The sequence below is a fragment of the Dermochelys coriacea genome, chromosome 24 (assembly GCF_009764565.3).
Source record: "Dermochelys coriacea isolate rDerCor1 chromosome 24, rDerCor1.pri.v4, whole genome shotgun sequence".
Classification (NCBI taxonomy): domain Eukaryota; kingdom Metazoa; phylum Chordata; order Testudines; family Dermochelyidae; genus Dermochelys; species Dermochelys coriacea.
The window spans coordinates 10378892-10450053 of NC_050091.1; the positions used below are offsets into that span (position 1 = coordinate 10378892).

The window sequence follows — 71162 nt, forward strand, 5'->3', positions numbered from 1 at the left end:
CAGCGGTAGAGACAGGCCATATGCAGCTACTTTCTCCCAATGCCCGGCATCGCAGTCAGATGCCTTCTTCCCACCATGTCCCACCACCCCAGCTGGTGGCCTGGGTGAAAATTTCAGGTGCTTTCTGTTAGTTTGTTTCATGCAGTCCAGGAGGCTGGCCGGCCCTTGCAGTGAAGGCCCCATGGTCCCAAAGCCATGTCTGTGTGGAACACACCATGCTCCTGAGGTACAGATGAGGTGGTGGAGGAGATGCTTCTGTGGCAGAATGAAAGAAGGCTGGGTTGGGTACTTAGCTGTGTCATAGGCCCTATACTGTTAACACCTGGGGGAGAGTCTCCTTTAGTTCCAGTAGCAGGAGCCCATGGAGGGACAAGAGAATGGACAGTCTAGCCAGTGGTTCCCTGTGCAGCCGTAGCATCCCAGGGTGCCTGATTTGTCCTACACGCTTGCTGAGCTGCGCAGCTAGCTTCAGTACAGGCCATTAGGTGGCAGCTCCTGCCTGGAGGCTGGGTCCTGTGTCACTGGGGATGGCTCTGCTCCTGCAGCCTGCCCCTCTGCCCAGCTGGCTTAAGGCTCATGGGGACAGGGCGTGCCCGGCCCTGGGGCTCTGCAATGGTGCCAATTGCACTGCATTGACTGGGTGGCCCTTAGTACTGGGGGGAGAGCCAGGGGAAATCCCCTGAGAAATGCCCCCAAGTCCAGGCTCCTCCAGGGGTAGAGGGTATGACCTGGGAAAACTGCTCTGCATGGCCCAGCCATGGTGCCACGTCCTGCTTAAAGTCGTGTTTGTTCAACGTTCGGCCTGTTTGCCTAGCCTAGCCCCGGCCAGAGCATGTCTGAGCCAAAGCCTTCCTGGGGCTGGAGCCAGCGCCCTGCATTGCACGTGTCTCCCTGGGCACATGCTGCACCTCCCCCTCCTTACCCCCCCCACATGTATTTCACCATGCACATGCTCACCTTTACATGCACCCCCCCCCCCGCCTGGAGCACATATGCACATACACACACACACACGCCTGTACTCCCCACTATGAACCACCCCATCCCTGTACATGTACATTTATCTCCTACCACACACACTGCACCCATATATGTGCATGCACACACCTCCCCCCAGCCACATGTTTCTGCACACACGCACGCCTGGACACCCCTGTACATGGACACTCATGCGCACACACCTCTCACCACACACACACTGCACCCATACAGGCATATGCACAGACCTCTCCCCCAGCCACATGCTTCTGTGCACCCCGCCCCCAATGCACACGTGCCACAGGATGGCTGTAAGAGCCGCCCTGCACCTGCTCTCCCAGCCCATACCAGACTCATTCTGCACAGGGGGAGAATGGTGCTCCACTTAGCACCAGTGTGTTGGGCACCGGGTCATGCCCCCCAGCCACCGGCCCACAAGCTCGACGAGTGGAACCGCTAAGGGTGCCTCTGCACTGCCCAAAGGGGGCGCTACCCTGAGTGAATGTCCAGCCCTGGGCTGGCAGGGTGCTGGAGGGTGGGGGTGAGGCAGCCCAAGCCAGGCAGGCTGCAATGGGCAGGCAGCAGTGCAGCCATAATTAGGCTCATGGCTTCATGCTCTGTCCTGGCTCAGCTGCAGACCCCCAGCACAGCACAGTCCGCCCATGGTGCCCAAGGCCAGAGATGCTGGAACTAGGGGTGCAGGGGGTGCTGCAACACCCCCTGCCTTGAAGTGGTTTCCATCATATCCAGGGTTTACGGTTTGGTTCAGTGGTTCTCAGCCCCCCACTGTATGGATTGTTCCAGCCCCCCTGTGCGAGGCTCTAGTCTGGAAGGGGTGGGATTCTGGGGAGATGGGCTTGGCTCCCCCAGTAACTAGCTCCTGCCCCTCCAGTGCTTTGGCCATGGCTGCTACCCCTCAGGTCCTGGGGGATTTCACATGAGCCTTTGTCTGAGGAGCTGCTCCATAAACACCCCTTCCCTGTAGCTTACAGCTACACAGCCTCCCCTAGGCCCGCCCTTCTGGCAGCCAAGGGAGGGGAAGAGGGCACTGGGTACACCTGCCTCTGAACCCTAGCAATACTGTCCTACAAGGATGACATGAAGCAGGCACCCCCGCAAACTACTTCCCATGACCCCAGCTGCACCCCGTCTGGTCCGTACATTGCTGACATTATTTATCCCCACTTTGTAAAGTATGTGCAGCAAAATCCTGCTCCTCAATAATGGGCTTTGCCACACCTTCGCTCCCCGACCAAATTATTCCAGCCTGGCCCCTGCAGGGCTGCCAGCGTGGGAGCAGAGACTAGAACCCAGAAGCAAACCCCATTCAGTGCCCTGAGCCATCTGATCCTGCCCGTGTCGGCTTTCCTTCCCCACTCACCTCTGGCAGCCCTTTAACCCAGGCCAAGTGACTCCGTTGCCAGGGGTGCTCTTACCCCGAGAGAGCTGTAAGGCCCAGCATCACTCCAGCTCCCTCCCTGCCCCACAGCCCAGCCAGGTGGGTTTCAGTCTCTACGCTTTCCCCCAGCATCTGTCCAGCCCTGGCCAGCGTTCTCCAGCGTGTCCCTTTGTGATAGCAAGGGGCCCCTAGCCAAGCACAGGATACCTGCTGAGCTGCCACGAGCGTTGCAGACACAGGTGGCTCTGGCCCCGGCCTTAGCCCTGCTGGCTTTTTTGGGGCTTCTGTATCACACGGCCAACTCCCAGCTGTGTTGCCTCCTGCCCTCCCCTCTGCCTCAGCAGTTCCCGTTACCCATATTTCCCTCTCCGCTTGAACCTGGGTGGTGCAGATTGCTTGATGGAGGATCTAGGCAACAGGAACCATGGCTCTGGGTGCCCCACTGAGAAAACAGGCTAGGAGCTCGGGCACTAACAGTTAAGGGGCAAAACAGAAGAGCCAGCAAGCGGCCCTGGAACAAAGCCAAGCTGGTGTTGAGCTGTGTGCCACACAGCGATGGGTGCACCGGGGTTGCAGAGATATCCCAGACAGGCTCAGGAACCCTTAGACACCCATTGCTTTGGGCACCTAACTCCCTTGGGCTCCTTTGTAATCCCCAGGCCTGCCCTTTCCTCATAGGTGCAGCCCTGGCCCCATGTGATGTGGATTTTAAGTCAGTGTAGGAGGGAATCATGCCGTTTCTGGTCTCCCTTGACTCTGTGGCTGCTAGTAGCCCCCCAGATGGAGAGGTGAGGACATCCTGGACCAGGAAGAGTGGGCTGGATGTGCCTGCCTGGCCCAGCAGCCGCTGGAGAGGTTTGGCCCTGGGCTGTAACTAGGGCTCCTAGGCATGACAGTATATACAAATAATCAATTCAGCACTGAATTAGATGAACAGTGGAAACATCAGAGACAAATAGCCTGAGCCCCAGCTCTTCCCCTCTGCACCTCACGGCCCACCGGGGCAGCCTGGCCTGCAGGGCCACGTGCCACAGGAGTCCAGCTACAACCCCCAGCTCCAGTGAGCGGTAAAATCAGCAGGGAAACTAATGGGGCGTAAACCCACCAAACGCTCAAGGACGGCATTGTGCCGCAGAACTGGGCTCGGAGCAGCAGAACCAACAGGAGGACGTGCTTTTCCAGCCATATTCAAACACAGCTCGCTTGTGGGTGAGCTCCTAGTTCGATAACAGATGCGATAGCAACCGGGGAGGCCCCTGTGTTTCCAGGCATTCAAATGGCAGCATGTTACAGCCAACAGCCCCATGGCCAGGGCCCTCCCTGGGAGAGCCACATTGAAGTCCCCGCTTGGAATCAGGCACATCCCAGCTGGGTGCTTCACCATGGGGCTATTCGAGGGGTCTCTTGTTTTCAGAAATGCCCTGGAACCATCCCAACCTGCGTCTGCTATATACAGACACGTTCCCACAAAAAGCTTCTCCCTCAGTGACTTGGCATTAAACAACCCCCACCAAAGAACACTTTTGGACAATTCGCATCCAGCTCAGCCTCTGAGCTGCCGTGTGACCACGGCCATTTCACTTCACCCCTCTTGGCACCTCAGTGTCCTCTCCCACCTCTGGTCTTGTCCCTTTAGACCGTGAGCAATTTGAGACAGGGGCTGGTTTCTTACTAAGTTTGTGCAAGGCCTGACAGTGGCTGGGGCCTCTAGCTGCCATTCTACCCCAAATAACTCATACTAGGTTGGGGCTGTTTGCCAACCCAGTCTGGGAGCTCTCAGTACACCAGCAGTCCCCATCCGCATGTCTTGATATGGAGCACTAACCCCCCCGTTGCAGCCCCACAGGGGACACCTCCCCCATTGCGATTGAAACCTGGCAGAATAGATGGCAATTTCTGCTCAACCACCAGCACTGGCAGGGGCTTTGCAATGTGAGCAGCAGGGCACAGGGCCCTGCAGGAACCAGGAGCCTCCACACAAGGATCAATTCACACATGCAGCCACTGGTTGGGGGAGCCCAGCTGGGGACCTTGTGCTGACTGGGGCAGGTTCTCAGCAGCTTGGGAAGACCAGTGCTCTGCCGGGCTCCCCAAACCCAAGGCACCTGAATCCAGCAGCCACCTAAAAGGCTAGCCATGGTGTGCCGAGCAGGCAGGGGACTCACAAATACAACAATTTGCTTAAAAACATTTTTTAATAAAAAAAAATAAAATCAGTCGTGTTTGTCTTGCTCCATCTGACCCCTTAAGGCAGAGGGGCTGGGCAGGGGCCTTTCCATTCTTGTGTCCAAGCTCTGCCACACATGGGGGGACATGAAAAAACAAGTCACTGGTCCCCACCACTAACACACAAAGGACACGCAGCCCCCAACCAGCCTCAGGGCAGTGTTTTATCCGGTGGAGTAACAGAGGGCAGTAGCATTTCAGGTGAGAAGAGGCCCTGCCCTGCCCCCAGTGACACGGGAATCCAAGAGGTGGATGACCCGAGGATGCCAATGGGTGCCAGGGCAGAATGGCATGTGGAAGGCCAGGCCAGAGAAGAGACGTCTGGGTGCAGGTTCTCCCAGGGTGGTCCGTCAGCTCAGTCCAAACAACCCAACACAGCTGCCTGCTCTGCAATGGGGTGAGGCTGCAGGAGCAGAGCGAGGGGGTGTTTGCAGTGAGGGCCCCCACAGGGGTTGGGGGGTAGGCACAGCAGTGGTTTGCTCCGAGCCTCACCCATGCCCGCTCATGTCCTGCCCTCCGCCTGGTGGCTGAGCAGATGGAGCTGCAGCCTGGGGAGATCGCCGAAGGTGGCGTGGCACTGGTGGCATGAGGGATGGTGCCCGCGGAGCCGCATGTGCTGTTTCAGTGACCTCTGGTACACAAAGCGCTTGGCACAGACCACACAGATGTAGGGTCCCAGGGGGGGCCGGCCTCGCCTCCGCTTCTTGGGTGGGCGGCCTCGCCTCCGCCCCTGGGGGACAGGCTCCAGCTCCTCCTCCTCTTCGTCCCCACTCTCCCCTGCCCAGTCCTCCCCAGAGCTTCCCCCTGGGTCGCTGCCCTCCCCTGCTCCCTGCTCCGTGTATGTCACTTGGGACTGGGACTGCCGGAAGTTGTAGGGTTTGTGCCACGCTCCCTGCTCGGCCCCGAGCTCCTCGGAGGGGCCTGGCAGCTGTGGAGGGGCTGAAGGGGGTGGTGGGGGCGGCAGCGGAATCAGGGGCTGTGGGGAAGCTGGCAGTGGTGGGCCTAAGGGAGGTGGGGGTTGCAGGGGGGCTGATGGTGGGGGGGGGTGCAGGGGCTGGGATGGGGCTGGCACTGGCAGGGGGTGTGGCCCATTCCCCTTCTCTGCTGCCGTCCTGCTGCTGGTGAGCTCACCGTGCTGCTCTCCTGCTGGCCACTGAGCTTTGGCTGCAAAGCAAAGAGGAGACAGGTCAGGAACGTGGCGGGTGGACGACCATTCATGGTCCAAATAACAGCCCCCCTGAATGGGCAGTGAGGGCCCAGCCCCCAAGGAGGAAGCACGCTCTGGCAGGGGAGAGGAGTTAGACGGAGGATTCAGCCCCCGAACCTGATGGAAAGGGGGTCCGCAATGGAGGTGAGGGCCAAATTCTGATGTCCCATCAATCTGTGCACCCCCATGACTCCAGCAGGGAGTTCCGGGGCTGACCCCCGAACCTTTCCCCCTTAAAAGGCCCCCTCACTGCCCTCCCCCCAACTCTAAGCAAGGAGAGCCATGGTAGAGCCTCCCTTGCTCAGAAAGGCGCATGCATTTGGGGCAATCCTCCATATTTCCAGTGCTTTCCCTGGGCCCAGGGTCCCAAGTGACATGAATCCAGCCCCCCCCAGGCAGGGAGGCAATCGACTCGTTTTGTGGTTGGCACATCCCCCCTTTCCATGCTCAGCACAGGGCATGGCCCAGCCCTAGCCGGGAAGGCAGGGTGGCCAGCTTGTCCCTGGCAGCCGTCTTGCTGGCACAAGCCACACCGAGCTTTTGTAACAAATGGGACCACATGGGAATTGCTCTGGGCCCAACCTTCCTGCAGTAGCTGACAGCGGAGGCTGGGAAGCAGGAGCCGACCTGCCCGGCAGCGAAGCGTTGTGCCCTGCGGTCGGTATACGGTACCTGGGGCTGGGCGCAGCACTCGCATCCTTCTGGGTACCGGTCCTTGCAGAGTATGCGCGTCAGTACTCCCGGCTCTCGTGCCCGTGTCCCTGGGGGGCACGACCATCTGGGGTGGGATCTGAAGGATGATCTTGGTGCCCGGGGGCAAGGTTGCCGGGTTCAGTAGGATCAGGCCGTTACTTATCACTCCTGTGAGTGGGTCTGAGGGAGGGATGGTCAAGGGGACTGAGACAGGGGCCAGTGAGGCCAGGGCCATCGATGTGGTTGAGCTGTGGGGCCTTACTGCTACTTGGGCTGGGGGCCTGGCTGGGATGGAGCTTGGGGGCCTGGCAGCTAGTGAGGCTGGGGCAGAGCCTGGGGGCCCAGTCGCTAGTGGGGCTGGGGGCCCGGCTTGGGTAGAGCCTGGGGGCCCAGTCGCTAGTGGGGCCAGGGCTGCAGGCCTGGTTAGGGCGGAGCCTGGGGGCCCGGCTGCTAGTGGGGCTGAGGGCCTGGCCGGGGCAGAGTCTGGGGGGTCAGCTGGGGCAGGGCTTGGGGGCCTGGCTGCTAGTGGGGCTGGGGGCCTGGCCAGGGTGGATCCTGCCGTCGAGACAGAGTCAGGGACTCTGACCAGGAGGGATGATGTCTCTGGACTCCTGGTGCTGTTTTGCCCCGGCTGGGAGGCACGGGACTGGGACTGGGATCGGCAGAAGTGCCCTCCCGTGTACTGCACCCCACAGTGAGCGCAGGTCTGCGGCCCCTTGTGCAAGCTCTTATGGAAGAGCAGCTTGAACTCGAGGGTGAAGACAGCGCCGCACTCGTCGCACACAAAGGCCTTGTGGCGACGCTGGTGCAGGCGCAGCAGCATGGGGCCGGCGAAGCTCTTGTCGCAGTCCTCGCAGCGCAGCAAGGGCTTGGGGGCCAGGGTCTGGGGCTGCCCCACGTGGCTGCGGATGTGCGCCAGCAGCTCGGCCTGCGACACAAAGCTGCGCTTGCAGTCCATGCAGGGGAAGGGCCGGATGCCCTCGTGGCGCCGCAGGTGCTCTTGCAGATCGGGGGCCGAGGCGAAGACCTTGGGGCACTTGGAGCAGCTGAAGGGGCGTTCCCGGCCCCCGCTGTGTACGCGCTGGTGCTTGGTCAGGTTGGAGGAGTCGGTGAAGGACTTGCCACAGGCATGGCATGAGTACAGCGCCTCCCGCGTGTGGATCCGCAGGTGCTTCCGCATGTTGCTGCTGTTGGCGAACTTCTGGCCGCAGGTGGGGCATGGGTAGACACGCGGAGCCGTCCCTCCCTGGGGACCCCCCTTCCTCTGCCGCTGCGGAGGGGGCTCAGCATCTTCCTCCGCGGAGCCACCAGGAGAGTCTCCCTCCTCCTCTGCTGAACGCTCCTCCGCAGGGCCCCTGGGTCTCAGGGAATAGCCCCCACGGCTGTCCGGGGCTCCCTCCGAGGGCTGGGCAGGGGAGGAGGGCGAGGAAGGTGGCACTGCTGGGCTGCCGGCCTGGCCCTTTACATCTGCAGAGAGAGGCACGTGATGAAATGCCCACCCTGGTGAGGCTGCATCTAGCGGAGCAGCTTACCTGGCATCTCAGCCTCCCCCACCTCTTATGCTCTCGGCCCAGTTCAGCCATTCACCCAATTGCTCTTCAGCCCCACAGCACTAACCCACGGCTGCCCTCCGGACCCTGCTCTCAGCGCCTCGGAGGGGAGCTCAGAACACAGCCAAGCCCAGAGCTGGTCACTGGCGGATGAGTTAAACACAGGCCTCGACCCTGACAAATGCCGACATAGGCATCCCGCCCCCAGAGTACTTGCGGGGATGGAACGAGGGCACTGTCCCCATGCCCTTGCGTTAACACCACCCCGCTCCTGCCAGCTGGCCCAGCACAGTGCTCAGGCACCCAATGGGGATGGAGGACAACGCCTGAAGCCCCAGAGCCAGACACTGCTGCTCCCCCAGACAGCCCAGAGCGTGGCTTTGCTCGAGATTGCACATGGGTCACAGAGGAACCACTACTGAGGTCCCGTCCGAGTCTCCATCCTGCTCCAGCTGGGAGGTTCTCAGATGGTGACGCCTGGAGCAGAGCCCCCCGTCCATGGAAAATACAGGTGATCTCAGGACAAGGGTCTACACATGAGATGGAGTCTCAGCCACAGACCTAAACAATCAGACTGACCACATGGTGCTTGAATCCCACCAGAGACAGCCAGACAGGAAGGGACCCACAAACTCTCCCCTGACTTTGGGAACCTACCCGTTCTCCCAGTGCGGCTGAATCCCCGCAGAGCGCATTTCTTCACTGGCCCCCTCTCCCTCGTTCTCCCACACACTTCCTTGCTCTGTTCACACTTACCACCCCCTTGTATGCCTTCTCCTGTTGGGGGTAGATGGTGGGCAGGAAGCGCTCGCCTGGTCCCTGAGCTGGGTACAGCCTGCCAGACCCCTGCCCTCCCCACTTCCTCAGCATACAGCATACATACTCTCCTAGTGCTGCCTCATGACACATCCAGCTGTGGGCTCAGCATCAGGAAGTGCAGCCCCCAGGTGGATCCACCCCCAGCTCCCAAGTCCCTCCCCTCAGAGGTCCCTTCCCCTTCCCCACAGCTGTGGGTCTCACGCTCCTCTCCAAGGGGAGCTGGATTGGAGAGAACCAGCACTGCACATGCACAGCCTCACTCAGCAGGGGCAGCCCTGGGCTGGCCAGGTGGGGGGAGTCCTTGCCACCAACCCACACTGGTCACAGGGATGGCAGGAGCCTAACCCCAGCTCTGCAGTAAGACCCTTCCTGGCTCTGCCCAGAGAACAGCCTGGGATGCCCCGGCACTGGGCACACAGCTCAGCCACAGTCCAGGCTCCACGCATGAGCACTCGTCTACATGGGAAAGAGATACCAGTATAAGCCAGGTGTAGAGTGTCATGTAAAGTGACAGCTGCACCGGCGCACCATACGGATCCCCCTCCTGGTGAATGCTGCACCGGCGCACCATATGCCCCCTCCCCACCCCCGATGAATGCTGAACCAGCATGCCATATGCCCCCCCCTATTAATACTCATGCTGGGATAAGGGAGAGCGTTCAGTTTATGTTGCTTTGGAAGGAGTTTAGCTAAAGCCCTCCAAAGTCACTTTTATCCTGGAGCCAGAGGGGCCACAAGGGGGTTTGCACCAGTCTAACTGCACTCATTTAACAGCGGGGAAACTTTCCCACACGGACATGTCCTGAGGGAGCCCTGGGCTCCTTCAAGTGTGTGCTCCAGGGAGCTCCGGCCACCTGGCAGACTAGATAAATCCTGCTCAATCCCATGGCAGTCTGGGGCCTCCCTGTCAGGGCTGGGAAGGGAACAAACAGAGACCCAGGTAAGTAACAGACTCTAGCTCCCTGACACTCTACAGCCTTGTGAGCAGATTCCTTCAGTACAGGCCTCACTTTGAGCCTGGGAGGAGTCCTGATGACCTCTGGGACTGACCATGTGCTTCGTTGCCTTGCTGAACTGGGGTCTTTCTGGCTGGCTGTCTAGGCTTTTCCCCTAGTGCTTCCCATACGGTCACAGCCTGGAAGCAGGAATATCTGTACCAGCTATGAAAACACAATTAGACACCTGAGCTTGCGGCATCAGCATTCGCTAATTCTGAGTGAGCAGCTGCATGTGAACTCACTGCATGGGCACCATAGCATCTGTTAGCGGAAAAGAGATCTCCCCTTTGAGATCTGCCCTCGGCTACGGGGAAAAGACAGTTACCTTTTCCGTAACTGGTGTTCTTCGAGATGTGTTGCTCATGTCTATTCCACAATAGGTGTGCGTGTTCGCCATGTGCACTGGTGCCAGAAGTTTTTCCCCAGCAGTACCCGTAGGGGGGAGTGCCCCCCCAGCGACCCCTGGAGCGGCACCTGCCTGGTGCTGTATAAGGGGGAGCTGCGCTTCCCCCACCCTCAGTTCCTTCTTGCCAGACAACTCTGACAGAGGGGAAGGAGGGTGGGATGTGGAATAGACATGAGCAACACATCTTGAAGAACACCAGTTACGGAAAAGGTAACTGTCTTTTCTTCTTCAAGAGATTGCTCATTTGTATTCCACAATAGGCGATTCCAAGCTATATCTGTTGGAGGTGGGTAGGAGTTCACAAGTTCTCGGGACAGAGTACCTCCCTGCCGAACCCGGCATCATCCCTGGCCTGGGAGACGATCGCATAGTGCGAGGTGAACGTGTGAACCGAAGACCACGTGGTGGCCCTACAAATATCCTGGATGGGGACGTGAGCCATGAAGGCAGCTGATGAGGCCTGCACCCAAGTCAAGTGTGCCCTCACAACGGGTGGCAGGGGAATCCCCGCCAGCTCATAACAGGAATGGATGCACAAAGTGATCCACTTAAAAAGTTGCTGAGTGGAAATTGGCTGACTCTTCGCCTGCTCAGCCAAGGTGATGAACAGTTGTGAAGACTTTCTGAATAGCTTGGTCTGCTTGAGGTAGAAAGCCAGAGCTCATAGATACTAAGGTCAGAAGGGACCATTATGATCATCTAGTCCGACCTCCTGCACAGCGCAGGCCACAGAATCTCACCCACCCACTCCTGCGAAAAACCTCTCACCTATGTCTGAGCTATTGAAGTCCTCAAATCGTGATTTAAAGACTTAAAGGATTAGATAATCCTCCAGCAAGTGACCTGTGCCCCATGCTAGAGGAAGGCGAAAAACCTCCAGGGCCTCTTCCAAACTGCCTTGGAGGAAAATTCCTTCCCGACCCCAAATATGGCAATCAGCTAAACCCTGAGCATATGGGCAAGATTCACCAGCCAGATACTACAGAAAATTTTTTCCTGGGCAACTCAGATCCCACCCCATTTAACATCCCATCACAGGCCATTAGGCCTATTTACTATGAATATTTAAAGATCAATTAATTACCAAAATCATGTTATCCCATCATACCATCTCCTCCATAAACTTATCGAGTTTAATCTTAAAGCCAGATAGATCTTTTGCCCCCACTGCTTCCCTTGGAAGGCTATTCCAAAACTTCACTCCTCTGATGGTTAGAAACCTTTGTCTAATTTCAAGTCTAAACTTCCCAATGACTAGTTTATATCCATTTGTTCTTGTGTCCACATTGGTACTGAGCTTAAATAATTCTTTTCCCTCTCTGGTATTTATCCCTCTGATATATTTATAGAGAGCAATCATATCTCCCCATAACCTTCTTTTAGTTAGGTTAAACAAGCCAAGCTCCTTGAGTCTCCTTTCATAAAATAAAAGTTTTCCATTCCTTGGATCATCCTAGTAGCCCTTCTCTGTACCTGTTCCAGTTTGAATTCATCCTTCTTAAACATGGGAGACCAGAACTGCACACAGTATTCTAGGTAAGGTCTCACTAGTGCCTTGTATAATGGTACTAAAACCTCCTTATCTCTACTGGAAATACCTCTCCTGATGCATCCCAAGACCGCATTAGCTTTTTTCACGGCCATATCACATTGGCAGCTCATAGTCATCCTATGATCAACCAATACTCCAAGGTCCTTCTCCTCCTCCGTTATTTCTAATTGATGCATCCCTAATTTATAACTAAAATTCTTGTTATTAATCCCTAAATGCATAACCTTCTCACTATTAAATTTCATTCTATTACTATTACTCCAGTTTACAAGGTCATCCAGATCCTCCTGTATGATATCCCAGTCCTTCTCTAAATTGGCAATATCTCCCAGCTTTGTAATCATCCGCAAACTTTATTAGCACATTCCCACTTTTTGTGCCAAAGTCAGTAATAAAAAGATTAAATAAAATTGGTCCCAAAACTGATCCTTGAGGAACTCCACTGGTAACCTCCTTCCAGCCTCACAGTTCACCTTTCAGTAGGACCTGTTGTAATCTCCCCTTTAACCAATTCCTTATGCACCTTTCAATTTTCATATTGATCCTCATCTTTTCCAATTTAACTAATAATCCCCCATGTGGCACGATATCAAATGCCTTACTGAAATCTAGGTAAATTAGATCCACTGCGTTTCCATTGTCAAAAAAATCTGTTACTTTCTCAAAGGAGAAGATCAGGTTGGTTTGGCACCATCTACCTTTTGTAAAACCATGTTGTATTTTGTCCCATTTACCATTTACTTCAATGTCCTTAACTACTTTCTCCTTCAAATTTTTTTCCAAGACCTTGCATACTACAGATGTCAAACTAACAGGCCTGTAGTTACCCGGATCACTTTTTTTCCCCTTTCTTAAAAATAGGAACTATGTTAGCAATTCTCCAATCATACGGTACAACCCCCGAGTTTACAGATTAATTAAAAATTCTTGCTAATGGGCTTGCAATTTTGGGTACCAATTCCTTTAATATTCTTGGATGAAGATTATCTGGGCCCTCCGAATTAGTCCGATTAAGCTGTTTGAGTTTTGCTTCTATCTCAGATATGGTAATATCTACCTCTATATCCTCATTCCCATTTGTCGTGCTACCATTATCCCTAAGATCCTCTTTAGCCTTATTAAAGACTGAGGCAAAGTATTTGTTTAGATATTGGGCCATGCCTAGATTATCTTTAACCTCCACTCCATCCTCAGTGTTAAGCGGCCCCACTTCTTCCTTCTTAGTTTTCTTCTTATTTATATGGCTATAGAACCTTTAACTATTGGTTTTAATTCCCTTTGCAAGATCCAACTTTACTTGACTTTTAGCCTGTCTCACTTTATCCCTACATGTTCTGACTTCAATAAGGTAGCTTTCCTTGAGGATCCCTCCCATATTCCACTCCTTGTATGCTTTCTGCTCTTTCTTAATCACCTCTCTGAGATGCTTGCTCATCCAGCTTGGTCTACAACTCCTGCCTATGAATTTTTTCCCCTTTCTTGGGATGCAGGCTTCCGATAGCTTCTGCAGCTTTGATTTAAAGTAATCCCAGGCCTCCTCTGCCTTTAGATCCATAAGTTCTTCAGTCCAATCCACTTCCCTAACTAATATCCTTAATTTTTGAAAGTCAGCCCTTTTGAAATCAAAAGCCCTAGTTGCAGATTTATTTTTGTTAATCCTTCCACTCAGTTTGAACTGAATTAGCTCATGATCACTTGAACCAAGATTATCCCCTACAACTATTTCTTCTATGAGGTCCTCACTACTCACCAAAACCAAATCTAAAATGGCATCCCCTCTAGTCGGTTCAGCAACTACTTGATGAAGGAATCCATCAGCTATCGTGTCTAGGAAAATCTGAGCCCTATTATTATTACTAGCACTGGTCCTCCAGTCTATATCGGGAAAGTTAAAGTCTCCCATGATCATACAGTTTCCATTAGTATTTACTTTATTTAAAACATTAAAAAGGGCTGTATCCATATCCAAATTAGATCCCGGCGGTCTATAGCACACCCCAAGCACTATCCCAGGGGAGGCTCTACTAGTTTTCTTCCCCAATGTAATTTTTGCCTAGATGGACTCTGTCTTATCCATTCCATCGCTTATTTCTTTACATTCTACCTCATCATTGATATACAATGCTACTCCACCACCTTTACCTTTATTTCGGTCTTTCCTAACCAGCACATACCCTTCAATACCTGTAGTCCAGTCATGACTACTATTCCACCATGTTTCTGTTATCCCTATAATATCTGGTTTCACTTCCTGCATCAGTAGCTCTAGTTCCTCCATTTTGTTACCTAGATTCCTCGCATTGGTGTACAAACATCTTAATTTTTGCTGTTTGGCCTCGCTCACATTCTGTACTCTATTAGGCATGGTCATTCTACAGCTAGTATAACCTATTAGACTGGTATCCACACTGCCCTTTCTCCTTATATACATTCTCCTACCTACGACTGTATCCTTTCTTACTTCGATTTCTTCCCCCTCAATGCTAAAATCCGGCGTGGAGATTACCTGGAGATGTCCCCCCAATTCCTAGTTTAAAGCTCCCTTAATCAGTTGTGCCAGCCTCCATCCTAGAAGTCTGTTGCCTTCCCTACTCAGATGAAGTCCATCCTGAGAGAACTGTCCTCTGTCCATGAATGCCTCCCAGTGGCCATACATCCCAAAGCCCTCCTTATAGCATCACTGCCTGAGCCATCTGTTGATAGTCATAATCTTGTCACACCTTTGTTGCCCTTCTCTAGGAACAGGCAGAATCTCACTAAAGATTACCTGAGCCTCGATTTCCATAAGTGTCTTCCCCAGCCTAGCATAGTCTCCCTTAATACTTTCCAGCGAGAATCTAGCCGTATCATTTGTTCCCACATGAAGGATAATTAGGGGATTCTTTCCCGCTCCCTTTAGGATCCTTTTCAACCTCAGGTCTACATCCCGTATCTTAGCATCTGGAAGACAGCACACCCTTCTATTCTCTGGATCAGCTCTGGTTAGAGGCCTGTCTATTCTTCTCAGTAAAGAATCCCTGATCACATAGACCTGCCTTTTCCTGGTGACAGTGCTATTCTCCAGTCTCTGCCCTGTTCCCTCTGGCTGCAAGTTCTTTCCATTCCTATTCTCCTTTGTAATCCTCTTCAACCCATCCTGTATCCTCCTGGGGCTCATATTTGGTGTAGTCTCCATTGATTTCCTCCAGGGCAGATTGGAGAGGCCCTGGAGGTTTTTCGCCTTCCTCTGTAGCATGGGGCATGGTTGACTTGAGGGAGGCTTCTCTGCTCCTTGAAGTCTTTGAACCATGATTTAAGGATTTCAATAGCTCAGACATGGGTGAGGTTTTTCATAGGAGTGGGTGGGTGAGATTCTGTGGCCTGCGCTGTGCAGGAGGTCGGACTAGATGATCAGAATGGTCCCTTCTGACCTTAGTATCTATGAATCTATGACTCTTCCCCTTTTCCTGTAACACTAGCCGCTCTTTTCTTCCTTGCTCTTCCACCTTCAGTGACTACCTGCTGAGCCCCTTCTTCATTTTCCAACTCTGCAAACCTGTTCCTAAGCTCCATTTCTCCTTCAGTAGCCCATCTTTTCCTCTGCCTGGTTCTTTTAGTACATGCTTCCACAGACCACTTTCCTCACCCAGGCTCCCCTCAGAATTCCTCAGTCCTGCTTCCATCTGGAAGTCTGAGCTTTTCCCTTCAGATACCTCATGTCTTTGCTCCATAATCTTCTCAAACCCCTTCCTAAACTCAACCAGACTTTCCACCTGCATCTCCAAGCCTCGGATCTTTTCCTCCATCAGCTCTATCAGACGGCATTTCATGCAGACAAAACTCTTCCAGGTCCCCCCTCCAGGATCATGTACATACCGCAGCTTCCACATCCAGTCATCCTCATTGTGTCTTCCACTACACAAGTCACTCCCACTGCTGCCTCCATAGCTGTCACAGCCTTCCCACCTAAATCCTGTTAATCTGGGAAACAAATACCACCACCCACAGCAAAAACAAACGCCTCAATACAAACTCCCCCTCAAACTCCCCTGTTTACAGCTCTGTTTGCTAGCTCTTGTGCCACTTCAACTGTCTCACGTCCAGCGTGTGGAGATGGTCGTTCCTCACTAGTCGCGTGAGGCTTGGGGCAGAGGACTGGTAGAAAAACGTCCTGACCCATGTGGTAGGCAGAGACCAGCTTCGGGAGGAACGCAGGGTGTGGTTGCAACTGGACCTTGTCCTTATGAAAAACCATATACGGTGATTCGGGCCCTGAGCTCCGAGACCCACCTGGCCGACATGATAGCTACCAGGAAGGCCTCCTTCCATGAGAGGCGAGATCAGGAACACGTGGCCAGTGGTTCAAACGGAGATAGCACCCCTCGCTAGGCCCCCCCGGAGCAGAGCCAGGGGCATCGTCGATTCTGCCGGGTCACAAATAGGTCCACCTGGGGAGTACCCCACCTTTGGAAGAGCAGATGAGCCACTTCCGTGTGTAGAGACCACTCGTGCGGAGAGGAAAAATCTCTGCTCAAGTGATCCGCTCTCACATTCCTTGCCTGTTGATATAGAACATCGAGGCCATGTTGTCCGTGAGGATCCTGACTACTTTGCCCTCCAGGTGCGAGCGGAAAGCCATACTTGCCAGTCACACCGCCCTGAGTTCCTTGACGTTTATATGAAGGGGTAGGTCTTGTAGAGACTACAGGCCTTGGGTCTGAAAGTTCCCCACATGGGCCCCCCAACCCAGGTCCGACGCGTCGAACACCAGCTCCAAAGATGGGGCCCTGTGCCTGAATAGGACCTCTTGGAGCATGTTGGTTGGGACTGACTACCACCGCAGGGAGGTGATCACCAAGTTTGGCACGGTGAGGACTTTGTCCATTCTGTCTGTGGCCTGGGAGAACCGGGAGGCCAGCCAGAGCTGGAGGGGCCTAATCCTAAATCCGACGTGACGGATCACATATGTGCATGCAGACATGTGACCCAGCAGTTGCAGGCAAGCCACCGGGAACCTTGTGACTGAATCGATGAGCCCTTTCAGGGTTTCGAACCTGTCTGGTGGGAGAGAGGCCCTGGCTGACGTTGTGTCCAGTAGCGCCCCGATAAACTCTATGCGTTGGACCGGGACTAACGTGGACTTGGCGCTGTTTATCAACAGGCCCAGGGCAGTACATGTGGACAGGAGGAGCGCCACATGATCCCTCACCTGCGACTGGGAGGTGCCTTTGACTAGCCAGTCGTCCAGATATGGGAATATTTGGACCCCTAGTGTCTGAGGTTGGCTGCTACCACTGCCATACGCTTTGTAAAGACCCTGGGGGCAGTGGACAGACCAAACGGTAGGACCGTGAATTGGTAGTGACTCTGTCCCACCATGAAACGGAGGAAACGTCTGTGCCCCTCAAATATGTGGATGTGGAAATACGCATCCTGTAGATCGAGGGCAGCGTACCAGTCCCCAGGATCCAGGGAGGGGACAATGGAGGCCAAGGAAACCATGCAGAACTTGAGTTTCACCATGTAGTGGTTCAGGCCTTGCAGGTCTATGATGGGCCTGAGCCTCTTTGGCCTTCGGGATAAGGAAATACCGGGAGTAATACCCCTTGCCCAGGAACTCCTTGGGCACTGCCTCTATAGCTCCTAGGTCCAGGAACCGTCCCACCTCCTGCAGAGCCTCGTGAGAAGGGTTCTCCAGGAGGGATGGGAGCTGAGAGCGGTTTGGTGGGGAGGAGGTAAACTGAAGGGTGTAACCTCAGGAAATGGTGTTGAGGACCCATCGGTCCGAGGTGAGCCGCGACCATTCTGGGAGGAAAGCACACAACCCATTGGAGAAAAGGAGCTTTATTGGGGGTAGGTCCCTGCTGAGAACTGGTGGGGTACCCCTGAGCGTCCCGTCAAAAGCGACTTTTGCCCGCCTGCCTGCCCTTAGAAGACCCAGGCTGGGGGGCAGGCCAGGATTGCTGTTGCGGGCACTTTCTATAGTCCCGCTGCTTTTTGTGGGCGGCCTCGTACTTTGGGAGGGCGGCCTGAGCGGGAGCCTGCTGCGGATTGAACTTGGGTTTTGACAGAGGAGGGACATAGAGGCCCAAGGTCTGGAGGATTGTGCGGGAGTCTTTCAGGTCATGCAGCCTTGTGTCTGTTTCCTCAGCAAACAGAGCCTTTCCGTCGAAAGGGAGATCCTGCATGGACAACTGCGCTTCACTGGAGAGCCCAGAGAGCAGAAGCCATGATGCCCGTCTCATGGACGCTGCCGAGGCCATGGACCGTGCGGCCGTGTCCGCTGCATCCGAAGCGGCCTGCAGGGATGCCCTTGTGTCGGCCACCGCCCCTTCCTCCACGAGCGCCTTAAACTCCTTCTTATCGCCCTCCCAGAGGGAGTACTCAAACTTGGGGAGGGATTCCCAGAGGTTAAACTCATAGCGACCCAGGAGAGCCTGATGGTTTGCTACTCGTAGCTGAAAACTTGACGACGAATAAACTTTTCTCCCAAAAGTATCCAGCTTCCGAGAGTCTTTTTTTGGGGGGTCAGGGCTGGTTGCCCCTGCCACTCCCTGTGGTTGACTGACTCTACCACCAAGGAGTGGGGTGCTGGGTGGGTATACAGATACTCGTGTCCCTTCGTGGGTACAAAGTACTTGTGCGCCACCTTTTTAGAGATGGGGGCCAACGAGGCTGGTATTTGCCACAGGGCATTTGAAATTCTTGCCACCCCTTCATGGAGCGGCAAGGCCACCCTGCCCAGTGCTGAAGGGGACAGCACATTGAACAGGGAGTCTTAGGGCTCTTCCATCTCCTCAGCCTGGAGGTGGAGGCTCGCTGCCACCCTTTTTAGGAGGTCTTGGTAGGCCTGGTAGTCCTCCTGTGGGACGGAGGGGGGCGGGGCCACAATCAGCTACTCTGAGCAGGGCGAAGCCAATGCAGTGCTTTGGGTGTCATCCGGCACCAGAGGATCCATCACCTGGTCGGACTCCGGGCACGGTACCGAGGACACAGATCCCACCGACCTTTTTTCTGGCGGTCTAAAAATGAACGCCGACAGTGCTTCCGAGGCCCCGGCCACTGAGTGAGCCCTCACCAGGGGCTGCGCCGGAGGCCACAGTGCCCATTGGTACCACTGGGCCAGCCATTGTGCTTGCTGAGGCACCGGTAGGGCCAGCTGGCTAGCTTGGCGTGTAGATGGGCGGCTGCGAGGGGAGGTCGGGCTGGCGAATGATCCGCTGCTGCCTCTGGACCAGGAGAATCTGTGGTGCTGGGACCTACTTTGGCCATGGGACCGTGTTCTTGACCCGGAGGAGCAGCACCGATGGTAGTAGCTGCTCCGTGAACGGCCTTGATGGGTGGACCTGCGTTAGCGAGATGCTGGCGATCGACGCCCGGGGCTACAGTGCCTTGGCGGGGACTTGGAATGGGAGTCTGAGCGGGAACGGTACTGACAATCATGCCACGACCGACTGTGGTATCTCCTGCAAGACGAGGACCGTTGGCAACGTCTGCCACGGTCCCGTCTATATTCGCTTCGTGAAAACGAGCAGTGCTGGGAGTCCCAGTCAGACAGCACCAATCTGGACAGTCTGGCCGGCGTCGAGGGCAATCCACGGGGACTGAGCCCTGAATGGTCGCTGGGCGGTGAGGATGTCGGGAATGTTCCCTCGACCGAGACCGGTGCTGGGCCGGTGGCAACTGCAGTGATCCCAGCGACGGCTTGCCCCTGGAGCGTGGGGCCGACATCAGTGGAACTCCATGCACCGGCATGGACATGACGTCCCTGGCTGCCTGGAGGGCTTCAGGCGTAGATGGCATCCGGACATCCGGAGAGGACTGCTCTGAAGGGGCCAGGCTACTCCGCTTAGCATGAGTTGGAGGCCTAGAGACCGATGGGGACTACCCGACATGGGCCTACCCTCTGTCCCAGACTTCCCTCGGTGCCGTTGTGAACAGGGAGTCTTTCCGGTCCTCTTGGCGTGCCCCATGGACAGGGAGAGGTGCCAACTGCACGATGGTACCGGACGCTGTGGTGCCAGGTACCGGTTCGGAGCGGTGTGCTGGGGTCAGGGCCAGCGCTGACTCCATCAGGATGGCCCGGAGCCTAATGTCCCTTTCTTTTTTGGTCTGGGGCTTGAAAGACTTGCAGATCTTGCACCTTTCTCCCAAGCAGCGCTGACAATCTGCGTGTGGGTCACTCCTTGGCATAGAGAGCCTACAAGAGCTGCACGACTTAAAGCCTGGGGCATGCCCTGGCCTGGGCTCAATGACTAACTAAACTAACTGAATTAGCTAACTAATTACAGGTACTACTGAACAAACGAAGAGTTCTGGGGACGAGCTGCAGTGAATCATAGAATATCAGGATTGGAAGGGACCTCAGGAGGTCATCTAGTCCAATCCCCTGCTCAAAGCAGGACCAACCCCAACTAAATCATCCCAGCCAGGACTTTGTCAAGCCTGACCTTAAAAACCTCTAAGGAAGGAGATTCCACCACCTTTCTAGGTAACCCATTCCAGTGTTTCACCACCCTCCTAGTGAAAAAGTTTTTCCTAATATCCAACCTAAACCTCTCCCACTGCAACTTGAGACCATTACTCCTTGTTCTGTCATCTGCTACCACTGAGAACAGTCTAGATCCATCCTCTTTGGAACCCCATTTCAGGTAGTTGAAAGCAGCTATCAAATCCCCCCCTCATTCTTCTCTTCCGCAGACTAAACAATCCCAGTTCCCTCAGCCTCTCCTCATAAGTCATGTGCTCCAGTCCCCTAATCATTTTTGTTGCCCTCCGCTGGAAATTTTCCAATTTTTCCACATCCTTCTTGTAGTGTGGGGCCTAAAACTGGACACAGTACTCCAGATGAGGCCTCACCAATGTCGAATAGAGGGGGGACGATCACATCCCTCGATCTGCTGGCAATGCCCCTACTTATACATCCCAAAATGCCATTGGCCTTCTTGGCAACAAGACCACACTGTTGACTCATATCCAGCTTCTCATCCACTGTAATCCCTAGGTCCTTTTCTGCAGAACTGCTGCCTAGCCATTTGGTGCCTAGTCTGTAGTGGTGCATGGGATTCTTCCATCCTAAGTGCAGGACTCTGCACTTGTCCTTGTTGAAGCTCATCAGATTTCTTTTGGCCCAATCCTCTAATTTGTCTAGGGCCCTCTGTATCCTATCCCTACCCTCAAGCATATCTACCTCTCCTCCCAGTTTAGTGTCATCTGCAGACTTGCTGAGGGTGCAATCCACACCATCCTCCCGATCATTAATGAAGATATTGAACAAACCCGGCTCTAGGACCGACCCTTGGGGCACTCCACTTGATACCGGCTGCCAACTAGACATGGAGCCATTGATCACTACCCGTTGAGCCTGACAATCTAGCCAGCTTTCTATCCACCTTATTGTCCATTCATGCTACTTTAACTTACTGGCAAGAATACTATGAGAGACCATGTCAAAAGCTTTGCTAAAGTCAAGGAAGAACACGTCCACTGCTTTCCCCTCATCTACAGAGCCAGTTATCTCGTCATAGAAGGCAATTAGATTAGTCAGGCATGACTTGCCCTTGATGAATCCATGCTGATTGTTCCTGATCACTTTTTTCTCCTCTAAGTGCTTCAGAATTGATTCCTTGAGGACCTGCTCCATGATTTTTCCAGGGACTGAGGTGATGCTGACTGGCCTGTAGTTCCCAGGATCCTCCTTCTTCCCTGGAGCTCAGCAGTTCCAACGCACCTTCACTGGCGGCAAGAAGGAACTGAGGGTGGGGGGAGCGCAGCCCCCCTTATTCCATGCCGGGCAGGTGCCGTGTGTGGGGGAGGGGGAGGACAGGCTCCCCCCTAAGGGTACTGCTAGGGGAAAAACTTCCGGCACCAGTGCATGTGGTGAGCACGCACACCTATTGTGGAATACACATGAGCAATCACTCGAAGAAGAACTGGAGGTCACAGTCACTGGGGTAATGCAGGAGAGGAGAATGGCACTATGGACAGGTTTGTCCAGTGCCTGTGTAAAGGGGCTGGGGCCACAATACCAAGCTCATCATCATCTGGGCCGAGGCCTATGGATACAACACACGATTACTACTCTCCAGTAACTAGGCCAGACCCTCCCTGTCCCTGTCCCCTGGGCCATCAATCACAGCAGTGCAAAGCAGGAGAAACATGACCAGCTCCAAATGGCAGCATTATATGCTCACGGACATAATGGACCCAGAGGGCCCCTGGGTTTGTTAAACACATCTCACACATTCATGATGGGACCTCTGCTGAGCCGACTAGCCCATGCATGGCACAGGGACCCCAGGAGCACAGGGCTGTGACAGCTGCTCACAGACTAAAAAAGCCAAACTTGAAAGCAGAGTAGCCCAGCAGTTCTCAGATGCCGGGCTACCTGCTGAGCGGGATTGCAGCAGCCAGACACTTTGCTCCCTTGTGAGCTGCATCTGGCTGGAATCTCGTAACAATGGATGCCATTGACAAAGCTATTTCCTTCAACACGGGCCTCATGCAGGCCGAGCAACATGCAAGGTAGCACACAGCCCAGCATGGCAAATCACCCAGAAGAGAAACGCCACTGAATGGTCTGTGTAAATGCAGTGAGGAGGATGAACCACACAGGAAGCCAACAGATGATGGTACAGTGTGTGCCAGCGAAGTTTGCCATTTGAATGCACTCGAGTGCAGAGGCTGTCAACACTCTCATCAATTCATCCCCAGCATGCAAGAAGTTGATGGGTATCATTTTCTAGTACCATGATCAATTGCACCATTTTCAGGTCCCTATGCAAGTTCCAGCTGAGTGGGGACGTGCATTCGTCCAGGCTCACTCTAGATCGACTGATCGGGTGGAGGTTTCCTGCCTGGTTCCTAGCTTCCAGGCAGAATTTGCAGGAGTGCTCAGCACTTGTCTAACCTGGCTCCTGCTGAAAGCTGGGGGCTCTGGGAAATCCTAGGCTGGGAGAACAATGCACGCTGGGCAGTCACCACAGCTGCGCATCCAACTGCATGCCAAGAACCAGGCAGAGGCATAAACGGAAGTTTACAGGCACGACCGTGGCAACTGCCTGCCTGATTCTGGATCTGCATGTGTAGCTCAGACGCACGGTTCTGGCGTATGTTGCTGGAAATCAAGCCCTCTTGCTACATTCTGCTCAGCAGCTCTACTTCAGAGGAACTGATGCTGGGGCCAGCACAGTCTCGCTGCTATAGGGGGTTTTTCCTTTAACACTTAATGGCTATTTTTTAAAAATAAGCCTATGACAACGACTTCCCAAAACCCAGCCCAGCTCCACAGCTGCCTCCATGGCCAATGCTGTTTCCTGTTCAAAGAATTCTAATTCAAGGGGCTCGGAGGCTTCCCCAGCACAGTCAGCAGGGCTCCAAAATAACAGGATCATCCGACCCTGAGAACTGGCAGCGCCAACTAGCTCCAAAGGTTCCAAAAATCATGACAGCGAGAAACAATAAAGCCACGAGGACCCTGGAGAGACGCTTAATTCTCCACCGGCCCCGGGGAGAGCACCCGCACACCACAGCACAGCCTACTGCTGTTGCTCTAACAACCTAAAACGCCCTGGGCTTTATGGGTCTGGATGCTACAGGGATTTGGGACCTTTGGATTCCTGGTCCCCAGTTCCCACTGGCTCAGTGGCCTGGTGTCCAGCCATGCACAAGAGAAAGCACCCCTACAACTAGCTTCTTGGCTGACAGGCTCCCAGAGCAGCCAAATGACCCTCTCTGTCTTAGTGCCAGAAGCTGCGGGAGCTGCAGAGGAGATAGCTCTTGTACCCTCAACAGCCAGTTTATTGGGTGGGCCACAGGAAGTCAGTGTTAGATGGACAGGGAGTTTTGCACTTGGGGAGGGACATGCAGGGGTGTGAGGGCGAAGGCTGGAGCAGGATCTCAGCAGAGGGGAGTGGAAGCTGCAGCACAGAGGGGTCTGTGGAGGCCATGGTGGGGTGGGGAGAGGGAAAGGAGTGTTTGGGGCCCAGGCTGAGGTTCTGCGGAGGCCGGGATGAGGCACAGAGGATAGGATGTAATGACCAGAGACAGTTTATGCTGAACACCAGGCTGTTCTTTCCCATGGTGAGGTCTATAGGACTGGGAATCTTCTCCCAGCTATGGGGAGGGAGCCCCATCGCCTGGGTCGTGGCTCAGTCACTGGCTCCAGAGCAGCACCGCTCAGATGGATTACCAGGCCTTTTCCGTCGGCAGCCACGGTTAGTGTCATTCGTGCTGAGCTCTGGAAAGCTCCAAGTGCCCCGGTGCACCAACCCCGGAGACAATCTGGCACGTACACCCAAGCGTCACCTGCGAGACGGAAAGCATCCACCCTCCAGAGACGTCTGCATGTTAAACCCCACAGGGCCCCTGCTGCTGCCCGCGTCATCCCGATGGACGGCGGGGCGGAGCTGCCTCTGCAGCTGGGGCTCCCATGTCCCCTCCCACTGGGCTGCGAGCTCTGCACTTGCCCAGCAGCGAATAAATGCTGCATCTGGCACGTGACACAAGGCTGGGCGTAGCCCTTGGCAGTCGCTCAGAATCTAGCGAGCTGAGTGGTTAGCGAAATGTCAGAGTCTCCTGCGAGCAGGGCTGGGCAAGGGTTCCCTGAGACACAGGGCAGAGCTCCTCTGTGTGAATCCCAAAGGCTGCTGTGCCCAACTCCCCTAAGCTCAGGATCCCAGGCTCAAGGGGCTGCACCAACTGCAGAGCACGGAGAGTGCCAGGCAGAGCCCCACAGCCCCCAGATCACTCGGCTTCCCACCTGCACCTCCCCTGCTGAGCCCCCTCCCAGATCCCTCCTCTCGCCCAGGCCCTTCCAGATCTGTGCACAACAGGCCACTGCTCTCCCCACCCCCCCAGTAGGAAGGTGTTGCCTCAGGCCCCAACAGGGATCCCCATATGCATGTGCCAGCTTGCAGAGTCCCAGCAGGGAGCTGGGTATGCCCTGTACCTCCCTGAGTCTTCGCCCAGCCATCTCCCTCTACGAGGGACCCCCAGGTGCCCAGCTGCACTCAGGACCCTTCTCACAGAGCTGGGCAGCACCGGGATGGCAGCAGATCAGACCAGGTCATCCCTCCTCCTCCTGCCTTGCTTGTGCTGGCATGGCAGGAGACCAATGGCCCCTTCTGAGCTGTGCCAGGTGGGCTGGGCAGGACTCAGGTCACCCCAGTGACACCCTCTCCCCCATTACCTGCTTCCAGAGCCTTGCTCTCCACCCTGTCTGCGTCGTAGGCAGGGTCCTCCCGGATGAACTCATCGTCCAGGTCCATGGGGTCACCCCAGCACCATTTACCTGTGAAGAAAGCACATTGGGTGGGAATCTGGGGGTGTCTCATCAAGGCAGGAGCTCAGAGCGACACCTGGCCCTGCCAAAGCCACCGGGCAGGGAGATGCAGGGGAGAGGGCAAGCTACGCCCAGGTGGGTCTCTGGGATTAGGGGCACATCTCTGGAGCTTTCAGTGCCTGGCTCCTCTCCCCAACCCTGGCCTGGGACCCACCTTCACTCTGCTGGGCTCTGTACGAGCACGCAAGGATGGCAAGTGACATGTTGGCATCAGAGCTACTACACAGTCCTGAGCCAGACCAAAGTTGGGGGAGCACTGGGCTGGGAGAGGGACTGGGGCTGGGCAAGGGGAGAGCTAGGAGCCTTGGGGGTGTCTGAACAAAGCAGACATTCCCTGTTGTGCTAGGAGATCCAGGGCTGGGGGAACTGGCTCCTGGAGAGGGACTGGGCCAGGCAGCATCTAAACCCAGACTGGACAGAGCCCTGGGGATGGTCTGTAGGGAGCCATCCTGCTGCGGCCGCAGGTGATCTGACAGGGATCACCCAGCTCTAAGTTCCCTGGGCTGGTGAGCCGGCCAGCCCACAGGGGTATGGGCACCATGCTTCCAGGGCACCTACTCTTCAGCAGCACGGACGAGGCCGTGTCCTCCAAATCCTCATCCTCGGGCCTGAGCTCCCACTGCTGGATCAGCTCATTGATCTCCACATCCAGCTGCTGGGCCTGCTCGTCGAGGCTGCTGGTGCCACCCTGGAGCGCCAGAGCCGCCCGGAGAGATGGCTCCTGGGCCACGCTGGAGGCCTGGTGCGGAGCTGCGGGAAGGAGGGGGTTAGAAAGAGATGGTCAGTGTGTTGCTTTGCTCAGCCCTATAAGGGTCTGCCTTTTACCTCCCCATCACCAGCTCTGGGTAGGAGGGGACACCGCTCCCCTCTGGCTGCTGGATTTTGGCACTCCCCATGTAATAAAGGGAGAGGCAGGGAGCTTCTGGGGTAAAATTTCCCCACGCATGGCCTGGGCCCCAGCTCGACCGCACAGCAAGGGTGCGAGCAGTGCGCAAGGCCTTGTTCAGCCACCTGCACTGGGCAGGGCGGATCCCAGCCGGTGCCCAATGTTGGGAGCTTCATGCTTGGCGTACACATTGGGGTCTCTCGGGAGTGGCCATTGCCCTGTACCCCTAGCGTGAGGTCACATCTGATGATGCAGAGGAAAAGTGAAGCCTGAGCTGCCACAAGACCGGGCAAAGCAGCAGACAGAGCCCTGGGAAATTCCCTTCTTTAAAGAAAGAAAACTGGTCCATTTAACAGGGCAGGCTGGGGTTTGCAGAGCCCCACTGAACTCATCACATCCCCCCTGGCCTGCCAGCACTGCATGTAGTGACACAGGGCAGTTTGGGAAGTCTCCATTCCTGAGTTTTGCAGGGAAGGGGGTTCTCACGGCCCCTCCTCTGCCCCACGGTAGCAAGAAAGCAGGCCCCCTTCTCCTCACAATTTGTTATAGTGGAGCCATTTTCCCTCTGGCATTCAACTACAACAAAACCCCTCCACATATCCTTCACACTGAAATCCCTCAGGGCTGAGAGCCCCTCCCTCTCCAGGGATACTCCAGATCAGCCACAGCCAGAGGGTCACCCAAAGAACACATGAGGCAGCAAAGACAACATGGTCTGGTGGATCAGGGACCCCAGGTCTAATCCCGGGGACAGCTCAGCCCTCTGTCCCGTCTATGGGGGGGGGAGAACCTCAGGGTCAGTGTCCCTATGGGGAACAAAGCCCCAAGCACAGCTTGTGGATTCTAAGGCCAGAGAGGTACATTATAATCACCTCGTGCAGGGGTTCTCACAATGAAGTGTTTGGTGGCCGATCCGTCAATTTTTCCTAATATTTAATTTTAGGAAAAACAAATAAATATACACATACACACGTCCAAATCATTGTCATTTATTTATGTAGGAGTTTACTTTTATTATTGAGTCTGCAAAAAAAACAAAGTAATGTACAGTTGTTTCTATTCTTTACTAGACCCAAACAGACCAGAAACACAAATAAGGTGCTTTGTATGTTTTGTTTTGGTTGATTTTGTTTTTGTAAAAACAAAAAGTTCTTGGGGCACCTTAGAGACTAACAGATTTATTTGGACATAAGCTTTCGTGGGCTAAAACCCACTTCATCAGATGCATGGAGTGGAAAATACAGGAGCAGGTATACATACATGAAAAGATGGGAGTTGCCTTACCAAGTGTGAGGTCAGTCTAACGAGACAATTCAATTAAACAGCAGGATACCAAGGGAGAAAAAATAACTTTTGAAGTGGTAATGAGAATGGACCATTTCAAACAGTTGACAAGAAGGTGTGAGTAACAGCAGGGGGAAATTAGGTGTAGGTTTTGTAATGACTCAACCACTCCCAGTCTTTACTCAGGCCTAATATGATGGTGTCCTGTTTGCAAATTAATTCCAGTTCTGCAGTTTCACACTGGAGTCTGTTTTTGAAGTTTTTTTGTTGAAGAATTGCCACTTTTAAGTCTGTTATTGAGTGACCAGGGAGATTATAGACGTGCTAGCTAGTAAATCTGCTACTGTGAAAAGTGATATTTGTTAATATCACTTTTCACAGTGGATTTACCCAGCCCTGGCAAGATGGGGGACAAATTAAGTCCTACACAGGGAGGTGGGAAGGTGTTGGGGAGGACCAGGGGCAATGGGGGGGGGGGTGAGGCCAGGACTGGAGCCTGAAGCCCTGCGGCTGGAGGTTGAAGTCCGCTGCCATATGCCAAAGCCTGCAGCCCATCACCACAGGGCCGAAGCCCAAGCTCCACCACCCCCGGGAAGGTGGGGACTTACACTGGCCGCCTGCTCCTACAGAGTTTGTGGCTCCAGAAGTGGGCAAGGACCAACTCCTACAGGTGGCCCTGGGGAGGGGCAGCTGCTTTGTCCCTCCCCCCATCACCACCCAGCAGGCTGTGGCCACAAGAAAAGCCCCTGGTGGCTGCATGTGGTCATGGTGGCTGCATTTGAGAAACACTGACCTAGTCTGATGTCCTGCGTCACAGGCTGGAGAATCTCACGAGGCAATTCCTGCAGCATGCCCAGCAGTTGTGTTTGAGCTAGAGCATGTATTTTAAAAAAGAAAAGGAGTACTTGTGGCACCTTAGAGACTAACAAATTTATTAGAGCATAAGCTTTCGTGAGCTACAGCTCACTTCATCGGATGCATTTGGTGGAAAAAACAGAGGAGAGATTTATATACACACACACACAGAGAACATGAAACAATGGGTTTATCATACACACTGTAAGGAGAGTGATCACTTAAGATAAGCCATCACCAGCAGCAGGGGGGGGAAAAGGAGGAAAACCTTTCATGGTGACAAGCAGGGTAGACTAATTCCAGCAGTTAACAAGAATATCAGAGGAACAGTGGGGGGTGGGTGGGAGGGAGAAATACCATGGGGAAATAAAAAGAAAAGGAGTACTTGTGGCACCTTAGAGACTCTCTAAGGTGCCACAAGTACTCCTTTTCTTTTTGCGAATACAGACTAACACGGCTGCTACTCTGAAACATGGGGAAATAGTTTTACTTTGTGTAATGACTCATCCATTCCCAGTCTCTATTCAAGCCTAAGTTAATTGTATCCAGTTTGCAAATTAATTCCAATTCAGCAGTCTCTCGTTGGAGTCTGTTTTAGAAGCTTTTTTGTTGAAGTATAGCCACTCTTAGGTCTGTGATCGAGTGACCAGAGAGATTGAAGTGTTCTCCAACTGGTTTTTGAATGTTATAATTCTTGACGTCTGATTTGTGTCCATTCATTCTTTTACGTAGAGACTGTCCAGTTTGGCCAATGTACATGGCAGAGGAGCATTGCTGGCACATGATGGCATATATCACATTGGTAGATGCGCAGGTGAACGAGCCTCTGATAGTGTGGCTGATGTGATTAGGCCCTATGATGGTGTCCCCTGAATAGATATGTGGACACAGTTGGCAACAGGCTTTGTTACAAGGATAGGTTCCTGGGTTAGTGGTTCTGTTGTGTGGTGTGTGGTTGCTGGTGAGTATTTGCTTCAGATTGGGGGGCTGTCTGTAAGCAAGGACTGGTCTGTCTCCCAAGATCTGAGAGAGCGATGGCTCGTCCTTCAGAATAGGTTGTAGATCCTTGATGATGCGTTGGAGAGGTTTTAGTTGGGGGCTGAAGGTGATGGCTAGTGTCGTTCTGTTGTTTTCTTTGTTGGGCCTGTCCTGTAGTAGGTGACTTCTGGGTACTCTTCTGGCTCTGTCAATCTGTTTCTTCACTTCAGCAGGTGGGTATTGTAGTTGTAGGAATGCATGATAGAGATCTTGTAGGTGTTTGTCTCTGTCTGAGGGGTTGGAGCAAATGCGGTTATATCGTAGCGCTTGGCTGTAGACAATGGATCGAGTGGTATGATCTGGATGAAAGCTAGAGGCATGTAGGTAGGAATAGCGGTCAGTAGGTTTCCGATATAGGGTGGTGTCTGTGACCATCGCTTATTAGCACCGTAGTGTCCAGGAAGTGGATCTCTTGTGTGGACTGGTCCAAGCTGAGGTTGATGGTGGGATGGAAATTGTTGAAATCATGGTGGAATTCCTCAAGCACTCCCAGCTATCTTCGAGACACCACCGATTTCCTGAGGAAACTACAGTCCATTGGTGATCTTCCTAAAAACACCATCCTAGCCACTATGGATGTAGAAGCCCTCTACACCCACATTCCACACAAAGATGGAATACAAGCCGTCAGGAACAGTATCCCCGATACTGTCACGGCTAACCTGGTGGCAGAACTTTGTGACTTTGTCCTGACCCATAACTATTTCACATTTGGTGACAATGTATACCTTCAAATCAGTGGCACTGCGATGGGTACCCGCATGGCCCCACAGTTTGCCAACATTTTTATGGCTGACTTAGAACAACGCTTCCTCAGCTCTCGTCCCCTAATGCCCCTACTCTACTTGCGCTACATTGATGACATCTTCATCATCTGGACCCATGGAAAAGAAGCTCTTGAGGAATTCCACCATGATTTCAACAATTTCCATCCCACCATCAACCTCAGCCTGGACCAGTCCACACAAGAGATCCACTTCCTGGACACTACGGTGCTAATAAGCGATGGTCACATGAACACCACCCTATTTCGGAAACCTACTGACCGCTATTCCTACCTACATGCCTCTAGCTTTCATCCAGATCATACCACTCGATCCATTGTCTACAGCCAAGCGCTATGATATAACCGCATTTGCTCCAACCCCTCAGACAGAGACAAACACCTACAAGATCTCTATCATGCATTCCTACAACTACAATACCCACCTGCTGAAGTGAAGAAACAGATTGACAGAGCCAGAAGAGTACCCAGAAGTCACCTACTACAGGACAGGCCCAACAAAGAAAACAACAGACGACACTAGCCATCACCTTCAGCCCCCAACTAAAACCTCTCCAACGCATCATCAAGGATCTACAACCTATCCTGAAGGACGACCCATCGCTCTCTCAGATCTTGGGAGACAGACCAGTCCTTGCTTACAGACAGCCCCCCAATCTGAAGCAAATACTCACCAGCAACCACACACCACACAACAGAACCACTAACCCAGGAACCTATCCTTGCAACAAAGCCCGTTGCCAACTCTGTCCACATATCTATTCAGGGGATACCATCATAGGGCCTAATCACATCAGCCACACTATCAGAGGCTCGTTCACCTGCGCATCTACCAATGTGATATATGCCATCATGTGCCAGCAATGCTCCTCTGCCATGTACATTGGCCAAACTGGACAGTCTCTACGTAAAAGAATGAATGGACACAAATCAGACGTCAAGAATTAGAACATTCAAAAACCAGTTGGAGAACACTTCAATCTCTCTGGTCACTCGATCACAGACCTGAGAGTGGCTATACTTCAACAAAAAAGCTTCAAAAACAGACTCCAACGAGAGACTGCTGAATTGGAATTAATTTGCAAACTGGATACAATTAATTTAGGCTTGAATAGAGACTGGGAATGGATGAGTCATTACACAAAGTAAAACTATTTCCCCATGGTATTTCTCCCCCCCCCCCGTTCCTCTGATATTCTTGTTAACTGCTGGAATTAGCCTACCTGCTTGTCACCATGAAAGGTTTTCCTCCTTCCCCCCCCCCCCCCGCTGTTGGTGATGGCTTATCTTAAGTGATCACTCTCCTTACAGTGTGTATCATAAACCCATTGTTTCATGTTCTCTGTGTGTGTGTATATAAATCTCTCCTCTGTTTTTTCCACCAAATGCATCCGATGAAGTGAGCTGTAGCTCACGAAAGCTTATGCTCTAATAAATTTGTTAGTCTCTAAGGTGCCACAAGTACTCCTTTTCTTTTTGCGAATACAGACTAACACGGCTGCTACTCTGAAACATGTATTTTAAGAGACCCCCAATCTCAATGTAAAGATTCCAAGTGCTGGGGAATGCATCACACTCCCACGTAAACTGTTCCAGTGGTCAACAGTCTGCACCTTATTTCTAGTCTGAATTTAGCTAGCTTCAGCTTCCGTGTCCCTTTCCAGCCGCTGCATCTTATTCTGCCTTTAAGAGCCCCTCGGGCAGAGAAGTACCCATGTACGTTCTTGAAAACCATGATTAAGTCACCTCTTAACTTTCTCTTTGATAAACTAAATAGATCAAGTTTTGTTTGTCTCTCAGGCAGGTTTTCCAATCCTTGAATTGTTCCTGTAGTGCTTTCCTCAACTCTTTCTAATTTGTTAGCATTCTTGTGGCTGCAGACACCAGAACTAAACCCAGCAACCAGTAATGGCCCCACTCACGTATAACCTATACAGAGGCGACAGCATCTCTTTGCTGCCACCCGCTAGCTCCCTTACATACCTGAAAATTGTATTTACCCTCTGAGCTAGAGCATCACCCTGCGAGCTCATGTTCAGTCGGATTCCTTCTGCCACGACCCCTCAGTCCTTTCCAGTGTCCCACACTCCAGGACACAGTTCCCCATTTTATACGTGACCCACACTCTGCAGGGCCGTGCATGTGGCAGTGTTAAAACATGAGCACCCTATTCCTTTGCCAACTGGCCCAGATTGATCTGTGTAACTGACGTGTCATTATTCACAATGAATCAGTGGACAGGTGGCAGCCACAAATTTTCCCAGCTAAGATTTTATGCTTTCTTCCAAATCGTTGTTCAAGCAATGAACAGCACTGGCCCCGTACCAATCCCCGAAGGACCCTATTAGAAGAGATCTCACTGGAGGATGATTCCCCATTAATTTTGAGAGCTATCCTTAACCAGTTTTTAATCCATTTAATATCCCATTACCACGTTAACGGCAGCTTTTGCCCCCCCCCCCATCTTCAATGAGATCAGGATTGGGTCTTTAAATCCCTAACTGCAAGACAGTTTAATCCCCTTTGATCTGACAGTGCATTACTTTTCACAGCCAAAAGGTTCTGGGTTGATAAGGTTTAAGAAAATTAACTAGCTGCCCTTTGTTACTGTGCTAAAATTGGGTACGGGGCTTGCACTGAGCAGGTAAGAGCAGCCTGCATGGCAACTCCGATCCTAAAGCTCCGGGGACGCAGAGGGCTGCATGTGCTGATACGAATGCAAGATCAGGGCCTAAGGATGACAAGACCTTCCCCTGGACCAGCAGCTTTGTTATAGCCTAGGGAAAAATTCCACTCTCAGCTCCACCAGTGTCCATGGAGCTGAACCTGTGTATGGGAGAGTGGAATGTGATGCTACTTTAGGGCCTTTATTTTCAGAAGGGCTTAGCACACGGAGCACTGAACCCTTTTGAAACTCCGGCCATAAGCATGGTGCAATGGGAGCTGCCGAGCCCTTCAGCAAACCCAGCCCCACGTGTCATTTAGAGGAGGAACCGAGCTAAGCTCTTTCCTGATGCCTGCAGCTGATCCACATGGAGGCCCAGTGACACCAATGGGACTGAGTGAAGCTGCCAGATTGCACTGGGCTGCCTTGGCATCTAAAACAGTCCATTTAAACTATGAACAAACCCCCAGTGTTCCTGCTCCATGGAAGAATGGCTCCAGATGCCTCAAACTTCCAGTATGTAGGTGGGCACTGTCCTGCCCCCTGTTGGCAACACCCATGGCTCCTCCTGCTAATCAATCAGAGTCCGTTGCCAGGGCTGTAACAAACCGCAGGGTCCAGGACTGGGGCACAGCTGTTAGGAACAGTGAGTTTTAAAAAGGGGACATTGCTTTATTTTTAAGCACCCCTCCCTTGCTGCGACACTGCTGCGGGGCACTAAGGACTTCATCCTGAACCCCTTGCTCAAGCCCTCAAGAGTGCAGGGTGCTTGTGGGGAGTTGCTGTGTGTGTGTGTGGGGCAGGGGGAGAGGATCCTTGGCTGGCAGGGAACACCAGGCCCAGCTGCGGTTGCATGACATTAGTTTTAAACATTGTGAGTGTTACATACAAGCTCTCCGTGCACCCCCCTTAACTCAGAGCTCCGTGGGATCAAGCCTTTCTGATCCAGCCTGGGTACTCCATGTCAAAGTGCGAGAAGTGAGTTCTGCCCTGCTGCAATGGTGAAGGAAGCTGCAAGGGGTCTGCTGCAACCAGCAGGGGGCAGGACACACCTGCCTGCAGGTAAGGAATTAAAAAGCCAGGATATACCCCACACCCACCCACTGAGGTTTACGCAAGCAGGGCCCTGTCTTTCAAACTAGCAGAGTCCTCTCCAGCTGCAGCAGCTCACTGCAGCCCCACACTCACTGGGCTCGGGTCCATGCATCGCTGGACACACCATGCCAGTTCCTTGCACATAGTCTGAGAGGGGACAGAGCTCACCTAGGGCTGGGGTAGGAGCATCACTATACCTCCCGTCCGACAGTGGGGTACCCTTGCTGCTGCCCTTTCCTACTCAGCCCCAAGTGTAAGGCCTTACCAAATTCCCGCTCCATTTTAGTCAATTTCATGGTCATAGGAGTTTTAAAATAGTAAATCTCATGATTTCAGCTATTTAAATCTGAAATTTCATAGTGTTGTAATTGTAGGGGTCCTGATCCAAAAAGGAGTTGTGGTGGTGGGTTGCAAGGTTATTGTAGGGGGGTTGCGGTACTGCTACCCTTACTTCTGTGCTGCTGCCGGTGGCAGTGCTGCCTTCAGAGCTGGGCAGCTGGAGAGCGGTGACTGCTGGCTGGGATCCCAGCTCTGAAGGCAGCGCCACTGCCAGCAGCAGCGCAGAAGAAAGGATGGCAAGGTGTGGTATTGCCACGCTTACTTCTGCGCTGCTGCCTGCAGAGCTGGACCTTCAGTCAGCAGCCACCATTCTCTGGCCGCCCAGCTCTGAAGAGAGCAGTGCAGAAGTAAGGATGGTGTGGTATGGTATTGCCACCCTTACTCCTGAGCTGCGGCTGCTGCCAGGGCGCTGCCTTCAGAGCTGGGTGCCTGGCCACCAGCCGCTGCGCTCTGGCTGCACGGCTCTGAAGGCCATGCAGGAGTAAGGGCAGCAATACCACGACTCCCCTAAAGTAATCTGGTGACCTCCTGCAACTCCCTTCTGGGTCAGGACCCCCAATTTGAGAAACGCTGGTCTCCCCCATGAAATCTGATCTTTTGTGTACTTCTACCCTATACTATACAGATTTCATGGGGAAAAAAACAGATTTCACAGTCCATGATGTGTTTTTCATGGCTGTAAGTTTGGTAGGGCCCTACCCATGTGCAAACCAAGGCCTGAGAGATGGGACCAGGAGACACCTCTTTATGCCAGAAAAGAGCAGAGCCTTCCAATCACCCCCGCCCCCAGAAAGAGCAGTGGGAGGAGGGGCAGCAGCTCAGTCAGTTGCTGGATGGGACTTGGCCCCACACATCAGGGCAGGCTGGATTCCAGCACTGGGGCTCAACCCCCTCTTTGCTCGTGTCCCCCCAGAGGGCAACAGGGTCAGAAGTCTGGTCCCCTCTGACAGCCCATTTCTGGACTATTCCCCCCATGGCTCCATACACACAGGGGTGGGGTCTCCCCTACCGCCTCCCCCAGACACCGCAGCCCCCCTGGATGGCCAATGTGACGGGTGGATGGGGTTGGATTTAGCAGGCACCGCTCAGCTCCCCTGCCCTACCTCCCCTGGGCTGTTGCTGCCATGTAACGGGCCTGGCCAGGGAACCGCTTGCTGCTCCATCTGCTGGGGAGCCCAGCACAGCAACACCCCTGACTGAGCCTGGGGGCAGCAGAGTCCCATTGCATGTGTGAGACAAGACACACTGGGGCAGGGCAAGGCCCCAGGGTCGGGGGGGGGGAAGGGGTGCCCTGGCCCCCAGTATGGTGGAGAAGGAGCAAGGGCTTCAACACTCGCCAGCGTCTTTCATCTCAGGCCTTTGTTCAGATGAGGACGTGGCAGGTGTTAACTCACGTGTCACCTACAATGTTCCCTCTAATTTTTGACAGGCCGTGTGCGCAAAAAATTTCTTCTTTGCAATTTTTGTGCGCGTGGTGTTTCACCATGTGCGCGGGGTTTAGGATCTGTGTGCACACACAGCTTCGAGGGAACAGCGGTCACCTAGCACCTTCCATGTCTTGATCTGGACGAGGCCACTGATTCAGCCTCAGCCCCAGGGAGGCAGGGAAAGACCACCCCCCCCTCCCCGACCTTTGGACAAACTTGATAAACTAAGGCACAGAGGGGGCAGTGACTCACCCAAGGCCACAGAGAGCCAGCAGCAGAGCTACAAATAAAACCCAGGAGTCCTGGCTCCCACACCCCACTCTGTTCACAGCCCTGTCCCCATTTCAGGAGGGCCAGACCCTATTTTCCAAGCAACCCTTCCCCACTCTGCCCCTCTTACTTCAGGCTATTTCCACAAAGTTCAAAGGTGTGTCCTCTCCCTAAGGTCCTCCAGCTTCCCAGCTCCCTGCAGGGGAGCTCATGGGTCTTTTTAAGGCAGTGGTAGGTGGCAAGAATGCTCCTCCCCCTGCTCGGTCCCAGTGAGATGTCTCTCTAAAGCACCTTCCCTTGGAATGTACCCCAAAAAGTATCTTCTCCCCATGAAGGACATGCACCATCTCAAATACCCCCTCACCCAAACTCTAGGCTCTCCAACCTGATTCCCTGGCTGCCAGGCCAGCTCCTGCCTCCCAGGCCTTTCAAATCCTCGCACACCCCTCAGGAGGACTGTAATCCCATCCAGGGGTGCCCCTTGGCTTTCCAGCTGCCTGGGACATAGTGGAAGGAGGCAGTTTGGACAGGAGCCACCAGAGACTTATCTCAGGAAGAGAAGCATGACCACCCCTGAACCCCCCACTGGGCCACCACCTCCCTCCCCCTGGGAGCTGCATTTCCCTTATCAGCTGCCATCACTTCCTCCTAGTGACAGTGGGGGTGGAGGTGTCTGCTTAGCTTCACCTGCCTCACTGGCAGCTCTCTCCCCACTCCTTCCCCTCCCCAAACCCAGAGCCCTTGGGGAAGGGCTGCAATTCAGTATCCCTTTGGGTGGAGTGCCATTGTCCCTATGCTGGCTCGCTCCCTGAGAGCCTGCAGGGATCCCTTTGGCACCAGCTAAGCAGGGTCAAGCCAGTTCAGGATTTAGAGGGGAAACTGAAGAACATCTTGTGCTGCATGTGGTCAGGCCCTAGCTAAGTCCCATACTTAAAGCACAGTGTGGAGGGGAGACCTCTTCATGGCCTCTAATCAAGCTGAAACGCTGGACTGACTGTGCAGCACACGATGCAAGGGGATACGGTCGCAGCATGGTTATAGCAAGGCTACAGCCTAGGCCTTCACCAGCGCTCTTGCGCCAATCTGCCAGCGTGACGACTGGAGCAGGCACTGTGCTACTATCAAGACATCAGAGCTAAATCCTGGCACTTGCGCTCACTGAAGATCCCGGGGTACTTTTCACGAGAGTCTGGGTGCTGGCAGGGGTCAGTGGGGGTGGAGTGTGGTGTGAAGGCAACAGGGCTGCACTGTGCTAGGACTCCCATGGGTGCTAGAGCAATGGCGGGCGAGTGACAGAAGTACCCAGGGGAAGTCTAGCTCTAAGACCAGACTCTCCCCTGGCCCCAGAAGGAAGCTGAGCGAATGGAGCGGACAGCCTGGGGAGGAAGCAGTTCCGCACGCAGAGGAGGAGAGAAGAGGGAGACGCAGCTGGACCCCAGCTAGGCCCAGGAAACCTGCTCCAAGGCGAGCACACCTGCTAGTGCTTTGGCTGCACTTGTTCTTTGTGGGGCTGCCTGGTAAGCTGATGCCGCTCGACACGCAGCAAAACCAACACTGAAGGGTATTTAATTGCAGCACAGACATGCTCAGTGGCTGTCTATGGGGCTATTAAACTACTACAGCCCAGCTGGCAGCGCTGTACGAGACTCACGGGCCAAACACACAGTTGCTTTATTTGGATTTAAACTTTTCTCCCCTTCCCACACTCGAGCCAGGGGTTGCAGCCCAAAGCAGATGAGGACTTGGGGTCTATTCCCAGATGTGCCATGGACCTGCTGCAAGCCCTTGGGCAAGACCCCTCGCCCTCGGCCTCCATCTCTACCCTGCATCTCATCTTCAATCGTGAGCTAATCGGGGCAAGCGCTGTTTTCTTGTTTTAAGTACACACAGCATCTAGCAGAATGCGGTCTCTCTGATCTCAGGTGGGGTCTCTGAGCTCTACAAATAAATAATAAACATCCCGCCATTGGACTACTGCATGAGAACCTGAAGACAGACACAGAGCAGAGACGAAAGGGAAACTGGCCAGTTTGGTTTAAGAGAAAAATGAGAAAAATGCAACGAAGAATTTGCACAGCAGGATGGGTTAGTCCTGTAATAAACTCCCTCCTTTTGAGCGCCTTGGGGTTCATTGTTACACAAGGAAGGAAGTGTCATTTTAGGGGAACCCATCCCCATCCATGGGGGATCCCGCAGAGGAGGGGAAGTGCGTATTGATCACTTCTAACAGCAGTGATTCTCCTACCTGTGGGAGCAAGTGGGGGGCGGGCGGCTGTCCTGCTTCCCCGAGCAGACGAGACGCTAGCCTCAGTGATCAGTTTGGTGACAGGCTCTCGCTGAGCGCTCACAGGCAGTGGTACAACAGTAGGGAGTCCTGTGGGAAATTGAAACAGCAGCAGCTCCAAATCACATGCCAGCTCGTGAGGCATAACAAAGAATTTCACAGCGGCCCTGCTACCAGCACAGACTGAAAATTGATCAGAGTCACTTCGAAACAGACACAGCACACCATCCCATTGCAGATTCTGGGCCTGAGCCCCTGCTGCTCCCAGGAAAGGGATAGCGGTCACCACAAACCAGCGGGTATGACCCTCATGTCACCACGTCAGCAAAGATCAAACGTCCAGACGTGAAACTCTGCAAATTACATGGAAAAGGCCACCTCTTCTTAGTGTACCGCTGCTACCACATTCTTTTTAATTTGAGCTGTTGGCACAACCCATCTTGGAGCACCGTGCCAGCACGCTGTAAATCAGTTTGCTCCCCATGGGATTAGCAATGAATTAATGAGGGCAAGAACTGTCTCTGGGCTGTGTTTGTGCAAGTGCCTAGTGCAATGGAGTGCTGGTTCCCAGGAGTGGCTCATTTCAGGTTGTTCTGTGCCAGGCCCGTTCAACCCCGCTCTGTGGTGTGTCAGTTCAGACCCACCATGTCAAGCCTTGTGTTCAGTCAAATGGGTTGGCAGAAAAGTTTGTAAAAATAGCCATAAATAGTAAAGACATTGATTTAAAAATAAATATCCCCTCCCCCAGGGACACGTCTACACTGCAATTAAACACCCATGGCTGGCCCGTGTCAGCTGACTCAGGCTTGCAGGGCTGTGAACCTACAGTGTAGACATTTGGGCTTGGGCTGGAGTCCGAGCTCTGGGACCCCGTGGGTCGAGAGGGTCCCAGAATCCAGACTGCAGCTTGAGTCTTAATATCTACACTGCAATTTTACAGCCCCATAGCCCGAGCCCCACAAGCCCGAGTCATCTGACATGGGCCAGCTGTAGGTGTTTAATTGCAGCATAGACACACCCAGTGGCTTCTCTACTGACACTGTTAAAACTGCTACAGCACAGCTTACAGCATTGTACAAGCCTCACAGGCCAAAGGACATAAGCTTTTGTGCCAACACCTAGCAAACGTCTTGGGCCAAAGACAGATCACCCTGAAGTAGTTAAGTAAAGACACATGAGCTTGAATCTGGAATCAGAGAAACAAGAGCGTCCACTCAACTGCAAGTGGGAGAGGAGGTTAGATTTCAGGCGGCTGACAGGTACCTGATACAGCATCAAGACCTCACAAGGCCTGAGGTCAGCCCTACACAAGGGACACAGAAGGCATCTAAGCACAACCAAAGAGTGCACCGACTCTGTTTCTGTGGGCCATCCCAATTGTCCCAGTAGCACAACCTGCCCATCCAGTCACTGACAATGGCAATGCACCAGGAGCGGTCTGGGCTCCAGAAGCAGAGCTGTTTGGGAAATGCCACATTAGCAGAAAGGCACAATGGTCCAGACACAGCAGCAGCATCACCAGCCCTAAGCACTGAAAAATCATCAGCTGGGTTTAAAACCCACAAGATATTTAAAAACAAAAACAAAAAAACCCCACACACATACACATTTTGGGTTCTTTTTATTTGCGTTCTGGTTTCTAAGCTTAAAAGTTACACTGAGGTCACATTTTCAGACTTTCCCCTGCAATCATAATGGCTAGAAACTTGCATTTTATAGACAAACCAAAGCTGAGATTCTTACATATTCATGTGACTCCGGGAGCTGGGGCTTAAAGACAGACACTAAATATAGTGTGACTCATGATAAAGTCACAAGTTGGCAATGCTGCAGTCCCTACTGACAGATGTTCAATAGCAGCAAAAATAATCCTCTCAGGATGGTACAAGAGCCAAGGACCAATGGATCCAGCTATGGAACCACCTTCCTGAGCCATTAGCTGAGTCTAGACTCAGAGCAACTTTAGAGACACAGAGAACCTGGCCCTTGGACAAAGCCCGTTACTGGAGTGACATACATAACCCTCCTGCCCCCCCCCAGAATAAAAACCAACAATTCCCCCTATAAGACGAGCTTCTTACCCCAAAAGGGAGCAGAACCAAAGATTCCAAGGAGTCCAGTTGCTAATGGATATTACATGGGAGGTGCCCACATGCTACATGGTGAGTGGCAGTACAAGCCCTGACATTGCCTGATCCTGACCTGCCTACCTACTCGATCCCCTTTGGGAGAGTTAGTAGCTGGCTGGACCCCTCTGCATTTGGCTGAGGTTGTGTTTTATTTGCATTTGATTTTCAAAGAAAAGGAAGATGCAAGAGGAAGCCCTGGAGTCAGTGACCCCTGACCCCTCTCATGTGACAGAATCTTTGTAACCCTGACCTAGATCCCTTCATGAGCCACCTGACTGCTGGTGTTGGCGAGGCTTGGATTCACGGTACTTCCATCCTGTTAGAATGGCACATCCTCTTTTATACAACGCTTGTGCAATACTTCCTTAGCCAATAGTTTAGGGCTATCTTTTCAAAAGTCTATTAGTCTCCCTCCCTAAGTAAGGAGGGCTTTCTGTTTAAGGGGATAGGAAGATGGGGCTGTTGCATCCTTAGTTTTGTATTTTTTATATATCTTATACTTTCCTGAGTCAGTTCTGTTACAGAATTAAAACCCAGACAAGTTATGTGATAAACAAGTACTCAAAGTTTAAAATGTGGCTAACGCTTTTCCCTAAGATTTGAGTGCATGAGCTGCAGACTTGCACTGCCTCTATGGTCCAACATAGATCACAGACAAAGATCTGGTCAAGCAAGTCTTCACTAGACAGCCACAAACAAGGTGGTTTCTTGCTGGCCATAGTGTAAATGCTGAGATTTAGTGCAGAATTAATGAGGGCCAAGGCAATGAACCAGCCAGCCTTGTATAAAATGGCACACTTTTACTTTGCAGGCTACATCTGTGAGCACCGGAACAAACAATGGAGGCCAACAGGCGATGAATCCACCAGTTACAATCAGAAATATCCTACACCGTGCCATAGATCTTCAAGTTATTAGTATGTAAATATCCACGCAAAGCATAACAATTGTTTCCAAAATGGTTATAAAGACACTTATGGAATAAAGAGGCAAACCCCGTTGAGCAGTCTGGTAAGTTGTTGATAGAAACCCTCAATGGGAAATGTAACAGTACCAGGGAAACTGAGATAAGCCAACATGGTCTGATAAGAAAACCCTGTACTTTTTATTTGTCTCGTAAGGCCTCCTTTTAACCACAGTCAAATGTCTCTCAATGGCTAGGTCTAACAAACTAAAAGTGGAAGCTCCTAGGGCAACAAACATATAGCCTTTCCTAATAAGCCAGATTGTGTAAGACAGTCTCGGAGTTTTCCTTCCAGGCATAAGAAATGTTACTTAGTAAACTGTGCCAATTAACAGATCACAGAGAGTTACACTGCCAACCAAAAAGTACACACAGTTGTGCAATTTGCCCTATGGAAAAACATCAACACCATCAAGCTCTCCAGGACTATGAAACTACATATGAACAGACATGCAACATTTGTTAAGTCCATGCGATCAGTTGTTTTTTCTCCTAGAATATGTTTCATTGAGGGCTGAAATTGGACTCTTCCATCTTTAATCAATAGGTCTGAACGACTCATTCTCTTTCATACAACGGCAATAGTTTCTTAGCCAGTAATTTACAGCCAATTGTTTAAGAGTCCATTGGCCTCCCACCCCACATAGAGGGATTTCTGTCTGGGTCATAGCAGGATATGGAGAGGCAGTTCCTGTCAAAAGGGAAGTAGGTTGCACAGGATCCCATGTACTTGTGCATGTGTTAGAAATGTAGGCAGTAGGGCAGCTGGGCCAACACAAAATAGCCCTGAACCATTCATCTCCCCCCTTTTCTATATTACCTCCTCAAATCATGCCCTCTTCCTTAAAAGCTGTGCCTTTTAATTTTCCCCCAGACTCTCTGCAGTAGGCTTTTAGATATCCCAACACTTGTTTTCAGTAATTGCCCAGGGCTCTCATCTACTGTCTTGTATTATTTAACTGCATAAAGCATCTAGGGTTAAGGCGTTATATAAAAACAGAAAAATAATTCTTTAGGGCCCCTTAAATGCGATGCTAGACAAAAACAAAACAACATAGTTGTTGCTAGGGTATTATTTAAGGGATGTCTTTCTGCTGAAAAATAATTATTTAGTTATGGAAATGAAGTAAACTTAATTTCCCGTTCTTGGCATCTCTTTAAGCTGTTGCAGATACATTCAATTTAAAAAACATGTTTACATTATTTTTTTAAATTTGTGATAGAAACTTGAAATAAAATATTTAAAAGCTAATTTTATTTAATGTTAATCCTGTGATTAAAAATTCTTTTGCTGCAAACACTAAATTCTTTTAGAAGACAGGATGTGGTGGCTTGAGGGGATCGGTTTCTTCAGATAGGCCATGTCTCAATTATTAAGTAGAAGGAAAAAATGGCCCAAATAAAGGCTTTGCTTTTCCACAATTGACAAATGCTAGCCCTGTATAAACTGTCATTATTTTACTAGACCGCTACAAAATATCCTCAAGACATGGATTTTGGTTATTTTACCTTTACAAGTTTGTGAGAAGAAAAGGAGTACTTGTGGCACCTTAGAGACTAACAAATTTATTAGAGCATAAACTTTCATGAGCTACAGCTCACTTCATTTGAGAGTGTGCGCGCGCGCGCGAGAGCACACTACAAAGCTGCTTCACTTACATTTGTCAATGTTCTGTTTTCTCATATCTTTAAAAGCACGTGTGACAGCTACAAAGCATTTATCTGTGCCCACTTTTTCCATGTTAAACTTTTAAAAGTTTATTTGTTAAACATAATTGCATCGAGTAAAATTTTAACAGAATTTATATTTTTTAAAAAGTCAGGAAGAAATAATAAAAAGTGGTAAAAAGTGTTAGGACCTCTTTGACAAAAATTAATTCAAACTAGCCTCTCTTAAGTCAGGCTGCATGTGTGTTTTGTATAATGTAATGCTGAAAGGAATCGAAAGCTTTCCTGACAGTTTACAAGTAATAGGTTTTTAGAACAATATAGGTTTGTCTGGGATTGCCTTTGAATGCTGGGCAATTCATTTAGGCAAAACTTTAAAAAGCAAGCTAATGCTATTTTTTTTTTTGAAGACTGGGATATTTCTACAAAATATCCCCAAGACAAAACCTATGAGTGCTACAAAGCATTTTTCATGTTAAACTTACAAGTTTATTTGTTAAAACTGTACGCGGCGTGATGATGCTTAAGAGAATTTAAACTTTTTAAAAAGTTAGGAAGAAATCACATCATCCTCTTTGGTAAAAAGCATGATCACTTCTTTCACATTAATTAGTTTAAACTAGCATTTGGAACGTGCTAGGTAGAACTAGATGGGATTCTTGATCTGGCACAAGCTGTCGGGGCAGGGGAGTTTAGGGAGCCACATGAAGTTGGCATTTACAAACATGCACAGCTAATTAGCAGCACTTCCTCGCCCCCCCGATGTTATACAACATCACCCCAAAAAACACGGAGACCCAAACCCACTTGTCAAGTTGACGGCAAAGAGCTAAGAAAGGAAAGGGTGAGAAGACAGCCAGGACTGCTGTCTGACTCTGCCATAGGCTGCATTCATCTCCTTAAGAAAACATCCCCCAGCAACCCCTGCAGCAGAATCCTCCCTAGCAGGGCTCTGATCCTGGTGCTGATCAGTCCCTGGGGGGGGAAGCCCTATTTTGCATTTCCTCCGAGGCCAGCCCTTGCTTTATCTTTATGGCTAAGGGGCTCCCCTACTGGGAGGGAGATGATGACAGAGATCAGGAAAAGATAAGGGAGAAAGCTGCTGATGAAGCCCGATCTGTCAAAGCAAATGGAGAGGGGAAGGAGACCGAGCAGGGAGAAGAGACTGCCATTCTCTAAACGGGACCAGCCAAGGAAAACACAAGTTGGGCATTGCCCTTTGTTTGCTTCTTCAGGGTGGATGTTAAAGAAATGATCCCAGTATCCCCCTCCCGCACTAGAACTGTAGGGCCCATCTGGAAGGCTCTCTAGAGTTGCTAATTTTGGTTGGAGGTATTCCTGGAGGTTTCATCATGACATAATCTCTAATTAATCTGTAATTCTTGGAGACTCAGGGCAATCCTGGAGAGTTGGCAACCCTTATTGAGAGTGATGAGCATTGTATGCTTTGCACGTGTATTCTGTTTTGGTGATTGTTAATAAATAGAGGTTAAGGATATTACTCCCAATAAGGCAGATGAAATTTTCCTGCTGGCCAGTCAGGATTGTGTCATGGCTAGAAGGAGGCTGAGCTGTGTCAGGGCCAAGGCAGAGCTCTGAGGCGCACAGGAGAGACGTTAGCCTGCCCAGTCTCATCCGAGTTCTCCCTAGCTCCCATGTCAGCACGTCCCCAGACAGGAACAAACAACTGCCCCAGCAAGCATTGGCTTCTCAGCCTCCCTCCCCACACCCGTCCCACCTGAGGGTGCTCTCAGAGGAGAGGCCATGCACTGACTGAGCTGCGGGACTGATGGGGGTGGCCATGGGGAGGGGAAGTAGGCACCAGCCCAGTTTGGGGGGGGAGGGGAGGGGGAGAGATCTCTCCTGCAGCCAGACACACGTTCTGCCATGCAGCAGCACTGTCCACCCCACTGTCCCCCCCCCGCCCCCATGACAGAGGGCCTGTAGGGACAAACCTGAGTGGGCACACCAGCCAGTGGGGCGGCAAGCACTGCTCCTTCCACCACTGCCATGGAGCTACTCCTGTCCAAGGAATGTACCACCCTGGCCTCATGCTGCCACGGGTGAGAGGCACAGGGACTGGGCATGACACTGAGCCGGCCAGGCTGGGAGGTGGCGGCTGAGCATGGCCCAGACTCAGTGGACCACAGCTGCAGCAGGGATGGACGGTGCACACCACGAGAAAGTTCTCAATGCCTCTGCCAGGGCTCACTCCAGTAGCTCTGCAATGAGGCCCGTGGCCCACTCTCCATGGTCCCACATGCTGGGCAGTTGTTTTCCTTGGGATAAAGGTAGTTCCAACCCCTTGTTACCTGCTTCTGGGCTGGGAGCACCCAGATGGGCTGTAATAGCCCAATGTGCGCCATGCGCAGGTAATTATTTTTTACCGTTGGAGCAAGATGATGGAGGGGATCCGGTCACTGGCACCTCGGCAGAGGGAGCGGAAGGGGCTGGACGTGACAGACTTGCCCATCTCTTGTCAAAGGCTTTGTGTGGGGCCCTCCCCACATCGGGATTGGGGCAGCCGATTCCTTTCACCAGGGAGTTCAGCTTCTCCAGGAAGGAGCCTGGGGCAAACTGGCCTGTTGGCAGAGAGACTAGGAGAATCATGGTGCTGTAAGATGTCACATCATCACCGGCTTCTGTTTCTACATTGGCACAGAGGACCACCACACCCACTTCCCCTCCTATCACCCCACCCCACCCCTGCACCCTGACCCCTTCCTGCTCACCACCGCAGCTCCTCCCGTCTCAATCGCTCCAGAAGCCAATCTAACATAATGCTGGAGAACGTGGCATGGCCCAGATTTGAGGGGCTCACTAGGGACATGCTGCCCTGTCTGGAAGAAAGCTTAGGAGAAACTGAGGCAGAGAGCGGGGAAGTGACTTGTCCACAGTCATGCAATGAGTCTGGGCAGAATCAGTCCTAGAATTCAGATGCCCAGCTCCCTGCTCTATCCACTAGGACATGCTGCTTTTCCATGCTTTGTTCTCAAAAGATAAAGGGCATTACCTTCATTTGGCAGGCTGGCAGCCTCCATTGTCCCGTCTCGGGTGCTCTGCAGATGACTGGATGGTTGATTTCCAAGCATGGAGCTCGAAGCTGTAACAGCAAAATGTTACTCTGAGGGAGGCTGCTTCCCAGCAATGGGCAATACGCCCAGCTCCAGAATGCAGGAACCACTATGGAGCATGGCTGAGGTTTCCAATGGCCTCCACGTCCCATTGTATTCTCAGGGATGCTGCTTTGTTTTCCTTACAACACTCTTCTGTCTGCCCTTGTACCACAGCAGCCAGCCCCAAGCAGACTCTGAACAGGCAGGCCCCTAGGCCCGTGTGTTGTCTGGAACCAGCCCTGGAGGTTTCTCCTTAGGGCTCCGGGGCTCGGAGCCAGCATGGAAGCACTGCTGTGGAATGGAGCTCCTTGCTCATTAACCTCATTATGTAAACACCTGACAAGTCAGTAGCAAACTTGACCCTGCTCTAGGGTTGCCAGATTTTGGACCTAGCAGCGTCCAGTCAGTTGTACTGATGGGACACCAAAAGTCCGGTTACCGCAGGGGAAGGCGTTGGGTCATCAGCTCACAAAGTCCCAGAAAAACTCCACCCTAAGGCCCAGCAGGCAGGGTTTTCCCCTCTCAACCTCCAGCCCCAGCCGGCCTCAACTTTTCTGACTGTCTACGAACATGGTCCCTGCAGAGAGCCCTGGTGGGCAGCCGGATGAAAGCTTGTTCCACTGCCCAGGCCCTGCCCAAAGAACACACTATCACCAGCTGCCTGTTAAGTCAAGGAGAGTCCAGCTCCAGCCAGGGGCAGCAAGTTGTAGGGGCCCATGGTGCCTGTGCTCCAGCAAGTTCAGGACCCGGAGGGCCTGGCTCCACCAATGTTTGGGATCCCAGCACCCCCACCTGCATCCCAACCCACTGTTCCAGCCCATGGCCTGCACCCAGCACCCAAACTACCTCCCAGAGCCTGCATCACAAACCCCCTCCTGCACCCCAACCCCCGGCCCCAGCCCAAAGCCTGCACCCAGCACCCAAACTCCATCCCAGAGTCTGCACCCCACCTGCACTCCAACCCCTTCCCGCACGCCCCGAACTCCTTCCCAGAGCCTTAGGCAGGTGTGGGGGGGGACTTGGACCCGTTCTGGGCACCACCAAAAATTATACAAACCTGCCACCCCTGGCTCCAGCATCTCCCCAGGCAGCAGGGAGAGGCAGGTTCAGGCAATTTAGCCTAACTCTGTTGCAGAATTCTGTGCCAAGTCTGCTAAAGGAGACCATTCATGGAGTGGGTCAATCTGTATTAGTGGGTCAGAACTGCCTGGATTCAAGCTGCCTTTCAATGGCAGCACACGCTCGGCCTGGGCCCTCTTTGCATCACTAGCCCTGCTGCGAGCTATGGCAAAGCATCCGGAAGACTGCAGACCCCAGATATTCGTCTCCCCCTTGGTATGTTGCAGCCCAGCCTGAGAGGCCAAGTAATAACAGGGAAGATGGAGAAAGCTTGGGATTTGCTGGCAGTTTTGTTTGCAAGCTTTCAGGTCTTTAAAGGATTGTCTACATGTGGAGATCGACTGGCACTCCAAAGCAGAGCAATTATTCTGGAACAAAGTCATTTATTTCTATGCAGTGTCCATGCAGGGAGCCATTCTTAGAGCGCGGTAGTGGATCAGCAATAGTTACCCTGCTATAGCTAAGCCGTGACGTTGCTCTGACCTGTGTAGGTAAGGCCTAACCCTCCAAGATAACATTCAAGGTTGGGTCAGGGATCTGCAAAGGTGCCCACATGGAAACCAGGGCGTTCTCTTGGCCTGGGAACACTGCAGATCCTCTGCTCTGTTCTTTCCCCAACGCCCCATCCACTCCTCCTCCAGCCAGCGTAAATCAGCAGAGTGGTTGGGGGAGGACATAGGATGCATACACTGGGTCTGGTTCTCAGTTACTCCATTCTCCACTTGGGGCAGGGCTGGAGGAGGATCATGGGCTTTAGACGACCTTTGCGCTTCTTTATTCTGGGACTATGAGGTGGCCGGCCCTACTCCTAGCGTAAGTGAGAGCAGTCACTGCAGCGTGGTACACTCCAGCCATGCCCTGATCCACCGGTTGTAATAACTGGGCCTACATATTTATCCTGTGAGCTCAACTGTGAGAAGCGAGTGGAAGGTCATGGAATGTCCCAATAACCTAGAACAAATATTGATGAGAAAAGATAAGAACGGGAGACAAACTGGAATAGTCCACACAAAAGGCCTCCTAATATAACTCAAGGACTTTGTTAAGATCATGCCTGGTGAACAGGAGCAGTGTGAGACCGAAAATCAATTAACCCACATTGGTGTGTTGGAAATTAGGTTTAATTGGCAGACAAAACAACAAGGGGATGGGCTATTCCACCCAACACTCCCTGGATATGGCAATGAGCCTCAGCATCACAGCTGCCACCTCCACCATTGCGTAAGATCCCGAACCTTCACCCATCCTGGTCCTGAGAGATGTCCTGACTAGACCGGGCCAAAGAGCAGGACCCAGATGACATCACCATCTCTACCGGCTCCAGCTGAATCTCAAGCACCCCCTGCGATGTGAGACTTTGTTTTCCTCGCTCAAACGTGTCCTTTTCCAGCTGTACCTTATTTCTTCACTTTCCTCTCTCCCTCTCCTTTTTCCTCGCGTTTACTACGAACTGGCCAAGACTGCATATTTTGCAACAGTGCTTTAAGCCTGTGACCAGAAAGAGGCAGCTCAAAGCAATGCCCTAAACAGCTTGATGCTGGTACAAGTTTGCCAGATCTTGGAGAGGCTCATAAGACCCCGGGGCTGTGCCTGTGTATTTCCAGCAGTGAGGCTACAAGTGAGCATCAACTCCAGAGACTGAAGCTACAGTTTCTAACTTAGTTGTTCTTTTCTTCCCCCTTTTGTGTGCATTTGTCTTGTTTTTATCTTCTAGGAAACAGGACTGGACTTTAAACAGCTCTAGCCCATCCCTTTCCTCCCAAAATGACACTTATCACAAGGTGGATTTTCCTTCTAAAGTCTCTCTCCAGCTAAAGGAAACAAGAGATGCTGTTAAAATGAAAGCCTTATTTAAACATTTCAAAGCTATAGGACTCAGCAGGATGAAGTTTCTGTACCAAAACCCATATCTTGTTCAATTCTGGACAGTGACCGGGTTGCGTTAACACCTTTGACTCTTGGGGCCCCTTTTGTCCATCTAAATTAAATACTCTTCCCCCCCACCCGCCCCACACACAGGATACTGAGAGCAGGGCAGGTTCAGGTTCAGAAACCTTCTGCCAGATCCACATCAGCTACAGAGCAGCTGCACAAGGGGATTCTCAGCAGGCCACTTCCACTCACTTTTACGGTGCTAGAATAGCAGAAAAGGACCTTTGGCATAACAGAGAATCAGGTCCCCCAAATCTTGGGTGCTTAGTCAGGACTCTCCAGGTTTGCTTTCACCGGCCATGCCCTATAGACCAAGGCACAAGAAACTCAGGGGCTTTTTTCTACCAGGGATGCAGGTTTGTCTTTTTAAAAACTTTAAAATAATGTTTTTAGAAGTTAATTTTAAAAATGTTTAACTATCTTGGGCCTTATCTAAGGGAGAAAGTTTAACTAGGTTAGTTTAGAGTGTGATTATAAACCAGTACAAAAGGCAATGTGAATGGTTTAAACCAGGCTTATTTTGCTTTGGCTTAAATCAATTTGGAATCAAACGGGGTGTTTCTAGTGGGGTCCAACAGGGATCTGTTCTTGGCCCTATGCTATTTAACATTTTTATCTACGACCAGGAAGAGAATATAAAATCATACCCAGTAAAGTTTGCAGAGGCACAAAGACGGGGGCGAGCAGTAAAGAAGGAAGAGGACACTGATCCAGAGCCACCTTTGTAAGCTGGGCACAAACAGCGTACATTTTAATATGGCCAAATGTAAATATATACACCTAGGAACAAAGGCTATAGTAATGCTTATAGGATGGGGGCCTCTATCCTAGTAAACAGTGGCCCTGAAAACGACTTGGGGGTCATGGTAGAGAACCCCAGAACATGAGCTCCCGGGTGACCAAAAGTACCAATGCAATGTTTGGATGCACAAACAAGAGAATCTTCAGTGGGAGTAGAGAGGTTATTTTACCTCTGATGACACCACTGCCGGAATCCTCTGTCCAATTCTGGAGCCCACAATTCAACAAGGCTGTTGATAAATTGGAGACGGTTCAGAAAACAGCCATGAGAACGATTAAAGGATTAGAAAATATGCCTTGTCTTATGCGATATGCGCAAGGAGCTCAATCTATTTAGCCTAACAAAGAGAGGGTTAAGGAGGTGACTTGATCACAATCTGTAATTACCTACACAGGGAGCAAATGTTTGATCAATTTAACAGACAAAATTAACACGATCCAATGGCTGGAAGTTGAAGCTAGACCAATTCAGACTTGAAATAAGGTGAAAAATTTTAAATGAGGATGATCAGCCTTCCGAACAATTTACCAAGAGTTGTGAGGGATTCTGCATCACTGGCAAGTTTTAAAACAAGACTGAATGTTCTTCCAGAAGATGTATTCTAGTTCAAATAGGAATTAAATTCAGGGAAGACCTATGCCCTGTGTTATACAGGAGACCAGACTAGATGATCACAGTGATCCCTTCTGGCCAGTTAGAATCTATTAAATGAGCTGCTTTATCAGAAATCAGAACATCCACACCCATTTGCACCCATTAGCTAGTTTAAAAATCACACCTTAAATTGAATAGATGCTGCTTTCTCATGTGGACAAGGCCTAATATAGCATCAGCCAGCTCCATGGAAGGCTCACAGCCATGGAAACTTACCTCCAGACAACTAACTACCAGCAAACAAGTATGATGGCCTGCCAAAACTGAAGGAATTGAAATTAGAGATGCTGTTCGCAGAGTTGCCATTTCAGATTTTGGTGAAAGGGGGGGCAACTTTAACCATGATTCCAGGAGCTACTTTGGCACATGAAAACTTTTTTGGCAGATAACTTAGAAATTAGCTGACAGAAGCACTGTATCTAATTTCTATATAGAGAAAGCAATATATAAATACACCAGTTAAAGCCATATTTTAAATTTGTATATAAATTTAGAACAATTGGGACATAATCCAGCAAGATATTCCCAATCCCAAATCATACAAATGAGTCAAACCAATGGCACATTTAGCCCAGTATCCTGTCTTCCGACAGTCAACGGCAGATGCTTCAGAGAGAATGAACAGAACAGGGAATCATCAAGTGATCCATCTCCTGTTGTCCACTCCCAGCTTCTGGCAAACAGAGGCTAGGGACACTGTCACAGTCAGAGCATGGAGCTGCAACCCTGACCATCCTGGCTAACAGCCATTGATGGACCTCTCCTCCATGAATTTATCTAATCCTTTTTTTAACCCTATTATAGTTTTGGCCTTCACAACACCCCCTGGCAACGAGTTCCACAGGTTGACTGTGCATTATGGAAAGAAGTACTTCCTTTTGTTTGTTTTAAACATGCTGCCTGTTAATTTCCTTGGGTGATCCTGGTTCTTGCATTATGTGAAGGAGTAAATAACATTTCCTTATTCACTTTCTCAACACCAGTCAACATTTTATAGACCTCTATCATATCCACCCTTAGTCGTCTCTTTTCCAAGCTGAACTGTACTCCAAATTGTATCACAGAATCTCTATGGATAGTAATTCCACGCTTGAATAATAATATAGCAGTAGGGACATACTACCGACCGCCTGACCAGGATGGCGATAGTGACTGCAAAATGCTCAGAGAGATTAGAGAGGCTATAAAAATAAAAACTTTAATAATAATGGGGGATTTCAACTATCCCCATATTGACTGGGTACATGTCACCTTAGGACAGGATGCAGAGATAAAGTTTCTTGACACCTTAAATGACTGATTCTTGGAGCAGCTAGACCTGGAACCCACAAGAGGAGAGGCAATTCTTGATTTAGTCCTAAATGGAGCACAGGATCTGGTCCAAGAAGTGAATATAGCTGGACCGCTTGGTAATAGCGGAGGTGAAAGTAAGCCAGTACGATCCCCGATGCAGCCCGGCCACTGCTACCCCAGGGCTCGGGCAGCAGGGCTCAGGTGGGGATTTAAAGGGCTCAGGGCTCTGGCAGCTGCTACCACAGCAGAGCCCCAGGCCCTTTAAAGCTCTGACAGAGCCCAGAGCCCCGGAGTAGCAGTGGCAGCCGGGAGCCCCCAGGGCTCCTCAGTGATTTAAAGGGCCCGGGGCTCCGCTGCAGTAGCTGGAGCCCTGGGCCCTTTAAATCGCCCCTGAGCTCCCAGCCGCCTCTGCAGCTGGTAGCTCGGGGGTGATTTAAAGGGCCAGGGCTCCCAGCCACCACGACTGCAGCTGGAGCCCTGGCCCTTTAAATCAAGATTTAAAGGGCCTAGGGATTTAAGGCCATGCCTCTTCCAGTTGAGGCCACGCCCCCTGCTCAGGACTTCGGGGTACCAGTAAGTCCTCTAACTTACTTTCAGCCCTGGGTAATAGTGACCATAATATAATTAAATTTAACATTCCTGTGGTGGGGAAAACACCACAGCAGCCCAACACTGTAGCATTTAATTTCAGAAAGGGGGACTACACAAAAATGAGGAAATTAAACAGAAATTAGAAAGTAGAGGGCCAAAAGTGAAATCCCTGCAAGCTGCATGGAAACTTTTTAAAGACACCATAATAGAGACTCAAATTAAAAGTATACCCCAAATTAAAAAACATAGTAAGAGAACCAAAAAAGTGCCACTGTGGCTAAACAACAAAGTAAAAGAAGCAGTGAGAGACAAAAAGGCAACCTTTGAAAAGTAGAAGTTAAATTCTAGTGTGGAAAAATAGAAAGGAGCATAAACTCTGGCAAGTGAAGTATAAAAATATAATAATTAGAAGGCCAAAAAGAATTTGAAGAACAGCTAGACAAAGACTCCAGAAGTAATAACAAAAAGTTTAAGTACATCAGAAGCAGAAACCCTGCTAAATAACCAGTGGACGATCGAGATACTAAAGGAGCTCTCAAGGATGATAAGGCCATTGCGGAGAAACTAAATGAATTCTTTGCATAGCTCTTCATGGCTGAGGATATGAGGGAGATTCCCAAATCTGAGCCATTCTTTTATGTGACAAATATGAGGAACTGTCTCAGATTGAGGTGTCATTAGAGATGGTTTTGGAACAAATTGATAAATTAAAAAGTAAGAAGTCACCAGGACCAGATGATATTCACCCAAGAGTTCTGAAGGAACTCAAATGTGAAATTGCAAAACTATTAACTGTGGTTTGTAACCTATCATTTAAATCAGCTTCTGTACCAAATGACAGAAGGACAGCTAACGTGATGCCAATTTTTAAAAAGGGCTCCAGAGGTGATCCTGTCAATTATAGGCCAATAAGATTGACTTCAGTACCGGGCAAACTGATTGAAACTATAATAAAGAACAGAATTGTCAGACATATAGATGAACATAATTTATTGGGGGAAGAGTCAGCATGGTTTTTGTAAAGGGAAATCATGCCTCACCAATCTACTAGAATTCTCTGAGGGGGTCAACAAGCATGTGGACAAGGGGGATCCGATGGATATAGTGTACTTAAATTTTCAGAAAGCCTTTGAGGTCCCTCACCAAAGGCTCGTATGCAAAGTAAGCTGTCATGGGAATAAGAAGGAGGGTCCTCTCATGGACTGGTTAAAAGACAGGAAACAAAGGGAAGGAATAAATGGTCAGAATGGAATGGAGAGAGGTAAATAGTGATGTCCCTCAGGAGTCTGTTCTGGGACCAGTCCTATTCAACATATTCATAAATGATCTGGAAAAGGGGGTAAACAGTGAAATGGCAAAATTTGCATACGATACAAAAACTATTCAAGATAGTTAAGTCCAAAGCAGACTGTGAAGAGCTACAAAGGGATCTCATAAAATGGGGTGATTGGGCAACCAAATTGAAGATGAAATTAAATGTTGATAAATGCAAAGTAATGCACATTGGAAAACATAACCCCAACTACACACATAAAATCATGGGGTCTAAACTAGCTCTTACCACTCAAGAGAGAGATCTTTGAGTCATTGTGGATAGGTCTCTGAAAAAATCCACTCAATGTGCAGCAGCAGTCAAAAAAGCTAACAATGTTAGGAACCTTTAGGAAAGGGATAGATAATACAACAGAAAATATCATAATGCCTCTTTATAAATCCATGGTACGCCCACATCTTGAATACTGTGGGCTCATCTGGTCGCTCCATCTCAAAAAAGATACAATAGAAATGGAAAAGGTACAAAGAAGGGCAACAAAATTGATTAGGAGCATTTTTTGTATTTTCTGATTAAGAAGCAGAGCTATGTACAATGACTTCCTCTGATTTCCATCAGGAGCAACTGAAATGTCTAACTGATTGTCACTCTGAAAATAAAACTGATCAGCTTTATGGGAGAGTTAAGGAGATCAGCACTCAACAGGTCTCTTCTCCTAGAAACTGCTCTCTCCTGCCTCTCAGCTGGGTGACAAGGAGCTATTTACCCACATGAAGTGCTTTGAGAACCGTTTGTACTGCTGCTGGGTGCACAGGCTCTCAGCCATCCAGCTGCAGGGGGCACTTGGGAACCTCATCAGTCTCGCCCTGTGCAGGGGTGCAGAGCAATGCTGACAGCTCTCCGGCTCTGGGACACAGAGCAGCAGCGGCCCACACAGCCAGGGAATTTACATTTCCCGGGGCCCAGGGGGGAGCTGTTGATCCAACTCCTGGGAGCCAGCCCTGTCAGCCACCAACAACTTCTTACTCAGACCCCAGCTACGGGGTGCGGATTCCTCTGAGCGCAGAGCAACAGTTAGTTTTCCTGTTTGCACTCCACTGTGGTAGGAAATGGAGGGGGAGAAGTCCCCCGCCTGCCCTCCCTAAATGGTGCCCCAGGCTGTTCCAATCTACAGGTGCGTGTTGGAAAATGACTACGTTGGCAACAGACCAGCAGGGAGTGGGTGGGAATGGGAGAGTTCAGGTAGGGAAAGCCAGTTCCCTAAGGGAATCACTTCAAATCTACTTGTTACCTTAGGTGCTGGAGCTAGGGGTGCTGCTGCACGCTCTGGCTTGAAGTGGTTTCCATCAAATACAGGGTTTACAGTTTGTTCAATGGCTCTCAGCACCCTTCCCTATAAAAACCGTTCCAGCACCTCCGTTTGTTACCATTTGGATACTAATGACATGAAGCCATGTCTACCCAGGGACAGGAAAGTTAAGGCACATCAACTTCAGATGTGAAGTTAAAGCACAAAAGTTAAAACTGATTCACATCCTCGTGGCAGTTTGTGTCTCTCATCCTGAAGTTAAGTGCCTAGGAGGAGAACTAAGTTATGGCAAACTAAGGCCACTTAACTCCTGCTTTCTCTCAGGAGAAAACGTGCTTTAACTTAAGGATTGTCCACATGGTGCTGCAGTGCATAAATGATAGCGCACAGTAACATGTTATGCTCTAACTGCCACCGGTAGATTCTGCTGGCACTGACTAAATGTGCTGTGTAGTCCCATTTTGAAAAGGACTATGTTAATGCATGGTGGATGCCTTTTAGTTTACACCAGCCAGGTCTACATGGGGCAGTCAGAACTCTACAGGTCAGCACAGGCTACAAGTCTACCTGGCACCAGGGGCCATGAAAAGCCCCACTCACACTGACTTCACCCTTCAGTTGACTGGCCTTAACTTTCCAAGCATCCAAGCCCTATGCAAGGCAGCCTCAGAAAAGCAGCTAAACCTTCCCCTCCAACTCCCTAATCTCACAAATGCATCAGGCTTGGCTTGGTTCACAAGATGGAGACCTGTATGAACATCCTACATGTATATGTATGTAACACCTTCAACCCAGGTACCATGAACATAAGCTGATATGCAAACGTTGAGCGGAGATCACTTATCCACCATGACAATCCAGCCACTGCTGGGGAGGAACGTGGCAGCTCTTGAGTTTATCATCATTATGCAATCCAGAGAACACAATCATTTACAACAGGAAGACAGAGAGAACAGGAGATAAAACCACAGCAGCAGAACACAGCATAGCTACGTTCACATTAGCCAGTTGTCTGACTAGAAATACGCAGCACAATGGGTCCCCAACCGGGGCATTTCAGCACTAATATTTATTAGCAGTAAATGTTCTACCATATGAACTTGGAACGAGAGGATCACACTTTATCAATCTCATCTCAGATGTCTTGGCCCACCAGGCTTCGTTACTTAAAAATTAAAATCAGAGGCGAGGTTAAATGAGACAGTCAGTAGATTGCAAAATTCATGTTTAGAGGTTTTTTAAAAAACATAACACATTAACGTTATTCCTTTGAAAATTAGCAGTAACATCTCCGTGCCCAAGGGCAGTGTTTTTCAAAGTACTGGGTATGTAAGGCACTGGGTCGCCTTGCTCAGAACCCAGGGACCCTAGCAGCTCTGGTCAGCACATAAGAAGTCCCATCAGCGGTGCTGCCCGGCTAAGGCAGGCTAGCGTCTACCTGTTCCGACACCGCGCTGCACCCCGGAAGCGGCCAGCAGCAGGTCCAGCTTCTGGGCAGGGAGGCGACGGGGCTCCGCCGTGCAGAGACGCTTCCACGCCTCTGCCTAGGAGCCGGGCCTGCTGTTGGCTGCTTCCGGGGCGCAGCGTGGTCCACGGTGCCAGGACAGGCAGGAAGCCTGCTTCTGCATCCCGGCTGCGCTACTGAACGGGAGCTGCCAGGGGTAAATCCATGCCCCAACCTTATGCCCCCCAAACACAGAATCCCTTCCTGCGCCCCAAACCCTTCATTCCCAGCCCCACCCCAGAGCCTGCACCTCCAGCCCAGAGCCCTGATCCCCTCCTGCACCCCAACCCCCTGCCCTAGCCCTGACCCCCCCAAACCCAGAACCCCTTCCTGCACCCTAAACCCTTCATCCCTGGCCTCAGCCCAGAGCCTGCATCCCCAGCCCAGACCCCCTCCTGCAACCCAACCCCAGCCCTGAGCCCCCCAAACCCAGAATCCCTTCCTGCACCTCAAAACCCTCATCCTCAGCCCCACCCCAGAGCCTGCACCCCTAGTCCAGAGCCCTGACCCCCTCCCTCACCCCAACCCGAGCCTCCCAAACCCAGAACCCCTTTCTACACCCCAAAACCCTCACCCCATTCCCACCCGAGCCTGCACCCCCAGTGCAGAGCCCTGACCCCCTCCCGCATCCCAACCCCAGCCCTGAGCCCCCCCAAACCCAGAACCCTTTCCTGTACCCCCAAACCCTCATCCCCACCCCCACCCAGAGCCTGCACCCCCAGTCCAGAGCCCTGGCCCCCTCCCGCCTCCCAACCCCAGCCCAGAGCGCCGCCTGCAAACCCCTCATCCCCAGCTCCACTGGGTGGCGGGCATCCACAGCTTTCTTCAACTGGGTCCCCTGAAAAAAAAGTTTGAAAACCACCGGGCTAGTGTAGATGAGGCTCCCGTGCCTACCCCTGCCCACAGCAGCTCTGACTCCAGTCTGCTCGGAGACGCTGCAGCGGGGGCAAATACCGCCCGCGCCCGCACCCCAGCCGGGCAGGCAAGGGGCGTTCTCCCTCGCCTCCCTCCAGCTGCGGCCCAGATGCGCTGCTTACCCCGGCACCTCTGGGGAGACTCTCAGGGCTTGTCTACACGAGCTGGAGGTGCAGCCAGGGCAGGACCGACCGCAGCGCTCGCAGCCCCTTCGCTGTGGGGGGGCCCTGACAGCTGGGTCCCCCCCCCGCCCCAGCTCTCGCGGCCCCGCCAGGCGGGAAGGCGCCGGAGCGGGACACTCACCCCACGCGGCGGCCGCTCTCCCGGGCAGGGTCACAACGCGCAGCGCGCCTCGCCCGCTCCGAATCCGCCGCGGGGCCCTGGTGGGCAGAGCCGCGCAGGCGCAGGAACAGCGGCCGGAGCGGCGGCCCGGACCTTCCCCACCCCCCGCTCAGCTACCAGCTGTGGCTGCTCCACGTGGGGTGGGCCGGGGCGGGGCGGGGCCTCTGGTACTGGCAGCTGGGGGCACCGCACAGAGGGCGGGGGGAGTTTGGGGAACAGAGGAGGAGGTGGGGACAGCCTGGAGCGTGCTGGGAGAGTTTGGGGTACAGAATGGAGAGTGCTGGGAGAGGTTGGGGGTACAGAGGAGGAGAGTGGGGACAGCCTGGAGAGTGCTGGGAGAGTCTGGGGGTACAGAGGAGGAGAGTGGGGGTCTGGGCTGGGGGTGCAGGCTCTGGGCCGAGGCCAGGGATGAGGGGTTTAGGGTGCAGGAAGGGGTTCTGGGTTTGGGGGGGGTCAGGGCTAGGGCAGGGGGTTGGGGTGCAGGAGGGGGTCAGGGCTCTGGGTTGGAGCAGAGCCAGGGGGGAGTTTGGGTACAGAGGAGGAGGTGGGGACAGCCTGGAGAGTGCTGGGAGAGTTTGGGGGTACTGAGGAGGAGGGTGGGGGCACCACACAGAGTGGTGGGGAGTTTGGGGTACAGAGGAGGAGGGTGGGGGCACCGCACAGAGTGGTGGGGAGTTTGGGGTACAGAGGAGGAGGGTGGGGGCACTGCACAGAGCCAGGGGGGAGTTTGGGGTACAGAGGAGGAGGGTGGGGACAGCCTGGAGAGTGCTGGGAGAGTTTGGGGGTACAGAGGAGGAGGGTGGGGCACCGCACAGAGCGGGGGGAGAGGTTGGGGTACAGAGGAGGAGGGTGGGGGAATAATTTGGGGGTACAGAGGAGGAGGGTGGGGGCACAGCATGGAAAGTGCTGGGAGAGAGGAGGAGGAGAAACATGGCATAGGCTCAGAACGGTTCATCTCTGCTGCTCTCAATCTGTGCTTGTTCCATGTCCCAGGCCTGTCAGCTGCTCCCAAACATCCTCAAGGGTCTGACCTAAAGCCCAGTGACCTCAACTATTTCACTGATCAGTTAAAAACCCACAAACCGCCCCCCCCCCCCGGTTAGAAGGGCCCATTCTGACCATCTAGTCATGGAATCATAGAATATCAGGGTTGGAAAGGACTTCAGGAGGTCATCTAGTCCTACCCCCTGCTCAAAGCAGGACTAATCCCCAATTTTTGCCCCATCCCTAAATGGCCCCCTCAAGGATTGAACTCACAACCCTGGGTTTAGCAGACCAACGCTCAAACCACTGAGCTATCCCTCCCCCCTCGGAAGGGGGGGTTCAAACACGTAGCCTGTGGAGCTTTTTCCTGTGGCCCCGCATAGCATCCCTCACTCTCCACCTCTCCCAGCGCGCTGGGTACCTGCTCCTCACCTACCTCCCAGTGCTTCCCATCGCCAAACAGCTGTTTAGGACTTTCCAGGAGAGAGGGGAGGAGGCAGAGAAGAGGCGGGGCCGGGCGGAGATTTGGGGAAGGTGTTGGAATAGGGGCAGGGAGGGGGTGGAGTTGGGGGGCGGACTTTGGGGAAGGGGTTGGAATGGAAGTGGGAAGAGGTGGGGCAGGGGTGGGGCCTCACAGAAGGTGTGGGGTGTAGGTGGGGCTTGGGGGTGGGGCTTTTGTATCTTTGTATGAAAAGGTGTCAGTGATGCAGCCCTCGGGGCAATGTACTAGTCCTCATGTGGCTCTCATGGTGATTTGAGTTTGAGATCCTTGAGTCTGATGACTTGCATAGCTCAGGCAGAGAGCCTGACCCAGGCCCATAGCATGTAACTAAAGAAGAATATATTCTGGAAAGAAAGAATCCAGTTGTGGTTTAAAGACTGAAAGCGATGGAGAATTTCCCAGATCCCTAATGTTATGTAAAGCCTCCACTCAATCCAGTAGAATGCGATTGTAAGATTTCAGAGTAGCAGCCGTGTTAGTCTGTATCTGCAAAAAAAAAAAAAGGAGGACTTGTGGCACCTTAGAGCCTCAGTGAGCTGTAGCTCACGAAAGCTTATGCTCAAATAAATTTGTTAGTCTCTAAGGTGCCAGAAGTCCTCCTTTTCTTTTTATTATAAGATTTGTAACTTTTCAGTCATTGCTAGTCAAACGTAACTTTTAGTAATTGTTAGCATAGCCTTTTAAATTTTGTAACTTTTGCAAGTTTTGTAACCTTTTCAGTTACGACTTGTATAACCCCCAAGCTTTATAATATTCCATCAGGCGGATCAGGAAGAGTGTGAAAAAGGGCGTGTATGTGGGACTGGGTGGAGAGGAACTGCAAGGAGAAAAGAGCCAGGAGCCAGGTGTTGTTATGCAGACAAAACTACACAGGATTGTTTTAGGGGACAAGACACGTTTATTATAACACAATTTGATTTATGACCAATAACTAATATCTAATACCTTTGTACACACACACCCCAAATGTTCTGCAGCTGCTGTATAGTTAGTTACCAGTCCTGAAAGTATCTTGGGTTTGTAGCTTGTGGTGGCTAACTGGCCAGGAAAGCCGGGCACGAGGAAGGGCTGGGTTTCTGTTGGGCATGCACCGATGCCCTTCCATGTTGGCAGCAGAATGTTACCCTCCAAAGTCTTCCATCTCATCCATACTTTTTGTAGGCTTTAGTTTGAATCCAGAGTCTATAGGTCTTGCTGTGTCACGCTGCCTCTGGGTCTGGTGTGATTGATCACACGTCAATTGCAGACATGACTTTCAGCCTAGGACCTGACTTTGATGTGTCTTCAATTGTACTTTTGTTCTTTTCTTTTGAGAGTGGACTCCTCTTACTTTGTCAGGGCTGTTGTCTGCATCTTCAGCCCTTGGTGTTTACACTTTATTTTATCAGGAGGGGCTGGGGCTGGAGGTTGATTCCATCATCCATACATACCTCATTCACACATCTAAACTAAGCTAATAAGATTACAGCAAGGTTTAGCAAAATGGAGTGAGCATTTTAAAATGAAGTTTGGGACAAATTAAAATGGAGTTTGCATGATAATATGGACAAGTGTAAGGAATGGCAAACAGTGAATAGGAGTTACAATGTTGAAGCCGTGCAAGTTTCAGTGATTTAAGCAGCAATTGGATGGAAAGTGAAACTCAATTAGCCAGTTATTGGGGTAACCGGTTTTATGAATAAATGTTGTTGTTTCATTCATAAAACTTTGCTTATGAAGTTATATTAATAAAGTGAACAATTAAAAACAATTTCATTGATCAGTTCTACTGTGTGTCTGATGTAATCTGCCCTGAGAAGGCAATCATGGGGTGCTGTAAAGAAAAGAAGAACCTTGTATGCGTGAAAGGAATGAGGTCTGGGAATGCTTCTTGGTGGTGGACACAGAAGGAAAACTCAGTGTACATGACAGGAGCCGCTCAGTTCCAATAAAAGGAAGAAAGCACGCTCTCAGGTTCTTCTTCTTGACCTGCTCGCCGACCCAGATCTTCGGCTTCTCGGCTTCCTATGCTGTCTCCAGTAGCTCTCCGCCTGCGTGACTGTGTGGGTGCATGAGGGTATGAATGCATTGAATGTGTGCATGCATGCATAAGCTCCATCCCTTTTCTGTTTGATCCAATAGCAGCATTTAATAAAACCAATATACGTGTAACCCTGGGTTGATTTCTAGAGAAATTGAGGTAGCACCTAAGTAATTGTTAAAAATGTGCACCTTATTTCCAGCTTGAACTTTGCTGACTGCAGCTCCTAACTAGTGTGCTTTGTTATGCGTGTGTAGGTTTTGCTATAGGTTGGGTTAAACCTTGAAACTGGTGAGTGTGACAGCTGCCCTTCATTGCAGGTTGATTTTTAAGGAACAGTTAAGCTTTTTTATGGAAGCAGATAGCTGAAACAATAGCATCTCCACTGAAAACACAGGTAGATGCAAGGCACATATGGGTGGGGGGATTTGACTGGATATGGTTTGGTGGAGGTGTGCATGTCTGTCTCCGTGTGAGAGAAGCACAAGAGAGGCCAGAGAAGCAAGCACCCAACAACAAAGAAGCACTGTGAGAGAGGGCTTTTGAGCTGAGTTTTGGCTAGAAAGGGGCTTGGAGCTGTGAGCAAACACTATGGGCTAGTCTACACTGGCAACATTAAAGTGCTGCCACGCTTGTGTAGTCGTGGCACATGTGGCTTATGTAGTCACAGCACACAAGGAGCGGCTCCCAGTGCTAGTGCACTGTCTACACTGGCGGCTTACAGTGCTGGAACTTGCTGTGCTCAGAGGAGTGTTTTTTCACACCCCTGAGTGAGAAAGTTGCAGCGCTGTAAAGTGCCAGTGTAGACAAGGCCTTAGTTGCTATGTTAAAGGAAACAGAACTCTGCACATTCTTTATAAATGAACAGGATTGCATCAACGATTCTTGGCTCCATTGTCCATTCCTGCCCTCACTGAGACAACCAGTGTGACCTTGGATCTCAGCTAACCACACTGATCAAATAGGAGTGAGAGTACTTATAGACCATGACTAAATCACATCTTAACTTCTTTGGTAAGCTAAATATGCTGAGGTCCCTCTAGGCCAGTGGTTCTCAACGTATCTATCAATGTGGGCTACAGGTTGAGAACCACAGTACCCACCCCCCCAAATCCCTCTACAGACTCCTGTGCCCAACACTTTGGCCACCCACAGACCCCTCCACAGAGTGGGGCCAGGAGCAGACCCCAGATGTGGGGCCACGGGGAAGCCCCTACCCCCCTAACTCTGTCACACAGCAGCCCTGATCCTGGACCCCGCTGGGTGGGGTCAGGCAGCAGGGCAGCCCGGACTTTGCCAAGCAGGGAAGTGCAGCCCCAAGCCCGGACCCGGGTGGCAAGGCATTGTAGCCCTGAGCCTGGACAGCAGGGAGGTCAGGACAAGGGCAGCCAGGCAGCCCCAACCCTGGACTCCACCATGTGGGGCAGGGCAGTCAGGGCCCTGGACTGTGCTGCACCAGGCAGTGGGGCAGTCCATGGGCCCAGCAGCCTTCAGTACACGGCTAAGCCACAGCTGTGTGCAAATTGGGCCACGTGCGGCCCACGGGTTGAGTACTACGGCTCGAGGCCCTACTTATGCACTTGCCTGACTTTGAGTACAGCAATAACCCTATTGACTTCCCTAGGGCTGACATGCTTAGAGCTAGGCATTTTCTTAATACCTTGCTGTACTGGGGAGTCTGATTCTGGCCTGGGGTAGCAGGGATTGTACATAGCTTCTCAGTCTTGCGCCACTTCCATCACGGGGCCCTGTCAACTTAAAAATCACTTAAACACACATCTCACCTGCTCTTTTTATAAGCATTATCAAAGGCCTTGGTGGTGCAAGCACTGGCGCTCTTGTGAGTCAATGTCCCACTGACATAAGGATTGCTGGGAGAACAATGGTATTTGTCCCCTCCCCAGCTGGAAGAGCATAACTCCAGTGGATTCCACTGGTGTAAACCAGCATAACTCCATTCCACCCCTTAGAGATTGGTCAGTTTATATCAGCTGTCTGGCTGTTTCCAGCTATGAGATGCCAAATCAGTGTTTTCCCCAGGAATTGAAATTAGGGGTGTGTGTTCAAATTTATGAGCGGGAGGTCAGGGCTGATGAGGGGTGAGACTGTGAGGGTAAAGGTGGGCTGTATGGCACCATAGTAAAAACTGAAAAATGTTTCATGACCATTTTATTAGATTTTAAAATCATTGCACAAATTAAAGTTGGCTATTCAAGCCTTCTATGAAGCACTACATCTACATCCTTCCTGGTTTCTTGTTATAATTTTGCATGACTCTGTTAATGAACTTCTTGAATGCAATGTATTTATCTTTGGTGGCTTCTCGTGTGTCCGGTACTTCCATTCCTTCAATTGATATGCTCATTAGTTCATTCACATGATCAGGCAGAAGGCAACTTCTTTCAAAACACAAAATTCTATTCAATGATGAAAAAGAACACTCAGCTGTAGCTGTTGTGACTGGGAGTAGCAAGAGATGAATTCCTACTTCTTTCATCCCAGGAAACATAACATAAAGATCGGCTCAAGCCACTAGTGATGATAAAAAAGAACAGGTTTCTGAGTAGCAGCTGTGTTTGCAAAAAGAAAAGGAGGACTTGTGGCACTTTAGAGACTAACAAATTTATTTGAGCATAAGCTTTCATGAGCTACAGCTCACTTCATTGGATGCATTGAGTGGAAAATACAGTGGGAAGATTTATATACATAGAGAACATGAAACAATGGGTGTTACCATACACTACACTGTAACCAGAGTGATCACTTAAGGTGAGCTATTACCAGCAGGATAGCGGGGGGGAGGGAGGAACCTTTTGTAGTGATAATCAAGGTGGGCCATTTCCAGCAGTTGACAAGAACGTCTGAGGAACAGTGGGGGTTGGGGGGGGGATAAACATGGGGAAATAGTTTTACTTGTGTAATGACTCATCCACTCCCAGTCTCTATTCAAGCCTAAGTTAATTGTATCCAGTTGCAAAATAATTCCAATTCAGCAGTCTCTCCTTGGAGTCTGTTTTTGACTTTTTTTGTTGAAGTATTGCCACTTTTAGGTCTGTAATCAAGTGACCAGAGAGATTGAAGTGTTCTCCAACTGGTTTTTGAATGTTATAATTCTTGACGTCTGATTTGTGTCCATTCATTCTTTTACGTAGAGACTGTCCAGTTTGACCAATGTACATGGCAGAGGGGCATTGCTGGCACATGATGGCATATATCACATTGGTAGATGCACAGGTGAACGAGCCTCTGATAGTGTGGCTGATGTGATTAGGCCCTATGATGGTGTCCCCTGAATAGATATGTGGACACAGTTGGCAACAGGCTTTGTTACAAGGATAGGTTCCTGTGTCAGTGGTTCTGTTGTGTGGTTGCTGGTGAGTATTTGCTTCAGGTTGGGGGGCTGTCTGTAAGCAAGGACTGGCCTGTCTCCCAGGATCTGTGAGAGTGATGGGTTGTCCTTCAGGGTAGGTTGTAGATCCTTGATGATGCGTTGGAGAGGTTTACAATTAACTTAGATTCATAGATACTAAGGTCAGAAGGGACCACTCTGATCATCTAGTCCGACCTCCTGCACAGCGCAGGCCACAGAATGTCACCCACCACTCCTATGAAAAACCTCACCCATGTCTGAGCTATTGAAGTCCTCAAATCATGGTTCAAAACTTCAAGGAGCAGAGAAGCCTCCCTCCAGTCAACCATGCCCCATGCAACAAAGGAAGGCGAAAAACCTCCAGGGCCTCTCCAATCTGCCCTGGAGGAAAATTCCTTCCCGACCCCAAATATGGCAATCAGCTAAACCCTGAGCATATGGGCAAGATTCACCAGCCAGATACCCAGGAAAGAATTTTCTATAGTAACTCAGATCCCATCCATCTAATATCCCATCTCAGGGGATTTGGCCTATTTACCCTGAATATTTAAAGATCAGTTACTTACCAAAATCCCATTATCCCATCATACCATCTCCCCATAAACTTATCGAGTAGAATCTTAAAACCAGATAGATCTTTTGCCCCCACTGCTTCCCTTGGAAGGTTATTCCAAAACTTCACTCCTCTGATGGTTAAAAACCTTCGTCTGATTTCAAGTCTAAACTTCCTGGTGGCCAGTTTATACCCATTTGTTCTTGTGTCCACATTGGTGCTGAGCTTAAATAATTCCTCTCCCTCTCCTATATTTATCCCTCTGATATATTTATAGAGAGCAATCATATCTCCCCTCAACCTTCTTTTAGTTAGGCTAAACAAGCCAAGCTTCTTAAGTCTCCTTTCATAAGACAAGTTTTCCATTCCTCGGATCATCCTAGTAGCCCTTCTCTGTACCTGCTCCAGTTTGAATTCATCCTTTTTAAACATGGGAGACCAGAACTGCACACAGTATTCTAGGTGAGGTCTCACCAGTGCCTTGTATAACGGTACTAAAACCTCCTTATCCCTACTGGAAATGCCTCTCCTGATGCATCCCAAAACCGCATTAGCTTTTTTCACAGCCATATCACATTGGCAGCTCATAGTCATCCTATGATCAACCAATACTCCAAGGTCCTTCTCCTCTTCCGTTACTTCTAATTGATGCGTCCCCAGCTTATAACTAAAATTCTTGTTATTAATCCCTAAATGCATAACCTTACACTTCTCACTATTAAATTTCATCCTATTACTATTACTCCAGTTTACAAGGTCATCCAGATCCTCCTGTATAATATCCCGATCCTTCTCCGAATTGGCAATACCTCCCAGCTTTGTATCATCTGCAAACTTTATTAGCACACTCCCACTTTTTGTGCCAAGGTCAGTAACAAAAAGATTAAATAAGATTGGTCCCAAAACCGATCCCTGAGGAACTCCACTGGTAACCTCCCTCCAACCTGACAGTTCGCCTTTCAGTAGGACCCGTTGCAGTCTCCCCTTTAACCAATTCCTTATCCACCTTCTGATGTTCATATTGATCCCCATCTTCTCCAATTTAACTAATAATTCCCCATGTGGCACGGTATCAAATGCCTTACTGAAATCTAGGTAAATTAGATCCACTGCATTTCCTTTATCTAAAAAATCTGTTACTTTTTCAAAAAAGGAGATTAGATTGGTTTGGCACGATCTACCTTTTGTAAAACCACGTTGTATTTTGTCCCATTTACCATTGACTTCAATGTCCTTAACTAATTTCTCCTTCAAAATTTTTTCCAGGACCTTGCATACTACAGATGTCAAACTAACTGGCCTGTAGTTACCTGGATCACTTTTTTTTCCTTTCTTAAAAATAGGAACTATATTAGCAATTCTCCAATCATTCGGTACTATTCCTGAGTTTACAGATTCATTAAAAATTCTTGCTAATGGGCTTGCAATTTCAGGTGCCAATTCCTTTAATATTCTTGGATGAAGATTATCTGGGCCCCCCGATTTAGTCCCATTAAGCTGTTTCAGTTTCGCTTCTACCTCTGATATGGTAATATCTACCTCTATATCCTCCTTCCCATTTGTCATGCTACCATTATCCCCAAGATCCTCTTTAGCCTTATTAAAGACTGAGGCAAAGTATTTGTTTAGATATTGGGCCATGCCTAGATTATCTTTAACCTCCGCTCCATCCTCAGTGTTAAGCGGCCCCACTTCTTCCTTCTTAGTTTTCTTCTTATTTATATGGCTATAGAACCTTTTACTATTGGTTTTAATTCCCTTTGCAAGGTCCAACTCTACTCGACTTTTAGCCTCTCTGACTTTATCCCTACATCTTCTGACCTCAATTAGGTAGGTTTCCTTGCTGATCCCTCCCATCTTCCACTCCCTGTATGCTTTCTGCTTCTTCATAATCACCTCTCTAAGATGCTTGCTCATCCAGCTTGGTCTACAACTCCTTCCTATGAATTTTTTCCCCTTTCTTGGGATACAGGCTTCCGATAGCTTCTGCAGTTTTGATTTAAAGTAATCCCAGGCCTCAACTGCCTTTAGATCCATAAGTTCTTCAGTCCAATCCACTTCCCTAACCAATTGCCTTAATTTTTGAAAGTCAGCCCTTTTGAAATCAAAAACCCTAGTTGCAGATTTATTTTTGTTAATCCTTCCATTTAGTTTGAACTGAATTAGCTCATGATCACTTGAGCCAAGATTGTCCCCTACAACCATTTCTTCTATGAGGTCCTCGCTACTCACCAAAATTAAATCTAAAATGGCATCCCCTCTAGTCGGTTCAGCAACTACTTGTTGAAGGAATCCATCAGCTATCGCATCTAGGAAAATCTGAGCCCTATTATTATTACTAGCACTGGTCCTCCAGTCTATATCTGGGAAGTTAAAGTCTCCCATGATCACGCAGTTTCCATTAGTATTTACTTTATTAAAGACATCAAAAAGGGCTCTATCCATAACCAAATTAGATCCCGGAGGTCTATAGCACACCCCAAGCACTATCATAGGAGAGGCTTTACTAGTTTTCTTCCCCAATGTAATTTTTGCCCAGACAGACTCTGTCTTATCCATTCCATCGCTTCTTATTTCTTTACATTCTAACTCATCGTTGATATACAATGCTACTCCACCCCCTTTACCTTTGTTTCTGTCTTTCCTAAACAGCACATACCCTTCAATACCTGTAGTCCAGTCATGACTACTATTCCACCATGTTTCTGTTATCCCTATAATATCTGGTTTCACTTCCTGCACCAGTAGCTCTAGTTCCTCCATTTTGTTACCTAGACTCCTCGCATTGGTGTATAAACATCTTAATTTTTGCTGTTTGGCCTCGCTCACATTTTGTACCCTATTAGGCACAGTCATTCTACAGCCATTATAACCTATTAGACTAGTATCCACACCGCCCTCGCTCCTTATATACATTCTCCTACCCATGGCTGTATCCTTTCTTACTTCATCTTCTTCCCTCTCAATGCTAAAATCTGGCGTGGAGATTTTCCGGACATCTCCCATCCATCTCCCCCCAATTCCTAGTTTAAAGCTCTCTTTATCAGTTGTGCCAGCCTCGATCCTAGAAGTCTATTTCCTTCCCTACTCAGATGAAGTCCATCCCGAGAGAACTGACCTCTGTCCGTGAATGCCTCCCAGTGGCCATACATCCCAAAGCCCTCCTTATAGCACCACTGCCTAAGCCATCTGTTGACAGTCATAATCTTGTCACACCTTTGTTGCCCTTCTCTAGGAACAGGAAGGATCCCGCTAAAGATCACCTGAGCCTCAATTTCCTTAAGCGTCTTCCCCAGCCTAGCATAGTCTCCCTTGATACTTTCCAGCGAGAATCTGGCTGTATCATTTGTTCCCACATGAAGGATAATTAGGGGATTCTTTCCCGCTCCCTTGAGGATCCTTTTCAACCTCAGGTCTACATCCCTTATCTTAGCACCCGGAAGACAGCACACCCTTCTATTCTCAGGATCAGCTCTAGTTACAGGCCTGTCTATTCTTCTCAATAAAGAGTCCCCGATCACATAGACCTGCCTTTTCCTGGTGACAGTGCTATTCTCCAGTCTCTCCCCTGTTCCCTCTGGCTGCAAGTTCTTTCCATTCCTATTTTCCCTTACAATCTTCTTCAACCCATCCTGTATCCTCCTGGGGCTCATATTTGGTGTAGTCTCCCTTGACTCTTCCCCTTTTTCTATAGGGCTAGCCTCTCTTCTCTTCTTCCTTACCCTTCCACCTTCAGTGACTACCTGCTGAGCCCCTTCTTCATTTTCCAACTCTGCAAACCTGTTCCTAAGCTCTATTTCTCTTTCACTAGCCCGTCTTTTTCTCTGCCTGGTTCTTTGAGTCACATGTTTCCACTGACCACTTTCCTCACCCAGACTCCCCTCAAAATTCCCCAGCCCTGCTTCCATCCGAGAGTCTGAGCTTTTCCCTTCAGATACCTCATATCTTTGCTCCATCATCTGCTCAAACCCCTTCCTAAACTCAACGAGACTTTCCACCTGCATCTCCAAACCTCGGATCTTTTCCTCCATCAGCTCTATCAGACGGCATTTCATGCAGACAAAACTCTTACCGGTTCCCCCCTCCAGGATCATGTACATACCACAGCTTCCACATCCAGTCATCCTCAATGTGTCTTTCACTGCAGGAGTCACTCCCACAGCTGCCTCTGTATCTGTAACTTAGGCTTGAATAGAGACTGGGAGTGGATGAGTCATTACACAAAGTAAAACTATTTCCCCATGTTTATCCCCCCCCCCAACCCCCACGGTTCCTCAGATGTTCTTGTCAACTGCTGGAAATGACCCACCTTGATTATCACCATAAAAGGTTTTCCTCCTTCCCCCTGCCACTTCCTGCTGGTAATAGCTCATCTTAAGTGATCACTCTTCTTACAGTGTGTATGATAAAACCCATTGTTTCATGTTCTCTGTGTGTGTATATAAATCTCCCCACTGTATTTTCCACCAAATGCATCTGACAAAGTGGGCTGTAGCTCACAAAAGCTTATGCTCAAATAAATTTGTTAGTCTCTAAGGTGCCACAAGTACTCCTTTTCTTTTTGATAAAAAAGAAATTGATGTCAAATCTTCTTTCATTCGTCGTATGATATTCCACTCTGTGTTCAAATTCTCTATTCTGTCCTGAGCACATGGCAGCCCCATTGCTGGTAGTGCCTCACTCCACTCAACTGTTGATGTTTTGTAGGACAGGGATCTTTAAAAGCTACCTAGAGGTTGAGTAGAATCTAGAAGTCCCTGCTGTAGATTTTTAAGAATCAAGTCTGTGTCCTTTTTCAGTTGTCTTAACTTCTTGTCCTCTTCACTTAAGGATTCAATATAAATGCCTTCATTAGTCAACTTCTGGACTGAAGTCTATGTTTCTTCCAGTACTTTTTAAATGGATAGCTCTCTGATTGATCCAAATGTGGCTTCTGGACAAGCTTTGCTGGACAAAGATCTACTACTGTTGTAGCTGATGCAACACAGAATATCAGAGTTGGAAGGGACCTCAGGAGGTCATCTAGTCCAACCCCCTGCTCAAAGCAGGGCCAATCCCCAATTTTTGCCCCAGATCCCTAAATGGCCCCCTCAAGGATTGAACTCACAACCCTGGGTTTAGCAGGCCAATGCTCAAACCACTGAGCTATCCCTTCCCCCCTGGATGGCATTGTTTAATGACCCAAGTGGTTTCAACAGTAGACTTACAAGGGAGAGAATGACAATAGTCTTCTCAGAATGTATTAGCAAAAGTAATCCACCAGCCTCACTCCTTAGATCCATCCCATCTTGGTAGATACTTTCCAAAGCCAGTAATAATGGCTGGAGTAATTTTAAGACAATACCCAAGGATTGCTCATGAGAAAGCCAGAGGGTTTTCCCAGATTAGACTAATTTGAACTTCAGTCCCAGTGTATCTTCTATATTTTCCAAGATATTCAGTCTTTTTGGATTCTTGCTGAAAAAAAGAATATAATAAAGACATTAAATTTAGAGAAGTTTGCAGCTCCATTAAATGCACAAGCAGCCATCTGTTTGGGGTCCAACTGACAAGCATTTAACTCTTCTAAGATGTGGGTTGTCACATATGCAGCCAATCTGTCTTCTGTAACTTGAACATCTAGAAATGAACCTACTGGCCTACCACTGACATCAAGATAACGTACACAATGACTTAATACTTGATGACCATTTGCATTGGTGCATTCATCAGCCATGTATACAATTTTTTTGAATGAGGTGAGAGAGTTCTTTACTTTTTCAACTGTTGAGTCTTTCATTGTTGCACCACATGCGTCTAGCCAGTCAGTTGAGTTTCTTGCAGAAAGATAGTGAGCATTTGCTGGTCTTGTTCAGAACCAGTGTTCAACTTCAGGATGAACAAATGACAATGCATTGGCCTCCAGTTTGTAGTGTGTGGTATCTCTTGCCTAAATAGAAAGTATGATGCCACAACAATGTTTGTTCGCATGAACTGTGTTGTGTCTCCAGCATTCTTAACAGCCTCATTAACACTCACCAGTCGGTCAGTGGAGACTCAGAATTCA

At 50.6% G+C, this 71162-nt stretch overlaps 1 protein-coding gene and 1 pseudogene across 4 annotated transcripts; both read right to left on the bottom strand.

Moving 5' to 3' along the window:
• Positions 1-4553: 4553 nt before the first annotated feature.
• Positions 4554-57786, bottom strand: LOC119847971 (zinc finger protein 628-like). 4 transcript variants are annotated; one of them, XM_043502090.1, is made up of 9 exons: positions 57649-57786; positions 45851-45940; positions 45225-45419; positions 38038-38166; positions 25708-25899; positions 24997-25098; positions 12520-12522; positions 6483-7970; positions 4554-5767 (listed from the first exon to the last, which is right to left on the bottom strand). In XM_043502090.1, exons 2-9 carry the CDS (start codon positions 45927-45929, stop codon positions 5106-5108), a joined length of 2850 nt encoding a protein of 949 aa, XP_043358025.1. In that variant the 5' UTR covers positions 45930-45940; positions 57649-57786; the 3' UTR covers positions 4554-5105. The 4 variants fall into 4 exon arrangements, with proteins under 4 accessions (XP_043358025.1, XP_038239189.1, XP_043358024.1 ...); XM_038383261.2 differs by lacking the exon at positions 12520-12522 and adding an exon at positions 26908-26961; XM_043502089.1 differs by having other exon boundaries at positions 57468-57780.
• LOC119847698 lies at positions 40748-42255 on the bottom strand (annotated as a pseudogene).
• Positions 57787-71162: the final 13376 nt, after the last annotated feature.

Excerpts from the sequence above, each read along its gene's own strand:
- LOC119847971 (XM_038383261.2), bottom strand. The coding sequence starts at position 45,929 with ATGCTTGGAAATCAACCATCCAGTCATCTGCAGAGCACCCGAGACGGG. Across the intron at positions 25,900-26,907 it reads TGTGAGAACCCCTGCACGAG|CTCCGCACCAGGCCTCCAGC; the intron begins GTGATTATAATG and ends TCCTTCCCGCAG. Across the intron at positions 7,971-24,996 it reads GAGCAAGGCTCTGGAAGCAG|ATGTAAAGGGCCAGGCCGGC; the intron begins GTAATGGGGGAG and ends CTCTCTCTGCAG.